Source organism: Carassius auratus, chromosome 1, assembly GCF_003368295.1.
Source record: "Carassius auratus strain Wakin chromosome 1, ASM336829v1, whole genome shotgun sequence".
NCBI lineage: Eukaryota > Metazoa > Chordata > Actinopteri > Cypriniformes > Cyprinidae > Carassius > Carassius auratus.
In genome coordinates, this window is record NC_039243.1 from 15,142,484 (window position 1) to 15,214,572 (window position 72,089).

General features: G+C 37.6%; 3 protein-coding genes across 4 annotated transcripts; 2 read left to right on the forward strand and 1 right to left on the reverse strand.

Annotated features, from left to right (window-relative positions):
* The first annotated feature begins 974 nt into the window (after positions 1 to 974).
* gart (phosphoribosylglycinamide formyltransferase) lies at positions 975 to 28,148 on the forward strand. 2 transcript variants are annotated; one of them, XM_026252748.1, is made up of 22 exons: positions 975 to 1,128; positions 3,975 to 4,134; positions 4,422 to 4,517; positions 6,022 to 6,196; positions 6,780 to 6,891; positions 7,893 to 7,961; positions 8,032 to 8,157; positions 11,698 to 11,785; positions 13,328 to 13,413; positions 14,303 to 14,471; positions 15,467 to 15,701; positions 16,971 to 17,065; positions 17,706 to 17,815; positions 19,640 to 19,838; positions 21,524 to 21,775; positions 21,861 to 22,013; positions 22,403 to 22,606; positions 24,479 to 24,631; positions 24,710 to 24,840; positions 25,375 to 25,516; positions 26,897 to 27,012; positions 27,410 to 28,148. In XM_026252748.1, the coding sequence occupies exons 2-22, from the start codon at positions 3,990 to 3,992 to the stop codon at positions 27,605 to 27,607; spliced, it is 3,054 nt and encodes a 1,017-aa protein (XP_026108533.1). In that variant the 5' UTR covers positions 975 to 1,128; positions 3,975 to 3,989; the 3' UTR covers positions 27,608 to 28,148. The 2 variants fall into 2 exon arrangements, with proteins under 2 accessions (XP_026108533.1, XP_026108588.1); XM_026252803.1 differs by lacking the exon at positions 975 to 1,128 and adding an exon at positions 2,611 to 2,627.
* Positions 28,149 to 28,346: 198 nt separating this feature from the next.
* On the reverse strand, positions 28,347 to 35,966 carry hemk2 (HemK methyltransferase 2, ETF1 glutamine and histone H4 lysine). The gene is made up of 7 exons (XM_026252840.1): positions 35,890 to 35,966; positions 33,622 to 33,763; positions 33,467 to 33,553; positions 33,298 to 33,388; positions 31,770 to 31,853; positions 28,961 to 29,102; positions 28,347 to 28,881 (listed from the first exon to the last, which is right to left on the reverse strand). Exons 2-7 carry the CDS (start codon positions 33,747 to 33,749, stop codon positions 28,775 to 28,777), a joined length of 639 nt encoding a protein of 212 aa, XP_026108625.1. The 5' UTR covers positions 33,750 to 33,763; positions 35,890 to 35,966; the 3' UTR covers positions 28,347 to 28,774.
* A 28,722-nt stretch (positions 35,967 to 64,688) lies between these two features.
* On the forward strand, positions 64,689 to 66,699 carry LOC113109160 (zinc finger BED domain-containing protein 4-like). Its single transcript, XM_026272755.1, has 4 exons — positions 64,689 to 64,974; positions 65,355 to 66,221; positions 66,419 to 66,610; positions 66,695 to 66,699. Exons 1-4 carry the CDS (start codon positions 64,737 to 64,739, stop codon positions 66,697 to 66,699), a joined length of 1,302 nt encoding a protein of 433 aa, XP_026128540.1. The 5' UTR covers positions 64,689 to 64,736.
* The last annotated feature ends 5,390 nt before the right edge of the window (positions 66,700 to 72,089 follow it).

Consider the following 72,089-nt stretch of genomic DNA (forward strand, 5'->3'; position numbering starts at 1 on the left):
CAGTACTATGGAAACATTAATATAGTCTTAATTATTTTTTTCTAGAAGCAATATATGTTTTGACCTTTTGCATACTTTAGTATTTGTTACCTATCTGTCTGTCTGTCTGTCTGTCTGTCATTTGAAGTCAAATGCCCTAATAGGATCAAATAAGAATCTTCTTCATGTCAATAAAATCTGCAGGAAAATTTTATTCTGTACAATAATCTTGTAGTCTTAGAGAATGTTAGCTAAATATTGGACAAACTTTATCAAAAAACCTATGGTATCCCTTATGAAAATTAACCATGGTTTAATTATAAACATTGTTATTTTATTCGTAGTAAAACCATTGTTCATTTTCGTAATGGATGTCTTGCTATCAGATACTTAATGGAAATTCTTAAATCGTATTGCATATTTTTAAATACTGAAAGTTTGGAAGTCATATTGATATTGTGTTTTAAAATATATTTGTGTGTGTTCCTATTAAAATTCTTAAGAATTTATTATGATATAAATTTCAATACAGAATCTGAGCACATTCCTACAGGATTCTGGGACTCGTCGTTACATAACTACATTTACCATAATTCTCCGCGACCTCTAAAAGGAAGTTGATGGAGGTGAAACGTCAGTCTTTAAACAGAAACTTGAAGAGTATATAAACAAAATAATAATAATTATATAACATTACTAAAATATTATATATTTACCTAGCAGTTCCCTCTCTGAAATCTCAGAATGCTTAGTGCATTTTCTCTTTGTGGAACGTGTTTGTAAAGTTTAGCGTTAAGAAGTCCCATTCACTTCGAGCGAATCGATTCGTTCGGACAGTATGCCTCAGTTTAAATAAAATTCTTGGTAAATACTAGTATTTGTCACTCAGTTTTAATTGCAGTACACACACTGTATGAAAAATTGCTTTGTTTATAATCCCACCTCACTTTGCGATTCGGTTCAACTAAAACATTAAAAAGAACTGGTTAAAAAGAATGAATCATTTTGTGAATCGAACGTCAGTAGCATGTGAATTATCAGTGCTGTGTGCACGTGGTTTGTGGCGTGAAACAAACGCTGGTCTTCTGTCCATTACGACTTGGAACATCACAGGATCTCGAAAGTACACCGCTGTTCATCAGAAATCACGTAAGTCTGCAATTACACATACGAATGAATGAATTAATGCACGGACATAAACTTTACGTAACTTAGCTGAATGAAATAGTTGATTGGTGTTTTCCATAAAGTTGATCAATCGCAGTCTGTTCGTCCAATGCTGAATGTTTTACACGTTTTACCATGGTTCTGCACAGGTTTTCGAATATGGAACTGTGGTGATCTTGTCTTTATGGTCATATTGTAGTAACGTTACCAGTTTTGGACTTGATTATAATGTTATGACAAATTAACTTTGATAGTACTTTAGAGTAGCATGCAAATATGAACATGCAAACATTCACAACTGTAAAAGTACATACAACCACAGTATTTATTTTATACATGTTGTGTCTGAAACAGCAAAACATGTTCGTGCATGTTAATTGCTCACCCTTAGGCATTTCAGCACATTGATACAGAGCTAATGCATTATGTGTACATATTAAGCAAATATATTGCATTTGCTGTTCTGATGATGCTCTTAAAATCTACTTTAAAAGTTGAAGTCAGTGAGCAGCAATCCCCGAATCTCGTGACGTGAATCACTCGTGCTACTGGTTAACATTCTTAGAGTGATTGTCTTTGATTTGATCATCAGTTATCAACATGCACTGTTACTCTACCAGATGAATAGTGTCAGTGGATTTTCAAGCCAAAGTTCAACTAAAAACAATCCCAGCTGATACACAGTTTGTTTACCAAGTTAACTAATGGTATTTTCCATGCAAATGTAATGCAATAGTTTGTTCTCATGCATTAGGATTATTTTTTTACTAAGTACGCACAGTGTTTTGATGCTTTCTGTATGTTTTTCTAAAGCTATTTGATGTTCTCTTCCATGCAAATGTAATTCAGTTTTTTTTTTAATGTGTTGTTTTGTGCATACATATCAAGATTTTTTGCACTTAGCATCATGGCAATGCACAGTTTTGCAATGCTTCTGTACTAGGTGTTCATGTTGTTTTATGCCACTGGATGTTTATGTGTGCTGGGATTTAAAGTCTTACAGCAGCAGTGAAAGGTTAATGGCATCAGATCAAACCGCATCACTGCATCCTATAGGTCAAGAACTTCATGTATTGAAACCACGTCTTTGAAAAAAATAAAACCATTTAGCATGCTTGACATTTTCGTCTCGGTCACTAATATATCAGAGATTATCCGGATCAGCCAATAACTGCATCCACTTGAACTGTTAACACAAGCTCTGAAAAAAATAAGCTGAACAGTTTTTAATTAAAATGATTTTGTAGCAATTTACAATAAGTTTTCATTTGTTAACATGAACTAACAATGGAAAATGTTTCTAAAGCATTTGTTAATCTTAAACTATCTTAATCTTAAAAACAAAAGATACATCTGTTAATATTTAATGGACCAGAGCTGACAAAAAGAGCGAAACTGCCTAGCAACACCTTAACAACTGTCTAGCAGCCACATAGCAATGCCCTTGTGCAGTGGTTCCCAACCATGTCGCGGGTTATCAGGTGAGCAGTGGAAAATTATCAAATCTCTGTTATATTGTATTATTATTATTATTATTATTATTATTATTTTTAATCAATGCTTTTGCTCGTATTTATGTTTGTGGGTTCTACAAATATTTAAATAATGAAAAGCATTCGGAAGAGCTTGTGACTAAACCTTGTAATGCCAATGGATCCTTAAACTGTCAGTAACCTCTAAATCACGGCAAGTCTGGGTATGGATACCTGGCATGGGCGCCATATAGTGGGGAAAAGTTAGGACCATTCCAAGGGCCCCTGACTAACAGGGGGCCCAACAAATACGTAAAAACTAATTTTTATTTTTATTATTATTATATTATACACTATAAAAACCATCATCATTGAGTATATTTCAAATAATAATAAAATGAATGATGTCTTTGATTTTACATATTTTGGCAATACAAGTTAAATATCACCATTCACCAAAAAAATAAAACATCCATTTTGACCGACCACCCCCCTGTATCTGCATGAAATGGTTTGGTCCTGCCTTAGCGCACTCATCAGTGAAGGTGTTTAGTTAGTTGCAGACAGTCAATCAATGCACGGCGCGCTAGCAGTGTTAATTTCGTTAATGAAGACAACGACGAAAAATATTCGTAAACAAATAATATCTGATGACAAAATTATGACGAAATTTATGCAGCGTTTTCGTTAAATAGACGAGACTGGACTATAATGTTATTTGAGGACTATTGGACATTCACAATGCATCCTATAGGCTATTGTCTTTAAATTAGATTTTTTTGTCACGGGGCCCAAAATTTCTGGCAGCACCCCTTATACCTGGGTCCCCAGTGTACATCTCTAACTTAGTTAGCTGGATTTGATTGTTGAAGATTTGGCATGATCTTTGATTGGTTGGTTCTTCTAAGCTCATCCCGGAGTTGCTGTTATAGCAACAGGTCCGTAAACTTAAACCTGTTCTGAAGCAGGCTCATGATCTTGACCCTTAATAAACCTTCATTAATGCTGCCACGTAGCAAGTCTGTCCAAGTATAAAATTTTATTTGAAATGTGAATTGCTAATTACCACTCAAAATATTAGCTATTGGCTAGCAACCACATAGCAATTCTCTAGCAACTGCCTAGCATCACCCTAGCAACCACTCCCGTTTTCTTCAGAAAATGTACATGATGAAATATTTATTTAATGATTTAGCTTATAGTTTTATTTATTTATTTTTAAGTATTTATATTGGGAATTTGTACATATTATTAAGTAAATTATCATTAGAATTTATTGTGCCATTTCAGTTGTCATGCTTGTGGATGAAATGTTAAATGTGGAATTGCCTGTATGTGTTTTGGTGTCTTTTATAGAGGTTTGGAGTGAAAATGGCAGAGCGGGTGTTGATCATCGGCAGTGGCGGACGGGAACATGCGCTAGCGTGGAAGTTAGCTCAGTCGCCTCACGTTCAGCAGGTCCTCGTGGCTCCTGGTAATGCAGGAACTGCCAACAACGGGAAGATCTCCAACTCTGGTGAGAACAATAGTCATCCAGCAGACCACAAGAGTATGAGCAGTGATTACTACTCTACTCTAACACTGAGTTATTGAATAATCGATTGCCTACAAGAATAAATTTAATACAAAAATACAGGTATGACATTTATGTGGGATTGTTGTTTTATCCATCTATAAGGCTACAGATCACTTACAGGTTCAACAGCTTATACTTCTGTAATTAATAAAACAAAATGAAGGCTAAATCAAAGTACATGAAGGCTTGTGATGATAATTTATAATATTTTATATTTATTTTTCCAGCTGTGTCTGTGAGCAATCACTCGATTTTAGCTCAGTATTGTAAAGACCATAACGTGGGGCTCGTGCTTGTTGGTCCAGAAGTTCCACTGGCTGCAGGTAAGATGTTTGACATTATCACACTGATTTATGAAAAACAGGAAATTGTGGCTTAAGTTAACAATCAAAATAGATGATGAATTAGAAGTATTAGACGGGACAATGTTTTTATACAACTGTTTCTATAAATAAAAACAAAACGAGTAGATAGAATAGATAATACAGGGTTTGGATTTCAAACATAAAGCCACCAATTGCCACAGTTTCTGCGCTTGTAACATGGGGAATTCCCACAAATATTTCTGCATGAAAGACAACTAGGAAAGATGACAGTATGTATCATTTGCACATGCTTTTGAGTATTACAATTTTAAACATTCAAGTGCTTAATTCAGTACTTGCGTGTTCTCTGTGAGACCCCTTTCTGTGAGCTCACAACCAAAACGCACGCACTTAGAGCCACATCTTGAATGTAATTAATGTTGTGTTGCACCTTATTGTGCTTAGACGGCAAAAATACATACAAAATGATGTCATAATGCCCGTCTTGTTTGTCTAATTTCACATGTGCCCCCCCAGTGTTCATTCCGTTAACGTAGACGACGATGAAAAATATTCGTTAATTAACATTTTTTATGTGACTAAGACGATAAGTTGACCAGCTACAAATAATATCTGATGACGAAATTATGATTAAATTTATGCCGTGTCTTCGTTAACTAGACGAGATGGGACTATAATGTTATTTGAGGACTACCGGACATTCAAAATGCATCCTATAAGCTATTGTCCTTCAAAATGTGTGTCCATGTCATTGGATTTCGATCGGATAAGGGCCGTTTGCATATCTATTCTCATGGCAGCCGCAGTGAATGGATAGGCTATTAAAATGCGAAATAGCGATCTGAAACAATGGCCTCAGCACCTGAAGGGGTAGGGATAAGGTGACCAGATGTCCCGTTTTTCCCGGGAGTCCCAATTCGTTGTCGATTTGACTTCTAAAGTTAGTGAAGGCGGGATAGGTGGAATCACGCTAATAGAAATGCTCACTCTCAAGCGCGCGTGCACGCTCCATTTCTTCAGTTCTCATATACAGTGCACGATCAGTCCTCTATGCTCATATACACACACAGAAGTCCAAATGTTTGTCATGTAGAGTATCTCGTGTAAATACAGTCGGTTATGGATTAAGTGAACATGAACAGGTGGGTGAAAACACACTGAGCTTTAAGAGGTAGTCCCCTGAAATGGTCTTCCAATAGTCTTGAAGGAGTTCTTCGAGAGATGCTTAGCACTTGTTCACCCTTTTGCCTTCAGTCTGCGGTGCAGCTCACCCCTAAACCATCTGGATTGTGTTCAGGTCCGGTGACTGTGGAGGCCAGGTCATCTGGCGCAGCACCCCATCACTCTCCTTCTTGGTCAAATAGCCCTTGATTCAAATAGCCTTGTGACTCTACAATTTTCATAGTCATGAAAATAAAGAAAACTCTTTGAATAAGAAGGTTTGTCCAAACTTTTGGTCTGTACTTTATATGTATATATGCTAACTTTGATTGTCTCTCAGGTATAGTGGATGACCTTACTGCTGCTGGTGTGACATGTTTCGGTCCGTCTGCGAAGGCAGCACAGCTGGAGGCCAGTAAGAGTTTCTCCAAATCCTTCATGGACCGTCACAACATTCCCACAGCGCGCTGGAGCTCCTTCACTGACCCACAGGACGCCTGCAAATACATTCAAGAGTAAACATCTACAACATGCACTAAACACAGCTCTGGAAAAAATTAAGAGACCACTGTAAAATTAGCAGCTTCTCTGGTTCTACTATATAGATATGTGTATGAGTAAAAAAAAAAAAAAAATAGTTTTGCTTTATAAACTACTACTGACAAAATGTCTCCCAAATTCCAAATAAACATGTTGTTATTTAGATAATTTATTTGCAGAAAATGACTACTGCTTAAAATAACAAAAAATATACGGTTTTCAGGCTTCAAATAATGAAGCACCCTCAGATCATCACTGATCCTCCACCAAATTTCACAGTGGGTGCAAGACACTGTGGCTTGTAGGCCTCTCCAGGTCTCTGTCTAACCATTAGATGACCAGTTGTTGGGCAAAGCTAAAAAATTGACTCATCAGAGAAGATGACCTTACTCCAGTCCTCTAGGATGAAAGCAACTTACCAACATTTTTTCCAAAGCTGCATATGAGGCCAAAACTTTAGCTGTGGCAGCAAATGAATGCGACTTATAATAAATGTACATTTTAAGATGCATCTTAAAATCAGGTTTGCTGATGTATCATTTTATTGTATTTTTTCAGCGCTGAGTTTCCCGCTCTGGTGGTGAAGGCCAGTGGTCTGGCTGCTGGGAAGGGTGTTGTAGTCGCTCGGGATAAAGATGAGGCCTGTAAAGCCGTTCTGGATATCATGAAGGTCAGTCGCTACGGCTTCAGCATCTCACTAATGGTTATATTTTTCCACAGCGGTTCTATTTGTTTGTCTTTGAAAGAATGAAATGTGCCCTTGAATTTTTCACTGTTAACAAAGTAACTCACTCAGTCAAGCGCTCCAAACACAGCTCACTGAGGACACATGCTGGTCAAAAGTAAATACGATTTCACTTAAATCTTGCACTAGAAATTGCTGCTGTGTGAATCTTTTAATATACAGTTTGCAATTTATGTGCAATAAGTTACATCTTTTGATTATGTAAATGTATAAATAAAATTTAGGGGGAAGTCGTGGCCTAGTGGTTTGAGAGTTTGACTCCTAAACCTAGGGTTGTGGGTTCGAATCTCCGGCCGGCAATAACACGACTTGGGTGCCCTTGAGCAAGGCATCAAACCCCCAACTGCTCCCCAGGCGCCGCAGCATGAATGGCTGCCCACTGCTCCGGGTGTGTGTTCACTGCTCTGTGTGTGTGCACTTTGGATGGGTTAAATGCAGAGCACAAATTCTGAGTATGGGTCACCATAAGGCTGAATGTCACGCCACTTTCACTTTTTTTATTTTTTTTATATTTAACATAAATTATAAAATAAGTATTGTAATTATACAATTATTCTAATAAAATATGTTTGTCGTCATTCAAAAGCTGTTGTTAAAGTCTGTTTGCTCACCAAGGCTGCATCTATTTGACGAAATGAATGTCAAAATACTCTCTCTGTGAATTTATTGTGAAATTTAATTTATTCCTGCGATCAAAGCTGAATTTTCAGCATCATCTCTTCAGTCTTCAGTATCGCACGATCCTTTAGAAGTTCTAATATTTTGATTTTCTGCTCAGGAAACATTTCTGATTGTTGAAAACAGATGTACTGTTTCATATTTTTGTGGAATCTGTGAATTTTTATTTTGAATAGTAAGTTAGAATAGAACCCATTTCTTTCCTGTCACACTTTTATTCAGCAAGCATCTTTTTCTTAATGTTTCAGGATAAGGCGTTTGGTTCTGCTGGTGAGACTGTGGTGGTTGAGGAGCAACTGGAAGGAGAGGAAGTCTCTGTAAGTACTTTTTGGTGTTATTGAGCATCCAGGGTAGTCTTCTCACCCTAAGCCTCTCGTCTGTTCTCAGTGTCTGTGCTTCAGTGATGGAATCACAGTGTCACCGATGCCTCCGGCACAAGATCACAAACGTCTACTGGATGGAGACCAGGGTCCAAACACGGGCGGGATGGGCGCGTACTGCCCCACACCACAGGTCAACAGATCCCATACATCTCATGGATAATTACAAGATATTCTTCAGAGAATACCATAGTACTGGCTATGGTATTTTGGTATCTCTTAATGAACTTTTTACTGTTTTAGTTGAGGAAAACTATCTGAAGATACACACAGAAACTCAAAAGATCTCAACAAAAACATACCATAATAAATGTTTGGTTAAACTGTGACTGAAATATATTACATAATATAAAAAATTATACTAATCAGTTTTATAATAAATTGTATTATGCAGGTCCTTCTCAAAAATTATTTTCCATAATGTAATGATAAAAATTAAACTTTCATATATTTTAGATTCATTGCACACCAACTGAAATATTTCAGGTCTTTTATTGTTTTAATACTGATGATTTTGGCATACAGCTCATGAAAACCCAAAATTCCTATCTAAAAAAATTAGCATATTTCATCCGACCAATAAAAGAAAAGTGTTTTTAATGCAAAAAAAGTCAACCTTCAAATAATTATGTTCAGTTATGCACTCAATACTTGGTCGGGAATCCTTTTGCAGAAATGACTGCTTCAATGCGGCGTGGCATGGAGGCAATCAGCCTGCGGCACTGCTGAGGTGTAATGGAGGCCCAGGATGCTTCGATAGCGGCCTTAAGCTCATCCAGAGTTTTCTCTCATCAGGAGAGTTGGCAGGCCAATTGAGAACAGTAATACCATGGTAAGTAAACCTTTTACCAGTGGTTTTGGCACTGTGAGCAGGTGCCAGGACGTGCTGAAAAACAAAATCTTCATCTCCATAAAGCTTTTCAGCAGATGGAAGCATGAAGTGCTCCAAATTCTCCTGATAACTAGCTGCATTGACCCTGCCCTTGATAAAAGACAGTGGACGAACACCAGCAGCTGACATGGCACCCCATACTATCACTGACTGTGTGTACTTGACTGGACTTCAGGGATTTTGGCATTTTCTTCTCCCCAGTCTTCCTCCAGACTCTGGCACCTTGATTTCCGAATGACATTGTCAGTACTTTGGACCACTGAGCAACAGTCCAGTGCTGCTTCTCTGTAGCCCATTTCCTGCACACGCCTGTGCATGGTGGCTCTGGATGTTTCTACTTCAGACTCAGTCCACTGCTTCCGCAGGTCCCCCAAGGTCTGGAATCCCTCCATTCTCCACAATCTTCCTCAGGGTCCGGTCACCTCTTCTCGTTGTGCAGCGTTTTTTGCCACACTTTTTCCTTCCCACAGGCTACCCACTGAGGTGCCTTGATACAGCACTCTGGGAACAGCCTATTTGTTCAGAAATTTTTTTCTGTGTCTTACCCTCTCGCTTGAGGGTGTCAATGGTGGCCTTCTGGACAGCAGTCAGGTCCGCAGTCTTACCCATGATTGCGGTTTTGAGTAATGAACCAGGCTGGGAGTTTTTAAAAGCCTCAGGAATCTTTTGCAGGTGTTTAGAGTTAATTAGTTGATTCAGATGATTAGGTTAATAGCTCATTTAAAGAACCTTTTCATGATATGCTAATTTTTGAGATAGGAATTTTGGGTTTTCATGAGCTGTATGCCAAAATCATCAGTATTAAAACAATAAGACCTGAAATATTTCAGTTGGTGTGCAAAGAATCTAAAATATATGAAAGTTACATTTTTATCATTACATTATGGAAAATAATGAACTTTATCACAATATGCTAATTTTTTGAGAAGGACCTGTAGATAAAATATATGCTTCTCAACTAGTCACAGTAGTAAAACTAGTAGTAGTCAAACTATAATAAATATTTCTAAATTTTACATTTGAATATTTTTATTGTAAAATTTATGTAAATCTGTTCATAAATTGTTTATTGTTGTTGTTATTATTAATAATAATAATATCAAAAGTAATAAAAAAAAAAATATATATAATCTTATATTTAACCTTATTTTTTAAACCTAATTGTTACACTTTTTTTGTATCATAATGTTAATTTTAACAGTAAACCTCTGTTGTGCAGCACTTTGCTTGGCAAAAAAGAAAAGAAAAAAGTAATGGTTACATTTTCATTTGATTAAATTGATCGTGTTTATGCCTTCACTGTTTCTGATGATACATTTTTATTAAATAAAAAAAATACATAAGGGGTGTCCCGACTAAGGATTTTCATAGTCGATTCGGAATTTTCGAATCTTGCTGTAATCGACTAATAGTCAAATCATATGTTTGGGGGCGGGGCAAAATACATTGAGTCAAGTCAGACATTCGATAGCCATAATTACTGATGTTAACACACAGGGAAAATGTGTAACAAATGCCTCGCAGATACAAACAGGGTAAATAATGTTTTAAGCCCCTAATGTGTTGTCAAAAGCCCCGAATCTTTTAGTTTTAAAAATAACTTTGTTTCAGTTCCTCTCAGTCTTTCAGACTGGAGCGGTAAACAATTAAACAAAAGCTCTATTATTGTGCGTGGTGGCGGACGGTAATGCATCGTGCATCACTCAGCTTATTTGCCAACATGCTAATAAAAACTAACAAAGAAGAGGATAAATAATCATTTTTGTTATTGTCATCAGGAGCTGGCAGGCTTTTTTATTTCACCAGCGTCGTAGGGAGCTCACTGGCAAATCGGCTGAAAATAACATTATGGATATAACAAACAGCCTGAAAAATGGTGCATTTAGCTGATGTAAATGGTAAAAAAAATCTCCCCGGGGGAGTATGCCCCTGGACCCCACTAGGTTTAGGCTAAGCCCTGAAATGTTACATCATCTGGCTCTGCCCCTGCATCTTATATCAGGTAAATAATATGTCCACAATATATATAAACCGGCTGAAATGTTTTGAAATCACTTTTACCCTACCTGTTCGAAAAAATCCAGTCTCTGCCTGTGTCAGTTTGAGTCTTGGTAAAGTTTAAATCCCTGCCGCCAAGATGCTCCTCTGTCGGTCACGGATTATGGAGAGTGAAACATAAATCTATACGGGTGGTTGGATTTATTCACGCACTTTAAAATATTAATTTGAACCTTCTTTCTTTTCAAATTCTTATTCACGGTTTAATCATAATACACTGCATATTAACTTATTGGGAGAAAACCGCAAGTTCTGTGTGAAATCAGACATTTGAGTGCTCACATATAGTCAGAATGGCATAATCATAACAGCCCGCGAATATTCAAATGTGAGATTGGTAGTCGCATCAGGCTCCTCAAATCGAAGCATCGAATCCTCGACCATGTGGTGTCACCCCTAATAGAGAGAATAAAACTGAATCATGGGGCCCTAAATGTTTAATGTTTGTTAAACTTTTAATAAATTGATACATTTTATTAAATGTTACATGTTTCATTTTTTTAACTAATTTGACATGCTTTTTTTATGACTAAGTTACATTTAATTTGGGAAGAAATTAAAACGATTTCATAGGGCCCTATATTTTGATTGTATATTTGAGCTAATTTAACCATTAAAATGAAATACAGAAAAATTCTAAAAGATAAATGTAAAAAGAATTCAGTAAGAAATAAAACTGATTTCACAGGGGTTCATAAAGTGTGAATGAATCTGTGTGTGAAGGTGTCTGAGGAAGTGCTGCAGGAGATCAAGAGGTCTGTTCTGCAGAAGACTGTGGATGGCATGAGAGAGGAGGGAACACCATACGTGGGTGAGTTTGACTAACAGACACTACTAGCACCATTAACCTCAGTCTAATCCTATAAAGCCTGCCGTATCATATTTGATAATCCTCTAAATGATCAACATGATCTGTCTTTGCTGTTGCACACAGTCTGCTACATGCCTTCTGTCATCTGACTGGTAGCTTTAGAATTTTTTTTTTTTTTTGGCAAGTAAAAGGGCTTTTAGTATATACAAACATCCACATTTCACAGCTGTAAGGGGTAATGGTTACATACAACGCTGATCAAGGGCTGCTTTTAAATGAACATTTATTTATTCCTGATCAGGCGAACAAACACACACACACACACAAAATCATCTGCCTTGTGTTTTTTTTATGTTAAAACGTATTTTAAAAAATAATAATATTTGCTTAATTTATGATTTATTTCATCCACCCGCAATGCACCCGCAAGTAATCAGAATGCATTTTTTTATTACCCGAAACTTACTGAAAATGCAGATTTATTCTCTGCCAGCAGGTGGTGCTTTAAAGCCGGAGAAACAGAGTTTTTCCGCACCTCATTTAGATTTTTAAACGTGCAATACGTGCTCATGTTTATTCAACAAAGCCTTTTGGGAAATCGTTCAGCTTTTATATTGTGGCAAGCGACCCAAAATTACTTTTGTTAAACGCATCCCACAGCACAACCACCTGAGCTCAACTTCAGTCTACTCATCACCTTAACTTTAACTGTGTTTATAGCCGGTGCCATAGCCGAACTGATAAACAAACACGAAACAGTCTATATAAAGCTTTAAGCATTGGTATCTGCTGATCACCATGACAAGAAATCGGTACTTTGTATCGTCTGCAAAAAATTCTGATCGGAGCATCACTATTAATAACACTTTTTAATATTATGCACGTCCTGCGTTTTATTTTCTCATTCATGCATATTTCTTATCCATTCTCTAAATTGGCTATAACTTTAATCAGTTCTGCACTGTGCAGGTATATAAAGTTAGGTGTGGCCAGTGTTTATGCAGGGAGCTGAAGCAGAGCGCATGCTGCCGCACGTTGATACAACTCAGGTTCTTATTAAAACGGTGGCATTGTTAAAGTACCAGTACTAGTAAAATCAGGAATTTTACCAATTTTAAAAGCAAGGTATTGCTGTACCTTTTTAGTACCGGTATATTGTGCAACACTACTGCTACATACATCAGTATTTAATCTTACATTTTGTCCATATTAATATCAGAATCCACACCAAATGGCATATTTTTGCTTATAGTTTCTGACCAAAACTGAACTGTTTTTCTTCTAGATATTCTCACTGTATAAGCCATAAAAGCCTGATGTATTAAATATCAACCAAAGTTTTTATTTTTATTAAATTGTTCCCTTTCAAAGAATATATAGAAATTCTGACTATTATTTCATATGTTAGGCTTTACAGAATAACACTGATTGGACACAAACATCAGATATTATGATATTATGTAGTTCATATCATTATTATTATTTTATAGATTTTAGGATGTTATTATTATCAGTCAATCATTCCTCATCTTCCTTTCTCAGGTGTTTTATACGCAGGAATAATGTTGACCAAACAGGGACCAAAAGTCCTGGAGTTCAACTGCCGCTTTGGTGACCCAGAGTGTCAGGTGAGATCATGTCTAACGCTTTTTCTCTGAGTTCTGTGTTGATCATCAGTTTGATTTGCTAATGTTTGTTTTTGACATGTTGATCCTTGAGGGAAACTCACACAAGAAATATGATCAGAAAATAATACACGACTGCAGATTTAATGACTTGCTGTGCAAGTAAACAACTTGAATAAAGGGATCAGATCAGTCATTTACTCTCTCCGTTCTCACATACACATACACACACAGACACACACACTCACACACACACACACACACACACACACACACACACACACAGACATATACATACAAATACACTGGGTATAGAAAATCATTTTGTTGCCTTGGAGCCTGAAATGAAGATGGACACAGTTTTTATTTTATCCAGCTGTATTTACTCTGAACTTATAACATACAAGTGAAAGATAATGGAACACCAACATGTCAGAAAAAAAAGAAAAACACAAATCACGGAGTTGGAAAAAGGATCCCCACTCCTAAAAATGACTTGTAAACTCAGTCAGGTGGAGTGATTACATCCTAGATTTAATTCAATAAATGTATAATGTTATAGTACTTAGTATGTCCTCCATAATCTTCAGTATACAGTCATCTTTTGTGCAATGAAAGAAGTCTTCTGACAGTTCTTTTTAAAATGCATATCATGTTCCAAACCTGAAATGTTCAGACTGGAAATCCTGAAGGCGCTGTTATCAGATCAGATGGAGTAACACACATCTGCTGGTTTATTTTAAAGAACCGATTCAAAAGATGGATTCATGTACTGATTCAGTTCTGGATTTGACTTGATGATCCAGTCACATCATTCTCAAGTTAACCACTCACTGGAAAAAAAGATAATCAGTGAATAACACAAAACTCTTCTTGTGATTGTCCCTGTCAGGTCCTGATGCCGTTGCTGAAGTCTGATTTATATGAGGTGTTGAAGAAGACACTGCAGGTGGACCTGAGCTCAAGTCCAGTGCAGTGGCTGGAGGACAGTGCAGCTGTCACTGTGGTCATGGCTAGCGGAGGATATCCGGCCTCATATAAGAAGGGACTGGAGATCACTGGTGCGTTTACATGAAATATGTACTGTAGATCTGTAAAGGCATCCTTAAAAATTCTTACATTCGGTTTTATCAATTTCAAAGACCTAAACACAAGGACATAAACACTCCTTATATAATATAATCTAATCTAATATAATATCATTTTATATAATATAAGTAAGGGATAATGTACTGTACATCTAGCCGGTTGTTCTCGCAGATAAAACCCCGTCAGGGCGATCAGGACCCTGACACAAATCGGAGGGGTCTTATATAAGCCTGAAGGGGTTTATTCTGCAAGAATAACTGGCTTATTGCACGGCTACTTGCCACATAAGTAAATAATTAAGGCAATAAAGTCGTAGCAAAATGGCAGTAGCTGGGTTTGTATGAAACGAGAGCGAGTCTGCGATACCAGGATGACATAATTCAACAATTGTAAACCATTTGGAATCAAGTTTTAATATTTTATTAGCTAAACAAACACAAAGCTTTCACCAAGAAAAATTGATCAAGCAGATGAGCCTGTGTTATAAGCTTTTACAGGTTGTTATCTCGGGATAACGTACCGCAGAATGTCGCAACTGTCCAATCAGTTGAGTTCCACAGAGCCGTGTAATATATAATATAATATAATATAATATAATATAATATAATCCATTATTATTTTTAACAAATAAATATAAAAAATTATAATTGTTATTTTTGAAGAGTTTTAATTTGTCATGCATTACTATTATTTTTATCCAATAATCCATATTTTTTTATTAATAAAGTAAATAAAATGTGAAGAATAACTATAGTACTATAAAATTATTTTTTATAAAGAATTTTTATAACTTAAAAAAAATAAAAAATAATAAGAGACAGTTATGAGGATCACCAGGAATTATTTAATTATCTTAGTGATGTCATTTCCCTCATGACAAGTGTCTGTTACATCACATTTAGCTTTGATTTAGTAGTTTCAATGTCAAATTAGTGTGAAGTGAATGAATCGATTTTTATTTATTCAGGTTTGTCTCAGGCATCAGAGATGGGCATTCAGGTGTTCCATGCGGGCACTTCACTTAAGGAAGGGGGCGGGGTTATTACGAGTGGTGGGCGTGTCTTGACTGTGACAGCGGTCCGGCCCACCCTCGAGAGCGCGTTATGCAGCGCTAATGAAGGAGTGGCAGTGATCAGCTTCCCTGATGCAGTTTACCGCCGTGACATCGGCCACCACGCCATCACGTACCTCACCCGCAGCAGGTGACTGCTCACTAACACTAATCTGTTAATCCTGGAAGACATAGCAGAACACCACACTTTATGCATCTGAATTGTGATGTGTACTGAATAATTCACATTTAAGGTCAGTGTTCTGTTGATTTGTTTGCATATTTCTAATAAACAGTGTCACGAATACACAGGGCTGTGCAAAAAATTGAATGCGATTTTCATGCGCATCTCGTCAGTAAAGGCGCTCCTTTGATTAGAAGTACACCTCCAGCATGTGCGTTCAGATCACGGTTGCCAGGTTTTCAAAACAAAACCTGCCCACTGAGTATAAGTCGCATCAGTCCAAAAATACGTCATGATGAGGAAAAAAAACATAAGTCGCACTGGACTATAAGTCGCATTTATTTAGACCCAAGAACCAAGAGAAAACATTACCATCTACAGCCGGGAGAGGGCTCTATATGCTGCTTAGTGTAGACTACAGGAGCACTGAGCAGCATAGAGCGCCCTCTCGCGGCTGTAGACGGTAATGTTTTCTGTTAGTTCATATCTCTTGGTTCATGTCAAATTAATTTTGATAAGTAAGTCGCACCTGACTAGGTCGCAGGACCAGCCAATCTATGAAAAAAAGGACTTACAGTCCGGAAAATGCAATAGCCCAATCGTGTTTCCAGGAGATTTCCCGATAAAAATTGCGTCGCGGGGTTGAAATACATGTTATTTGGCAGGGTTGCCTTGGTAAAATTCGCATTTTAGGGGCTAATCATCACGTTATTGGTATTGGGGTCGCTTCAACCCACGGACATGAAAAACAACCGCAGACTTGGCAACACTGGTTCAGGTGGAGCGGCATTTACTACACAGAGCCATAGCCCACTGACAAGCTACACAAAATCGCTTTCAAAATCGACAAAGAATCGCCTCCAATTTTGATATCAATTTTGTGTGGATTTTCTGTGAACTACGGCTCTCTGTAGTAAAGGCCAACCAGTGTTGCCAAGTCTGCGGTTGTTTTTCATGTCCGCGGGTCGAAGCTACCCCAATACAAATAACGTGATGTTTAGCATCTAAAATGCAAATTTTACCAAGGGAACCCGGTCTCTTACACCAATGTCATGTGTCTTATCCACTGCGCCAACACCACCCTGTGTATACTTCAGTTAGTTGCCAAAGCAGTTTTTCATTCAGTAGTTATATTTAGTTTTATTTCAGCATTGTTTCGGTGATTGAATGATTTCTAATAGTAGTGAACAGCAACAGCACAGAATGGTGTTGGCATGTTTTTGTTCTGTCCATCAGAGGACTGACATACAAGGACAGCGGTGTGGACATCGCAGCGGGGAACAGACTGGTGGATATGATCAAACCTCTGGCTAAAGCGACGTCTCGTCCAGGTTGGTCCTCTTTCTTGTCTCTCAGGAGCCCAATGTTCCACTTTCAGAGTTACCTCATTATGTTGTTATAACCGCCAGGGTTTTCTCATGAATTTCTCCCCTCATTCATTGATAATTGATGGCTGATTCATCTGACTAGTTACTTCTAGAATCTTGAGAACTTTTGTAAAGTTCTTTGAAGCTGATTTCTAACAGGAAAGTTCTGAGTTCAAAGCTTAAAACAAAATGAATCTGAATCCTCTTGGAAGCACATTGGATCACATAAATTATTAATATTTATTCAAATAATTAAATCGACAAAATATTATTTTTCCCTCTAATATTTATAGTAATGTTCATTCATTCAGAAGGCAAAACTGCATAAATGAGTTTGTTAGGAGCAGTTTTTATTATGCTTTGTCAAATTAAACAATCAAGAAGATAAAATCTAAAGATAAAATAGATTTATTTAATGTATCCTTTAATTTAATGTATAACTTCAAGTCAATTTCAAACGTTAATGGGACGAGAGGAGAGTTTAGTTTGTGAAAAAATACTCAAACATGAGCTTTCTTCATGAACTTTCTTGTGGTTTTCTGAGCAATGCCATATCAGATCGGTGTACAATTTTGATTGTGTTTTTTGTGTGTCTGTGGTTCAGGGTGTAACGCGGAGCTTGGCGGATTTGCAGGACTGTTTGATCTGAAAGCTGCAGGATTCACGGATCCAATCCTGGTGTCTGGGACGGATGGAGTGGGAACCAAATTGAAGGTATCATGAGCCCTTTTCATGAACGCTGGAACATCATTGTGAGCTAGAGCAGGGGCTGTATTCACAAAGCATCTTAAAGGGTTAGTTCACCCAAAAATGAAAATTATGTCATTAATGACTCTAATGACGGAACACAGTTTAAGATATTTTAGATTTAGTCCGAGAGCTTTCTGTCCCTCCAATGAAACTGTGTGTATGGTCTACTGTCCATGCCCAGAAAGATAATAAAAACATAATCAAAAACTACGACTTTATTCAGAATTGTATTCACTTCTGGGTGTGTTGTGAGCGCGTTCAGTGTAGTGATATCTGGTTCGCGAACGAATCATTGGATTTAACCGGTTCTTCTTGAACCAATTCACCAAATCGAACTGAATCGATTGAAACGGTTCACGTCTCCAATAAGCATTAATCCACAAATGACTTAAGCTGTTAACTTTTTTAATTTGGCTGACACTCCCTCTGAGTTTAAATAAACCAATATCCCGGAGTAATTCATGCACTCAAACAGTACACTGACTGAACTGATGTGAAGAGAGAACTGAAGATGAACGCTGAGCTGAGCCAGGTAACGAACGAAACATTGACTTGTTCACGAGTCAAGCACCGGTTGCATCGGTTTTCGGATCACCAGTAGTGATGGGAAGTTCGGTTATTTTCCGTAAACCGGTTCTTTTGGACAGTTTGATTCAATAAACCGGTTGAAAAAAAATGGTTCACCGGTTCTTTTGCGCTCAACGTAATGACAAGCCTTTGAACGCCATTCAAGCCTTTGGTTTACCCGCGCTCATAACATTAGCACAGAATTATTTCTGGACCAAAATGTATATTCGATGCTTCAACAAATTGTAACTGACCCTCTGATGTCACATGGACTACTTTGATGATGTTTTTATTACGTTTCTGGACATGGACAGTATACTGTACATACATTTTCAGTGGAGGGACTGAGAGCTCTCGGACTAAATCTAAAATATATTTAACTGTGTTCCGAAGATGAACGGCGGTCTTACGGGTTTGGAATGACATGAGGGTGAGTTATTAATGACATAATTTTCATTTTTGGGTGAACTAATCCTTTAAGGCTGAAAGTAGCTCCTAACTTGCCGATATAGTAGAATCATTATAATAATTTTAGTACTCCTACATTTTTGCTCTAAGAGCATTTCACAAAATGTTTAATTACTAAAACCAGCTCCTAAATCTGAATAGTTAGGGGCAGTCAAATGGGCTAAATCAAGACCAGATCACAAACAATAATAAAAGGGCTTTTGCTGGCAAACCACCTCAGTTTGTAAACATTTTAGAAACGTTTCATGAAAATTTCCATTTAATTTAATTATGTCCTCCTTTCCATGTACAAGTTGGGCAAGAAGTAACACCTGTTCTTTTGTCCAGAATGGCTTCTTTTTAATTTGCACATCTTACTTTTTGCCTTAATTATTCTAGTTTGGTAATTAACCCTAAAAATGGTAAAACCATAAAAAGAAATCCATAAATTAATTTATTGCAATTTTACATCTTATTGGTACTCAGATTTTGATTTTTCTTTTTTTTTTTTAAACTTGACCCTTTTGGGGGTATAAATTCAGAGAAAGCAGAACACTTGTTTATCAATGCTAGTTACAACATGGTTGTAATTCCTGAATGCTTTAGAATATAGCCCTAAGGTTGGTCTCTTTTTAAACAAAACACACATCAGATTATTGCTGAAATGAAAACATTTAAGTATAAAAATCTATAGAAGTTTCAGTTTACAGTAAAGATAATGTAGCATTTTAGTTGCAATCTCTGGTCTTCACATTTGGTTGTTGTTGTTCATAGATCGCACAAGCGTGTGGCATCCACAGCACTCTGGGTCAGGATCTGGTGGCCATGTGTGTGAACGATGTTCTCGCTCAAGGAGCTGAGCCACTCTTCTTCCTCGACTATTTCTCCTGTGGCCATCTAGACGTGAGAGTCGCATCTTCTGTCATCGGTGGCATCGCAGACGCCTGTCAGATGGCTGGATGTGCTCTGTTAGGTCAGCTACACAGAACAAATCCATGTTGGAAACCAAAACTTGACCAATTGTTCAAGGTTCTTTTCTTTAAAAAGAAGCAATGCAATATTTTTAGAACAATTAAATGAAAAAAAAAATTATGTTATTAAATAATTATTAATAAAGAAAAAAATTATAATTAATAAAGAAAAAAAGATTTCTGACTGACTCTTCTTTACTTTACTATCTGTTTGATAATCATAAAAAAAAAATGCATACAGCAATAAAAGGGTTAGGGGCATAGGCGGAGTTTCAAATTTTTGCCTGGGGGGGCACCTAGACAACAAGCTCCAATTTATTTATTTTTGCATACCGTATATACCATATTTTCTACTTTTTTCAATTATTTATAGTCTATAATTTTTTTTCTTCATTTAAAATAAATTTACAATTAACAATGACTCGTTGGCTATACAAAGAGTGGAATTAAAAGTTATATTTTACCTAATTTAGAAGAATCCGCCAATTTTGATGTCCCCGATCTTCTCTCCTGATAAAATTGTAATTAAATTGTTTTCTATGTGCGGTAAGAAAAGATCGGAAAATCTGGCCTGAGCCATTGCAGATTGCAGCCAGTTTCTGATTCTTCTCATCACTGACAAAAACTTCTTTCTGATGCAGCAGTAACGTGCAGTGTGAGAGCGAGATAGTCAGTAAAAGTTTGGATTTTGATCCTGCCGTACTTCATCTTTAAGTTTTTCAAGGGCGACCGGCAATGGGATCGCAAATTTCAGCTGTCACAAGCTGAGGGTGTGTCTTAAAGCTTGCATACGTGTTCCGTAAAGGACCAATGCTGTTTTTCTCACAACTGAACACTGCATTCGATGCCATGCTTTGGGCCATTGCATCAGTTGAGAATTGCCTGTTCAATTCAGCCAGCATAGTTTCTAAAACAGGAAGATAGAACTGACATTTTAACATCTGTGATTCTGATTCCTAGTGCATCTCATTTTCATCACGCTGGCCAAGTGTGGTTGGTACTAATTACTGCGAAAGCCCAGGAGGTGTCATGAGCTGCTTTTCCGTTTTCATCCAGTTTGAGGGAAATTATCTGCACGTACACCAGAAAAATCCACACAAAACCTTTTCACATGCATCCATTTTGCCTCCAAAGAACTCTCCTCTCTGCAACGCTAGAGATGTGTTTCCTTTGGATTAACTGAAATGGTTGCTTGGCTTTGCAAACATAGAGTATAGTTTGTTAATCACATTTAGAGACGTTTTAATGTCTCAGATCACTGTACATGATTCATGTGATGATTTGTTTGTACATGACTGTTTTTTTTTTTTTTCTACCGTGCTTTGATGGTTTGATTTCCATGCTTGATAAATGTACCTGTGATGAAGCATGTTTTGTCAGCTTCTCAGAACGAGAAGAGAGTCCACTCTCGCGATATTTCACGGGGAGAGCTTTTTTAAAATTAATTACAAATAATTTAGCCTTAACACACACATTAAAATAAGATAATGCAAATAAAATGGCTGCAGTGCCCCCCCAACTAATTGTTCTACTACTGTTATTATCATGTATTTATTTATTTTGCCATACAATTTTATTAAAACAATCAAAATAGCACTTTATTTTCATCTTGTATACAAAAATAAGTCCTAAACATGATCGATATTTATGTATTTATTGTAAACTGGTTGCATGTGTGTTTGTTCAGGGGGCGAGACGGCGGAGATGCCAGGTGTTTACGGTCCTAGTGATTACGATCTGGCGGGCTTCTGTGTCGGGGCCGTGGAGCGAGGGGCTGTCCTGCCCAGACTCAAGGACATAATGGAGGGTGACTTGCTTATTGGCATTGCCTCTTCTGGGCTTCACAGCAACGGCTTCAGCCTTGTACGCAAGATCCTAGAGCAGAGCGGTCTACAGTACAACTCACCTGCTCCGTTTGGACAGCCTGGACAGAATATCGGTATGTTAGCGTGAAAGAATCTCGCCTGCTTTAGTACCAGAGCTGTGTATTTGTTACGTCCTCACATCTGTGCCGTTCTTTGAAGGTGAAGTTCTGCTCACTCCCACAAAGATCTACAGCCGCATCCTTCAGCCAATCCTACGCAGTGGAGCCGTGAAGGCCTACGCCCACATCACTGGAGGCGGGCTCTTGGAGAATATCCCTCGCATTCTTCCACCAGAACTGGCAGTGGACTTGGGTGAGCAAGTCTGGGTATTAATTCTTATTATTAAAATATCAATATCAAAATCACCATTAAGATGATAGACTCTCGTTTTTTGTGATTGATATTATCTGCTGTTTGCGGTCACAGTTTGCTGTGAAAATTAAAATAAAAATGATACAATATAAATAATAGATAATTAATTAAAGAATAATAGAAAATTAAGTAGCATATATTTTTAAACAAAATAACAATAGAAAATAAAAATTACAATTTAAAATACACTGATCACTGACTTTATTTTGAACTGATATAATTAATATAATATTATTGCTCTCGGTGACTGATATAAGTAGTATATAAGTCACGATTAAATCATTTAAATAAAAAAAGTTACCCAGCAGCACTGTTGACCTGTGTTTCAGATGCGTCCCGCTGGAGGATACCGGCTGTATTCTCATGGCTGCAGAAGGAGGGAGGACTGTCAGAGGAGGAGATGAGCCGCACGTTTAACTGTGGTCTGGGCGCCGTACTAGTGGTCAGCAAACAGGACGTGCAGCGGGTGTTGCGACCGCTGCAGGCCCAGGAGGAGGCCTGGATCGTGGGTTCACTCACCGACAAACAGCCCGGTGAGACACACAAACACCCACATTTACTTACATTTTTCTTAGAAGATGCATTACAATTGTGTGGAAGTGTAAGGACATTTTACTCACACATTGCTTTGAGTTTAAACACCAAAAAAACTCATTACTGTAATTGCTCACAAACATCCCAGTGAGACTCACCTACATTCAGTAATGCTGTATATAGGTGGGTGAAAAGAAAATGAGAATAAATAAGATTTTTTATGAAGCCTGTTTTTCAAACTATTGTTTAAAAAAGATTTTGATGTTTCCTTAAATTAAACACCAATCTCTCATTAATGTAGTAGTTTTAGGGATGTAACTTTTCACTCAACTCACTTTTCGATTCTATTCACGATTTTGATTTCACGATTCGATTCACAAAATGAGATTTAAGACCAATTATAAATGAAATGTGTGCTTTTATTATTGCTTGGACAAAATGCTGCACATTTCTTTTTGAAATTGAAATATAACACTATAATATACTAATATAGCACTTTTTAATATTATTGCTCATATTATTGTTTTGATTGCTTCTATTGTCCTCATTTGTAAGTCACTTTGGATAAAAGTGTCTGCTAAGTAACAAAATGTAAATATAATCTAAATGTAATTAACACATTTAAAAAATAAAAATAAAAACACCAAATTAAATAAGTAACACAAATAAAAGAAAGCTCATATAAACAAACAAACAAACAATAAACAAATGCTCTTTCCATTTAAAATTAGAGGCAACCACTGCATTTTAATCATGATCCAAACAAAGCTGCTGCATACATGCAACATGAGCAGTTTTTATTCTAAATTTGAAGCTAAAACGGAATGGTTTGATTTCAGTTTTGTGAAACTATACTTGGAAAAAATATCTGCATTAAACTGAAACAGCAGATGAGCAGAACGAGACGCAGATTCACTTTCTTCCATTAGGTGGCACGTAAAGTGTTTCCTTGGTTTTTGTTGTAAACAAAGCAGCACTTTAATATGCATTATACAGAGGCAAGATAAGAAGAAAAATATACAATCTAAACTTATCTAAAGACAGTAAGTTCCCCTCAGACATGCATTCATATAAACTCCTACCACTGATTGAATCGTGATTTTGTTTAGCATCTCAACCGATTTGAATCGTCACATATTTGGCAAAAATTCCAAGCAGTTCAGCCTTGTTTGATGGCTTTTCAGTGGAGTTCAGGTCTGGAGATTGGGCTGGCCATGACAGGGTCTTGATCTGGTGCTGCTCCATCCACCCCTGGATCGACCTGGCTGTGTGGCATGCAGTTGTGGTGCTGGAAAAAACAAGCCTAAAAGTTGAGGAACGTTGTCAGAGCAGAAGGAAACATGTTTTTTTTTTCCAGGACAATCTTTACATTAGCTTGAATTATGCAGCCTTCACAAAGGTCAACGTGCCCAATTCCAGCCTTTCTGAAGCACACCAAGATCATCACAGGTCGTCCACCAAATGTCACAGTTGCTTGTAGGCCTCTCCAGGTCTCTGTCTACTCCAGTCCTCTACGGTCCAATCCTTATGGGCTTTTGCAAACCACTAGCCTGGCGCTTCCTTGCTTCTCATCGATGAAGGGCTTTTTTCTAGTTTTACACGACAGCAGCTCTGCCCCAGGAGCCTGTTTTGAACCATCCTTGTCAATCATATAAGCAGAATAAAATTATATTTATTTTTGTCGTATTTTGTCATAAAATATAACCAGTACTTTTCTTTGTGATATTCACTCAAACACGGCCTTAGATTAGATCTGCTGTTTTCGTTATATTTACACGTTCTTTGCAAATACGCTTTAACTAAAGGAACATGTAATGTTATGTTAATGAGTCCACATTAGAGTAATGTTTCATGTATTTTCCTATGTCCAGGAGCGGAGGCCGTGGTCATCAGAAACCTGGAGCAGAGTCTGAAGGACAGTCCAGGCCGCTCACCGGACACCAGTGTCCTGCAGAACGGAGCTCTTCAAGGGGAACACTCAGCACGCAAGAGGACCAAAGTGGCCGTTCTCATCTCTGGGACTGGTGCGTGTCCTTCTGTGAATCACTTATGACTGCAGAGTGTAATGAAGCCAGTAACACTGACGCTCTGGTGTTTGACAGGAACCAATCTGCAGGCTCTGATGGAGCAGGTGAAGAAACCGTCAAGTTCGGCGGAGATCGTGGTGGTGATCTCCAACAGACCGGGTGTCATGGGGCTGAAGAGAGCATCTATGGCCGGCATTCAGACACGGGTTTGTCTGAAATATAATGCTCCTAAACCAGATTAGTAATCAATATACAATTATGCAATTAAAATAATTCAGTCATAATTTAAAAAAGCAAATAAATCATTGTATTTAATAATCATTATTCATACATAAACTTATAATATAAAATATAATAAATAATAATATAAAATACAATTTAATTTGCACATATGATAGTTTTTCTATACATTTTTCATTGGTGTAACTTATAAACGTATATAAAAAAAAAAAAAATATATATATATATATATATATATATATATATATATATATATATATATATATATATATATATATATATTTATACTTTAAGTGAAATAAAATATTAAAAACAAAACACCATTTCTCATTGTTAAGTTTAACTTGAAGTACTAAAAAGAGCTAAAACAAAAACTTGAAACAAAAGTGTAAACAGATATTTTACAAATAAAATGCAGTTTGTTGCAAAATGCAAAATAATAGCAAAAACTCTTAATTGTATCTCAGTGTTGGTAAAATATAGCAGTGTTTGTGTGTCAGGTTGTGGATCATAAGCTGTACGGCAGCAGAGCTGAGTTTGACGGCACCATAGACAAAGTTTTGGAGGAGTTTGGGGTGGAACTGGTTTGTCTGGCTGGTTTCATGCGAATCCTTACGGGCCCCTTCGTCAGGAAATGGAGCGGTGAGTGTTATAGGCTTGAAAAGATCGTTTTCAGTGGTTTCTGTTAATTTGTAATTTATTGGATTTATAATGATTTTAAGAGTGACAGAAACCATTTCAAACACCCCAGAATTCATCAGATCAATTGCTAATACTTACCGTTGCTGATTTCCCACCAAAATGATCTAATTACAGAACCAGCTTCTGGTGTTAAAAATGTTTTTATAAAATGCTAACACGATGACAAGCGATATTGAGGACCAAGGTTAATATAGTTAACTAAAACCAAAACGATATCAAGAAAACGTTTTAAAAAAAAAAATAGTTATTTCAGCTTGTTGTCAAGGCAACATTTCTCAGTTTCATTTAGAAGCTTGATGAACAAAACAAATTAATAATAATAATAATAATAATAATAATAATATTGACAAAATTACCTAAATTGAAATGCAAATACAAACAAATCTAATTTAATTAGTTTTAATAAAAACTAATAGAACTAAAATCTAGTGCTGCCATCTGAATAATAATGTAAATAAATATAATAAAATCACACATCAAAATTGGCTGAGAAATCTACCCTAACAGAAAAGTTAAAGCCATTATTGTGTTAAATGAGAAAAGCATCAAATACACATAACAAAAATCAGCTTTATAAGGAAGATTTTTATTTGACTTCAGCAAAGAAATGATTAAACAGTTTGGCTATAATGTCCTAAACAACAAAAACATTGGAACATATCAGTGGTCGCCAAAGTTTGGTATTATATTCTTCAAAAAAGTTTCCACAAAATACATTTTCATACAGGTATGAAACTACATGAGTTTGGGTAATTAATTTGGATAATTAGTTTTATTTTTGGGTGAACTATCACTTTAATGGGATTTATTATTTTTTTTTTATGTGTAGGTTTTATTCATATAGAAATCTGAAATTATTATTATTTTATTTATTTTTTTCTTAAGAAACTAAAACTTTTTAGTAGGTGGCTGTAAATGTCATAATGAGCAAGCTAGAGTCATTCATTCAATTTGTTCAAATGGCATTCTATAGACTGCTACACGCAGTTGTTGCCCTGCATCATGTTCGTCACCAATCAACTATATGAAATGGATGACCTACCTAGATCCAGGGACGGGATGGGTGTTATTATTATTCATAATTAAATAGATTAACGCATTAAATCGACAGCCCTACTAAAAAAACTATTAATATATTGATGATAGTAAAATAACACTGTTGAGGACAGAAAAGAAAGAAAAACAAAATGTGTAATTTTTTTTATATATAAGAATATTTTATGGAAGTAAACAAAACCTATTAAAGCATGATGTGAACATTAGCTTGAATTGTATTGTTGCGTTTTTGAGTTGTTTTTGACATTGTCATCTGTCAAACAGGTAAGATGCTGAACATCCACCCGTCCCTGCTGCCATCCTTTAAAGGAGTGAACGCACAGAAACAGGCTCTCCAGGCCGGCGTCAGAGTCACAGGATGCACTGTGCACTTTGTGGCGGTCAGTGTTATATATATATATATATATATACTTTTTTTTCTGAAATTTCTGTTAAATTTTTATTAGACTTTAAATTATTTTACTACTTTGACTTTAAAACAAATATAAATGTTGTTTTTGCAACTAGCTAAAATAAAACCAATCATTTATATTTTATATATATATATATATATATATATATATATATATATATATATTTTTTACATTTCAGTTTATTTCAAGTTAATTTATTTTGTACTTTGTCAACAATAATAACCCTGGTGGCATTTATTTTTTTTTTATTTTTTTTAAGTAATGTTGTCTCAGCCTGGGTGACCAAGCCAGAGTGCTTGCTTTGTGCAAACCTCAGCAGGTTTTGTGAATTTCACTCATGAGTGTAACGTCTCTAAATCCACAGGAGGAAGTGGATGCAGGAGCGATTGTTGTTCAGGAAGCAGTTCCCATCCTGGTGACTGACACAGAGGAGAGCCTGTCAGAGCGCATCCGGGAGGCCGAGCATCGTGCCTTTCCAGCAGCACTAGAGCTGGTGGCCAGTGGTGGGCTGAAGCTGAGAGATGACGGCCGAATCGTGTGGAACCAGAGCGTTCAGGGATAGATACCATCGCACAGATCAAGCTTACGACACTAATATAATTCAGCCTCTTAAGTTCAGCTCCAAACTGTGATTTAAGAACAAATCTTACAGTAAAATTTGTCAAACATTCCATATCAAATCTTTCCAGAAATGAATTCCTGAGTGTTTTAATGGCTCTTCTATTGCAGGATCCTGAACAGTATTAATCAAATTCTTGAATATTTGAGTTATTGAAAAAGTATGTGAACTTTATTCTCTGCATGTAACAGAACTAGATGAAAATTTGCCCTTGGCATTAAACTTGCACTGCGCTGTGACAAGACTGATCTTTGTATGAAAACATTTTCTTTTTATGAACACCAGGGACCTCATTCATAAAATAGAAAACGTTCTACGTGTAATCTTAAGATCATTGCTCAAATGAGGGTACGCCTCTTTCAGGTGTATAAATTTTTATAAATCGCTAATAATCTTGTGCACAGCTGAATGATTTTGGAATAAATGCTGCACTGATTTGATCAAAAATACAATAAATGCAGACTTGGTGAGCAGAATACTAAAATTACAAACTAATTCTTTTTTTTTTTTTTTTAACAAAACCAAAAAATGAAATGGGGAAATGAAAATAGAAAACAGACTAAAAATTATATATTCTCCTTAATTTTCTGTTTTTGAATGTATGGTGATGCGTCTCTTAGTTTGTGTAAAACAGTCGGAAAAAAAAAAGAATCAAACAACCAAGACTTAATACTAAACATTATTGTTTTTGTGATAAATGACTTTGGTATCCTGACACTCTGGAATTCACTGCAGGTCAGTAACAGCGTTTAATACTCCATAGTGAACATGCGCTGCTCAAAAACAACCAGTCAGAGTGTAACTGAAAGAATGAAACCGAAGCAGCAGGAATCTGACACAATCAGGATAAACGGCTCAGCTGATGGGCTCGTGCCGTCAAAATGCCCATCAATCCGTTAGGAATCACTTACTAGGTCCTTCTGACCCAGTTGTTGAGCTTCAGCAGACTTTATGGAAACAAACGCAGCCTGAAATACTGATGGTTCTGCAGAGGGACGGACCTCAAAACATCAGCTTGATTTTTATAATGATACTAATAAACCCTTTGGATGAGAAAAAGCTGGACATCACGTGTATTTCAGTCTTCATGTGCCGATGGTCATCTGCTATTCAGGACTTACTGAATCGCAGTATAGAAAGTCTCTCTCGCCCAGCCTGACGTGACAAACACTTGTGTCCATTCAGTCCTGATTTCCCCAACAAATCCACAATCTCTTCTAGAGAAGACAAACATGAGTCCAGTTCAAAAACTGTGAGGATTCTGATGTGAATGTAAACTTGAACATAAACTCAAACCTGGATCGTTCTCTGAAACGGTCACAAGATAAAAAAGGCCATGATCAGACAGCAGCTGTGGAATCATGGGAAAGAATCGGTCCATCACCTCTCTGCCACGGATCCCGCCGGCCCACGATGCCTCGATCCCACAACTGCCTACCTGAAAACAAAACACACAACTTGTGATGCTGTTAAACATCATGTCAAAGATTACAGTCCTCATTAGTATCAGATACATTACCTAGTAGCTCACAATTAATCTCATGTGGACTGTACACAGAGATATTACTGTTAGCTAAAACTAAATTTAAAACCATTTTAAAAATCAAAAACCTTTTTTGTTGCTTAAAATTCCATTCAAAAAGTGAAACTTGTATATAATATTTGTTCATTACACACAGACTAATTTCAAATGTTTATTCCTTTTAATTTTGATGAGTATAACTGACAACTAAGGAAAAACCCAAATTCAGGATCTCAAAACACAATCATGGGGAAGACTGCTGACTTGACAGTTGTCCAAAAGACGACCATTGACACCTTGCACAAGGAAGGCAAGACACAAAAGAGGCTGGCTGTTCACAGAGCTCTGTGTCCAATCACATTAATAGAGAGGCGAAGGGAAGGAAAAGATGTGGTAGAAAAAAAAAAAGGAGTACAAGCAATAGGGATAACCGCACTATGGAGAGGATTTTGAAACAAAACCCATTCAAAAATGTGGGGGAGATTCACAAAGAGTGGACTGCATCTGGCTCGGCTCGGTGTTCATCTTCAGTTCTCTCTTCACAGCAGTTCAGTCAGTGTAGTGTTTGAGTGCATGAATTACTCCGGGATATTGGTTTGTTTGAACTCAGAGGGAGTGTCAGCCACATTAAAAGAGTTAACGGCTTAAGTCATTTGTGGATTAATGCGTATTAGAGATGCAAACAGTTTAAAACGATTCAGTTCGATTTGGTGAACTGAATGATTCGTTCGCCAACCGGATATCCAGACTGCTTTGATTTGAACTCTCTCTCACAACAGATAGGAAGAGAAGACAATGCTGAATAAAGTCGCCGTTTTTGCTATTTTGGGACTAAAATTTATTTTCGATGCTTCAAAAAATTCTAACCGACCCTCTGATGTCACAAGGACTACTTTGATGATGTTTTTTTTTACCTTTCTGGACATGGACAGTATACCGTACACACAGCTTCAATGGAGGGACTGAGAGCTCTCGGACTAAATCTAAAATATCTTAAACCGTGTTCCAAAGTTAAACGTCTTACGGGTTTGAAACAACATGAGGGTAAGTTATTAATTACATAAATTTGCTATCTTGGTGAACTAACCCTTTAACCCCATAGAAAGTGTATGGGGTATTGTGAAGAGGAAGATACGCCAGACCCAAGAATGCAGAAGAGCTGAAGGCCACTAGAGCAAATAGAGCCATCAGAGCCACTTGGGCTCTCATAACACCTGAGCAGTGCCACAGACTGATCGACTGCTCATACTTTTCATGTTCATACTTTAAAGTTGGCCAAGATTTCTTAAAATCCTTTCTTTGTATTGGTCTTAAGTTAGTATTCTAATTTTCTGAGATACTGAATTTGGGATTTTCCTTAGTTGTCAGTTATAATCATCAAAAGTAAAAGAAATAAACATTTAAAATATATCAGTCTGTGTGTAATGAATGAATATAATATACAAGTTTCACTTTCTGAATAGAATTAGTGAAATCAACTATTTGATGATATTGTAATTATATGAACAGCACCTCAGCATATACATACATACACCAATTGTCCACTTTATTAGGTACACCTGTTAAATTGCTTGGTAACACAAATCAGACAATCACATGCATTTAGGCATGTAGATGTGGTGAAGACGACTTGCTGAAGTTCGAGAATCAGAATGGAGAAGAAAGGGGATTTAAGTGACTTTGAACGTGTAATGGTTGTTGGTGCCAGACGGGCTGGTCTGAGCATTCTAAAAACTGCTGATCTACTGGGATTTTCACACACAACCATCTCTAAAGTTTACACAGAATGGCCCAAAAAGATGAAATGTCCAGTGAGTGGCAGTTGTGTTGACAAAAATGCCTTGCTGATGTTAGAGCAGATAGAAAGGCAACACTAACTCAAATAACCACTCGTTACAACCAAGGTATGCAGAATACCATCTCTGAATGCACAACACTTCGAACCCTGAAGCAGATGGGCTAAAGCAGCAGAAGACCACACCAGGTGCCACTCCTGTCAGATAAGAACAGGAAACGGGCTAGAATTCACATACACTCACAAAAATTGGACAATAAAAGATTGGAAAAATGTTGCCTGGTCTGAGTCTTGATTTCTGCTATGACATTCAGATGGTAGGTTCAGAATTTGGGGAAAAGTACATGAACAGGAGTTCACTTTACTCAAATGGCCTCCACAGTCACCAGGTCTAATTAAAATTTTAACTAAATTTTACTTTATGTACTAAAATAAGTATTAAAATTAAATAAATTAAATAAAAAAAAAAAAACTTTAAATAAAATCTACCTAGCATTGACCTCCACTGCACCTGTGTTGCAGCCTTGAATTAAACCTCACTATTCTGGTTGTGTCTGGCCAGAGGAGAACCGATTTTTTTAGATTTCTGCTGAGGAATTTTTAATCAATTATTTTTCAACACCATTAACATTTTGTCAGAAAAATAGAGGAAAACAGGAAATTACTTCATAGTGTTTTGAATACTACATATTGGGCATCTCTTTCACTTTCAGGGGCATGTTTTTTTTCTTGAATGATTTCAGAACTTTTTACTCAGTATCTGATCATATAATGTGACACTTGTTTACCTCTTCTGATGGTGTGATGACATATGGTGGATTGAAAAGAAGCACGTCCACTTTTCCATTCAACCTCGGCAAAAAACACTGGACCTTTGAGACACAACAAAACGACTGAAACAACAAACATGATAAAAGAAGTAATCATACGACAGAAAAAGTACACAAACTGAGAAAACTTGTTAACATCCATCTCAGAAAAGACATCACATCTGCTATTAATGCACGTCTCCCGTCACTGTGATGAGACTGAACAAGTTTAACTGCCTGTTGTACCACTGCAGATGATTGGCAGGTGAAATGGTGGTCCTTTACTGTTCTTCTGATGGCTGTATTTAATTTCAACACTTGATTGGATCACTCGATCCATAAAGATGCTCATTCCAGGTGTAAAACAGTGTTGTTATTGTTAACCAGTGATATTTTAGTATCACTAATATATACTTTTTGTTATAGTAATATTTTGAAATTGTTTTTTTCCCCCCCTTGTTTTCACGTTAATTAAAATTTTTAGTTTTTGTGTTTATTTTAGGTTATGATTATATCCCTGTTGTTAAATGGATACTCAACCACAAAATGAAAATTTTGTCATTAATCACTTATTCCCATGTTGTTCCAACCTGTAAAAGTTTCATTCATCTTTGGAACACGATTTAAGATATTTCTAATGAAAACTGGGAGGCTTGTGACTGTCCCATACACTGCCAATCAAGTTACACTGTCAAAGTCCAGAAAAGTATGAAAGATACCATCTGCATTCTGCCATCAGAAGTTCAACCATAACGTTATGAAGAGACGAGAATACTGTTTGTAAGCTAAGAAAACAAAAATAATAGTCTCCTCTGTGTCTCTCCACCATCACTCAAACTGCAAGGATGCGCTGTTTCAACATGTTTTTACTGGGGGTGCGCCGATCTATGGCGTTATTTTTGTGCCACAATCCTGAGCGAGTAATTGTAAGTTTTGAGCACAGAGAACTATATTTTGCAAGCACATTACATTATATTTTGAACAGTAATTAACAAATCGCAAAAAAAATTAGCTTGAGCAAAGAAAAAACGATTCCGTACTCAATAAATGTATTTGCTTGTTTGTTATTATCCATATTAACGTGCAGTAATAACCCCTCTCACGCAGTTTACTCAGGTGCTCGCTCACAAACTTATTCTCTGCGCTCCTGTCAAGTCCCTCTCTCTCTCTCTCAACCTCTTAATTCCGTGCGTGCTCAACTCTTGACGCACACACTCGCTCAACTTACAAAAGCGTTTCAAGTGTGCCACAAAATCAACCAATCGGAAAATGAAAGGTCAATTGTGATTGGCTGTTGATCTCCAATCAAATCGCTAGTAGAACCAAAGCCCTATCAATTCCTATTTAGAATTCAATAACGTTATGACAAAAATGACAAAAGCACAACAAAATAACTAAAATTAAAATGAAAACTAAAATATAAAACTAAAAGCTAATTTAACATTTAAAAAAAAAATACTACAATAGTATAAATAAGAGAAGAAAAAAAAAAACATGTGGATCTCACCAGGTCAGTGATCACTGGCTGCAGCTGCAGGTCATTACAGTGAGCTGTCTGCAGTGTACAGTGTGCCGCTGCTGGATTCACATCAGTGCAGCTGCAGAACAAACACAAAAGAAGTGACTTTTATTTGTACAAACCACGGGGTGAGCTGACATGATTTTACTGTGCTCACAGATACAATGCTTCAGGCCCGACCACAGATGCAAGGAAGGCCGAGAGGACACCAGACCCACTTCCCACCTCCAGACACACGGATGGCCTGAAAACATCGACCAATTAGTAGATCAGGATTACACAGTGGAGTTAAGAGTCAATCATGTTCATCACCTGCTACCCTTCAGCCGATCAGCATCTTTCTCTAGAGCATCCATCATGAGGAACGAATCTTCGGCTGGTTCGTACACATCTGAAAAAGATCCTTGACCGGCCGGAGCATACAAGGGTGTCGGGTACATGAGAGCAGCAAGGTCTGATGGGAGAAAACCAGTGCAAGATATTAATAGGGTTCAGAAACAAAGTCCAATTCTCCTGGTTGGGTGGTCAGATGTTTCTGGATTGATTTAATGTGCCTCATGCACTGGCCTTCACACGGACTGGGCACAATCTGGTTTTTAAGTGTTGGTTCACACGCAAACAGCTTGATTTTGAGTTTTATGGATTTATTTTCTGAGCTCTGGCATGTTAGAGCGCTCGATGGTGTGAGCTTTAAAAGCCCCAAGCGTGTAAAATCTGCTCTGAAAACAAGAAGATTAAGAGAAGGGAAGTTTACAATGTCTTAATGAAGTCTATAAATCCTGCAGCATCCGTCTGAACACGTGAGCTTCATGAACCTGATTCCAATCTTCTGGACTCACGTGTTTGGAATAACACCGCTGATTTCTGTCCTTTTATACAGCCAATATGTTCAAGTCATTCAGTCACTTTCTGCTAGCAGCTGCAGAACATAATGTGGTGATACCATGGTACAAAGATGGTAAATATATGGTACTTTGATATTACTTGACACTAAAATTCATATATTCATACCAAAGTACCATATAAATTTATTACAGTATTTCGAAAGGTACTTTTATTGGGGAAACACTGAAATTACTTAGTATTTCACAAATTTAACTTTGGCTTCTTTTCATAACTATGTTTTTTTTTTTTTTTTTTTTTTTTCATCATTTTTATCTTAATATGTCATATGATCAGAGTTAATGGAAAAAAAAAAAAAAAAAACATGTTATCTCTTTGTTCGCTTAGGATGTTCTCCTGTACTTGGAGAACCGGGTTTGGAAAGAGGTAGGGATGTACGATTATGAAAAAAAAATCATAATTGTCGATTATTCCCTTGAAATTGTAACTGTGATTATTAATATCACAATTTACACTGAATGATGTTTAAACTTTATACCACTGTTGGATGCAACTGCATGCTGTATTTTTATATAAAAATAAACAAGCTGAAAACACTCTAACTGAAAAAAACTTTTAGTGCTTTTCTATAGTATTAAGTCTCAAATATAATCGGATTTATTTCTTCTTTAAATTATACAAAAATAAAAAAATATGAATGGTATTATAATGTTATACTAAAAAAAAGTAAAATAATGAGAAAAACCTTAAGATAACGTAGAGAGAGAAAGCATGCAGAATAACATAAGTTGACTTTAAAAAATTAACTGCCGCTTTGAACAATTACGTAATTGTGGCATCTATAATTGTAATCGCGATTTGTGCATCCCTACAAACAGGTCTTAAATATTTGTGCATTTTATCACTCCCGATTTAAATAACTTAATTGAGGCCAATTATTCTCCTCTTATTAAAAAATGTAAACGTTTTTGAAAAGTGGACCTCCTTGACAACCTTACCATCTTGGGAAGGGTTAATGTTAGTTATACAAATGTTTTATTTTTTATCAGAATCTTCTGTTAACTCCATCCTTTTATAAATCATAGATCTCTCACATATCTGGTTATAGCTGGAATTATAAGCAACAGAGAATTAGTCTTTCTAAACTTTGCAAACCAAAAGGTTTGGGAGGTGACGGTATGTCTTTGTCCATTTTGCAATTCTACTACTGGTTTGCTTAACTCAAAATGATGGCAAACTGGTTCATTAAAGGTTAGTTCACCCAAAAATGAAAATTAAGCCATAAATTACTATCATCCTAGGTGTATATGACTTTCTTATTTCATACGAATGCAGTCTGAGTTATTTTAAAAATGGTTATGATCTTTCAAGCTGTTTGATGACACTCAGCGGGTCATATTTACCCTATGTATTTACCAAGGGTATAATAATATTGAGCACAACTGTATATATTCTTTAAAAGTGAAATTAATTTTCCACTGAATGAGTGCCATTTATTTCCAATAAATGTATTATACAACAGATTTAAGTAGTAACATTAAACCTCATGGTTTGTGAACACTGTAATCATTTCGTACCTCATGGTAACGTTAAATGTCGAAATATGGTATTACTATCTTCTTTGTAAAGATTATTTCTCAACTTATAATCGTTATTTTTAATATTTTAAACTTACTCTGCTTTTCGATATAAGACATATTAAACGTTGTACTATACGATAATGAAGCTGTTTCTTACCCTGTCTGCTGCAAGCACATGATTTTCAAACACAACAGTTCGTGTTCTCGGTATATTTCACTTCCGGTTGCTGTCACGAGTGCATTATGGGAGTCGTAGTTTTCAACATGGTTTTGTATTCGATGACGCCACGATTTTCAAAATCATAACGAAATGTTGTGAAAATAACTTATGATCGGTAAGGAAATTTAAGGCATAGCAAGTTTATTTATATAGCACATTTGATACACAATGGTTATTCAAAGTGCTTTACATAAAAATGAATAGTAACATAGAATAATAATACAAGATTGTTTTTATATATATAATCTAAAATGTATTTTAAAATAAATAAACAGTTAAGAATAGAAAAAAAAAATACATAAAATACAGTGCAACATGTTCAGACGTAGCACAGTGCTGATTCACTAAATGAACTGCTAAAATTAGGAGTTTTGAGTATGGATTTAAAAGTGGCTAATGTTTTATCACATCTGATCTCTTCTGGAAGGTGATTCCAACTGCGGGCAGCATAATAACTAAAAGCAGATTCCCCTTGTTTCGTGTGAACCCTTGGTATTTCTCTACTCTTTTCAACAGACTTCCTGGGAATTTTAATGACCACAGAGAGTCAGGACCTCGGTTTAACGTCTCATCTGAAGGACGTTTTTTGTTGACAGTATATTGTCCCCATCACTACACTGGGCCACTAGAACCCACAAAGACCACAGGGTGAGCACCCCCTGCTGGCCTCACTAGCACATCTTCCAGCAGCAACCTAATTTTCACAGGAGGTCTCCCATCCAGGTACTGACCAGGCTCAGCCCTGCTAAGTTTCAGTGGGAAACTGGTCTTGGGCTCCAGGGTGATATGGCTGCCGGCCATAAGTATTTTTATTTTGTCAGCGAAAACGTGAGCAGCTCCAGATGGCCCTGGTTAGAGTGCCCATGTGCTGTTTTACCTACTAACAGCCCAACAAACTCAATAATAGATACAAGACTGACTCATAAAAGACAAGCAGTAAAACGTGTAATTTCTGCGTACAGCGAGTGATAAGGAAAAGGACAAACTTTAATTTAGACATTCCTGGATCTGCAGAAAGACCAGAGCTTTACAGGGGCCCAAGGAGGACAGATCCTGGACCTGGCACTCTTTTTAGAACTCGACCAATGGGCTGGAAGTTTATTAAGAAGGTTCATGACTGGTACTTTGACCTCTAAATAGAAAACTGATTTCTGAGTTTTATCATATACAGTATGTATATGTGTGTAAACATAAATACACAAACATGTCATACGGAGGAATATATATATATATATATATATATATATATATATATATATATATATATATATATATATATATATACACGCACACACACACAACACACACACACACAAACGCACACGGTATATATAGTTTGCAAATAATAATATGTTGAACAGTATGTATTCCAAAATTATTATGGTGAGCAATGTTATAAACTCTCAGCAGATGGCAGCATTGATCTATGAGTCTTTTTCTTTCAGGCTGTCAATTTTTCCTCTAGGCTGAAGTTCTAAGAGCACCATTTGGTAAGATTTATGCCAATATTAGTTGATTTCGATAATCACATCCTTATTCTGGATCAACATATATAATCTGTTTTGTAGAAGCTGGTCAGTCATCAGTGCAAAAATACATACAGGTGCTGTAAATCCAGCCATAAGAAAAACTTCACTCGTGTGCTATAAATCAACAGCATTCAAAACACCTTCAGATGGCTCTTATTTCTTTCACGCCTTCAGCTCCAGGTGTTAAACAAATACAGATTTAGAATAATACCTGACACAAAGCTCAGCAGTGAAGGAAAAGCAGTGAAGCAGAACTTGACACATTTCACTGGAAATGTGCTTTAAAACAGTGCTTCTCCAGAGGTGGATCATGACTCAAAAACAGCTCATGGGTCACAGACAACAGGGGAAAACAATGACAAGATACAGCAAAAAACTAGCAAAACAACAATATAAACGTCTTCTCAGCTAACAATAAAGATTCTGGCAAGATTTTGTCAAAGTTTAACAGAAAACATTATTCATACATTGTTCAACCTTTTTTTTTTCCTAAAATGTTTTAGTTGGATATTCATTTTTTTTTTTTTTAAATGTTACTACTTGTTTCAGATCACATAATGTAGAGAAAATGTTTTTCAGAAATAATTCAGAAATACAATTTTAATATCTTAATGGGAACTTTAGCAAAATGTTCTTAGAACATTTTTTTTTTTTTTTTTGTCAAGCATATATAAACAGAAAAACATTGATTCAATGATGTAAACAGACAAGAGCTCTGCTATAAAACAGCTCTGAAAAGACAAAAGGGTCATTGTACAGCTGAGGTCAGTTGAGTGTTGGTTCAGTTCTGTTCAATTACTGTTTAATGATCATCAAATATGAAAGTAGTTCAATTCAGCTGCCCTGTTCAGTAATATTGGTGAATATTAAGATGTTAGCTGGGTCAAGTTTCAAGAAAAAAATAAAAATAAAACCCTTACCACATCTTTTGGTGAAGATGTCATAGGCTATTTCCAATCAAATGCCAATATTCCTTAAATATGACAACTTTAAATGAACATTCTATTAATGTTACTAGAACAATGTTTGTTCATCAGAGAACCTTGCCTGAATGTTAAGCCCCTTTCACACTGCACGTCGGACCCGCAATATTCCCGGAACATTGCCTGGTCGCCTTCTGTGTGAAAGCAACCACGTCCCGGAATTGATTACCTAATCGAACCCGGGTCGGGGACCTAGTAACATTGCGGTAATCGATCCGGAACAAGCGCTGTGTGAACAAAAGCCAGATCTAATTCCGTATCGAAGTGATGACGCGCGTTATCGCGCGACTCTTTTACCGGCTGTTTTGAAGGAAGATCAACATTCGCGACGAAAACATATGTGCAAACTGTAATGAAGCAGAGATCAGTTAGTTCCTCACTTTCCGCACTGATGCCGAGATCGTTCACTAGCTTCAGTGAAATGATAACGTGCCTAGTGTTTACGACTCGTACATTACACGTCACTCGCTGATGTCACGTGTCGTTACGGGATCTTCAAGGGTTGTGTGTGAAAGCACGCACATATACCGGGTCATCACTGGCAGTGTGAAAGTGCCAAATCTAGCGACCAGGGAACAATTAAGCCCCTTTCACACTGCACGTCGGACCCGCAATATTTCCGGAACATTGCCTGGTCGCCTTCTGTGTGAAAGCAACCACGTCCCGGAATTGATTACCGAATCGAACCCGGGTCAGGGACATAGTAACATTGCGGTAATCGATCCGGAACGAGCGCTGTGTGAACAAAAGCCAGATCTAATTCCGTATCGAAGTGATGACGCGCGTTATCGCGCAACTTTTTTACCGGCTGTTTTGAAGGAAGATCAACATTCGCGACGAAAACATGTGTGTGAAAGCACGCACATATACCGGGTCATCACTGGCAGTGTGAAAGTGCCAAAGCTAGCGACCAGGGAACAATTACAGGAACACTTTACCCCTGAATTTGCCGGAATGGCAGTGTGAAAGGGGCTTTACAGGAACACTTTACCCCTGTATTTGCCGGAATGGCAGTGTGAAAGGGGCTTTAGAGAAGCTTTAAGAATGTTAAGTTGTTTTGAAGCAGAACCAGTTGAACATTAAAAAAAAAGATCTTTCCTTCAGGACGCTAATGAGTAAAGAGATTTGTCTTCCAGAGCCGGACAGTAACGGAGTACATTTACTTGAGTACAGTACTTAAGTACAATTTTGAGGGATATGTACTTTACTCAAGTTTAAATTTTTGGGAGTACTCATGACTTTACTCAAGTACATTTGAGAGGCAAATATTGTACTCTTTACTCCGATACATTTCTATTCATAACCGTAAGGACCCGTTACTTCTTGGGTCCCATCCACACGGAGTTTACCCCAATCAAATCTTTTTTTTCCTCGTCTCAAGGAATATCCGCGTCCACATGAAACTACAAAACGATGTAGCATACATGCCGGACCAGCATTTGGCGCTGTAATTCTGCCACACAGATACACTTAAAACGGAGAAGACATGGATTTGCTGATAAACCTTGCGCGTGGTACACAAACGAAAATGGAACAATACATTTATTAATCTGTGTTGATGTTAGTTAATAAAAAGACAATCGTTCGTTGTTTGTTAATGTTTTTGTTGTTACTTGACGTAGCTGTGTCTGAATAGGGGTGAGACATGGGCTGATGACGTCATCATTTCAGAAAATATATATCAATCAATCAATCAATCACCTTTATTTATATAGTGCTTTAAACAAAATACATTGCGCCAAAGCACTGAACAACATTCATTTGGAAAACAGTGTCTCAATAATGCAAAATGATAGTTAAAGGCAGTTCATCATTGAATTCATTGATGTCATCTCTGTTCAGTTGAAATAGTGTCTGTTTTAATTTGCAATCAAGTCAACGATATCGCTGTAGATGAAGTGACCCCAACTAAGCAAGCCAGAGGCGACAGCGGCAAGGAACCGAAACTCCATCGGTGACAGAAAGGAGAAAAAAACCTTGGGAGAAACCAGGCTCAGTTGGGGGGCCAGTTCTCCTCTGACCAGACGAAACCAGTAGTTCCAATTCCAGGCTGCAGCAAAGTCAGATTGTGCAGAAGAATCATCTGTTTCCTGTGGTCTTGTCCTGGTGCTCCTCTGAGACAAGGTCTTTACAGGGGATCTGTATCTGGGCTCTAGTTGTCCTGGTCTCTGCTGTCTTTCAGGGCAGTAGAGGTCCTTTCTAGGTGCTGATCCACCATCTGGTCTGGATACGTACTGGATCCGGGTGACTGCAGTGACCCTCTGATCTGGACACAGACTGGATCTGGTGGCCACGGTGACCTCGGAACAAGAGAGAAACAGACAAATATTAGCGTAGATGCCATTCTTCTAATGATGTAGAAAGTACGGTGTTATGTGAAGTGTTCCGGTTCCAGTTTACCTAATTAATGCAGCCTAAAAATCCTTTAACGGATTTGGATATTAAAAGCATATTAGTATGTTATGTGTATGCCAGGTTAAAGAGATGGGTCTTTAATCTAGATTTAAACTGCAAGAGTGTGTCTGCCTCCCGAACAATGTTAGGTAGGTTATTCCAGAGTTTAGGCGCCAAATAGGAAAAGGATCTGCCGCCCGCAGTTGATTTTGATATTCTAGGTATTATCAAATTGCCTGAGTTTTGAGAACGTAGCGGACGTAGAGGAGTATAATGTAAAAGGAGCTCATTCAAATACTGAGGTGCTAAACCATTCAGGGCTTTATAAGTAATAAGCAATATTTTAAAATCTATACGATGTTTGATAGGGAGCCAGTGCAGTGTGGACAGGACCGGGCTAATATGGTCATACTTCCTGGTTCTAGTAAGAACTCTTGCTGCTGCATTTTGGACTAGCTGTAGTTTGTTTACCAAGCGTGCAGAACAACCACCCAATAAAGCATTACAGTAGTCTAACCTTGAAGTCATAAATGCATGGATTAACATTTCTGCATTTGACATTGAGAGCATAGGCCGTAATTTAGATATATTTTTGAGATGGAAAAATGCAGTTTTACAAATGCTAGAAACGTGGCTTTCTAAGGAAAGATTGCGATCAAGTAGCACACCTAGGTTCCTAACTGATGACGAAGAATTGACAGAGCAACCATCAAGTCTTAGACAGTGTTCTAGGTTATTACAAGTAGAGTTTTTAGGCCCTATGATTAACACCTCTGTTTTTTCTGAATTTAGCAGTAAGAAATTACTCGTCATCCAATTTTTTATATTGACTATGCATTCCATTAGTTTTTCAAATTGGTGTGTTTCACCGGGCTGCGAGGAAATATAGAGCTGCGTATCATCAGCATAACAGTGAAAGCTAACACCATGTTTCCTGATGATATCTCCCAAGGGTAACATATAAAGCGTGAAGAGTAGCGGCCCTAGAACTGAGCCTTGAGGTACTCCATACTGCACTTGTGATCGATATGATACATCTTCATTCACTGCTACGAACTGATGGCGGTCATATAAGTACGATTTAAACCATGCTAATGCACTTCCACTGATGCCAACAAAGTGTTCAAGTCTATGCAAAAGAATGTTGTGGTCAATTGTGTCAAACGCAGCACTAAGATCCAATAAAACTAATAGAGAGATACACCCACGATCAGATGATAAGAGCAGATCATTTGTAACTCTAAGGAGAGCAGTTTCAGTACTATGATACGGTCTAAATCCTGACTGGAAATCCTCACATATACCATTTTTCTCTAAGAAGGAATATAATTGTGAGGATACCACCTTTTCTAGTATCTTGGACAGAAAAGGGAGATTCGAGATTGGTCTATAATTAACTAGTTCTCTGGGGTCAAGTTGTGGCTTTTTTATGAGAGGCTTAATAACAGCCAGTTTGAAGGTTTTGGGGACATGTCCTAATAACAATGAGGAATTAATAATAGTCAGAAGAGGACCTATGACTTCTGGAAGCACCTCTTTTAAGAGCTTAGATGGTATAGGGTCTAACATACATGTTGTAAGTTTAGATGATTTAACAAGTTTATACAATTCTTCCTCTCCTATAGTAGAGAATGAGTGGAACTGTTCCTCAGGGGGTCTATAGTGCACTGTCTGATGCGAAACTGTAGCTGACGGCTGAATGGTTGCAATTTTATCTCTAATAGTATCGATTTTAGAAGTAAAGTAGTTCATAAAGTCATTACTGCTGTGGTGTTGGGAAATGTCAACACTTGTTGAGGCTTTATTTTTCGTTAATTTAGCCACTGTATTGAATAAATACCTGGGGTTATGTTTGTTTTCTTCTAAAAGAGAAGAAAAGTAATCAGATCTAGCAGTTTTTAATGCTTTTCGGTAGGATATGCTACTTTCCCGCCAAGCAATACGAAATACCTCTAGTTTTGTTTTCCTCCAGCTGCGCTCCATTTTTCGGGCTGCTCTCTTTAGGGTGCGAGTATGCTCATTATACCATGGTGTCAAACTGTTTTCCTTAACCTTTCTTAAGCGTAAAGGAGCAACTGTATTTAAAGTGCTAGAAAAGAGAGAGTCCATAGTTTCTGTTACATCATCAAGTTGTTCTGAGGTTTTGGATATGCTAAGGAATTCGGATACATCAGGAAGATAACTTAAAAAGCTGTCTTTTGTGGTAGAAGTGATGGTTCTTCGATACTTGTAACAAGAAGTAGAATTTACAATTTTGGCTATATGAAGTTTACACAGAACTAAATAATGATCTGAGATATCATCACTTGGCTGAATATATGAAAATATATTCGAATTTATTTTGTTTATTTTGAAATTTATCCACTCTGGGACCCGGTTTCAAAAAACATCGGTTTCACTCTTCCAAAACGTCGGATTCCATGTGGATGAAACGCCTATCCGTTAAAAAATGTGTGCGTATTCACAGAAACACGTCTCCGTGTGGACGGAAAAAAAGGAAAAAGAAAAAGAAGACGACTTCAGGACATTTGATTGAATTGAAGTACAGTACACACACACACACAGAGAGTTGTCACACATAGATTTGTGTGTGTGAGAATGGTGTTATTCAGCTGAAAGTATTGTCTCCTGCCTTTGCCTGTATGTCAGTTTGAGAGGAAGGGGCTTAATACTGTCACTCAAATGAGCTGAATTTAATTGTTCCTTCTTTTTGTACACTGACCTAAACACAGCTGATTAGCTGATTTTCTTTAATCATTATTATTTTCTCTTCTATTGCTATATTGCCTTCTTTGCTGGTTTAGGTTTATTGATTTGATTGATGAAAAAAACATAGAAACTCACATATACACACAATTGTTAGCAGTATGCAGTGTGTTTAACACAGTCAGGTTCAAATGTGGGTGCAAAAAATCTATAAAAACTCTAGCAGAGGTTTGTGAGAGTGTTGCCATTGTGCTATTGCCTTGTTGGCAAGTGAGAAATGTTAAATAAAGCAACATAGTAAAAAGATGAAAATGACTTGATTTTACTTTCAATTCCTTTTACATTCTCCAAGGTATTAACATTTTTCCTAACTCCATGTAGGATGTTTCTGTACATAAATGTAAGCACTGTGGCAGTAGTAATGCAATATTTAGAAAATACTCTTGTACTCAAGTACTTTTAAAAACAAGTACTTCAGTACTTTTACTTAAGTAGACATCTGACGTCCGCTACGTTGTCAAAACTCTGGCAATTTGATAATACCTAGAATATCAAAATCAACTGCGGGCGGCAGATCCTTTTCCTATTTGGCGCCTAAACTCTGGAATAACCTACCTAACATTGTTTGGGAGGCAGACACACTCTTGCAGTTGAAATCTAGATTAAAGACCCATCTCTTTAACCTGGCATACACATAACATACTAATATGCTTTTAATATCCAAATCCGTTAAATGATTTTTTAGGCTGCATTAATTAGGTAAACCGGAACGGAAACACTTCACATAACACCCTATGTACTTGCTACATCATTAGAAGAATGGCATCTACGCTAATATTTGTCTGTTTCTCTCTTGTTCCGAGGTCACCGTGGCCTCCAGATCAGAGGGTTACTGCAGTCGCTCGGATCCAGTACTTATCCAGACCAGATGGTGGATCAGCACATAGAAAGGACCTCTACTGCCCAGAAAGACAGCGGAGACCAGGACAACTAGAGCCCCAGATTCAGATCCCCTGTAAAGACCTTGTCTCAGAGGACCACCAGGACAAGACCACAGGAAACAGATGATTCTTCTGCACAATCTGACTTTGCTGCAGCCTGGAATTGAACTACTGGTTTCGTCTGGTCAGAGGAGAACTGGCCCCCCAACTGAGCCTGGTTTCTCCCAAGGTTTTTTTCTCCATTCTATCACCGATGGAGTTTCAGTTCCTTGCCGCTGTCGCCTCTGGCTTGCTTAGTTGGGGTCACTTGATCTACAGCAATATCATTGACTTGATTGCAAATAAATGCACAGACACTATTTAAACAGAACAGAGATGACATAACTGAATTCAATGATGAACTGCCTTTAACTATCATTTTTGCATTACTGAGACACTGTTTTCCAAATTAATGTTGTTCAGTGCTTTGACGCAATGTATTTTGTTTAAAGCACTATATAAATAAAGGTGACTGATTGATTGATTGACACAACAAATCTTTGACAGTAAACTGATTTACCCACTCCATTTCTGACATACAAGCATTCACGCAACATTTCACCTGAAATTGATTTGCAACATGACGCAACTTTGCTCTTGTCTGATGTAGATATCTTAAGGTAACAAGGAAGGCAATTCAAAGACTATTTTTCACAATTTACACACAATGTCTTGTAATCTTGCAATGTCACCTGTTTCTGGTTGTGTTGATGCAGTAATTCTGTGTTTGTGTCTCTCTAATATTTCCTCTCCTACTACAAGTGCATATCAGTGAGTGACTCTAAAGAAGGAATTGATGTAGATGATCTTCTCCTGCGGAACCAGTGTTTAGTCCTACTATTACATCATAAAGTGGAACATTCCAAAACAAGTTATTTTCTGAGCTAGGTTTCACTGAAGAAAAGTTTTGAGTTTTGAAACTTCCATCCATCCGTCCATCCATCATCTTCCGCTTAATCATGGCCGGGTCGCAGGGGCAACAGTCTAAGCAGAGACGCCCAGACTTCCCTCTCCCTAGCCACTTCTTCCAGCTCTTCCAGGAACCCTGAGGCGTTCCAAGGCCAGCCGGGAGACATAGTCCCTCCAGCGTGTCCTAGGTCTTCCCCGGGGCCTCCTCCCGGTGAGACGTGCCTGGAACACCTCCCTGGGAAGGCGTCCAGGAGGCATCCGAAATAGATGCCAGAGCCACCTCAGCTGGCTCCTCTCGATGTGGAGGAGCAACGGCTCTACTCTGAGCTCCTCCCGAGTGACCAAGCTTCTCACCCTATCTCTAAGGGAGCGCCCAGCCACCCGACGGAGAAAGCTCATTTCGGCCGCCTGTATCCGGGATCTTGTCCTTTCGGTCATGACCCACAGCTCATGACCATAGGTGAGAGTAGGAACGTAGATTGACCGGTAAATCGAGAGCTTTGCCTTACAGCTCAGCTCCTTCTTCACCACGACAGACCGGTACAGTGACCGCATTACTGCAGAAGTTGCACCGATCCATCTGTCAATCTCACGTTCCATCCTTCCCTCACTCGTGAACAAGACCCCAAGATACCTGAACTCCTCCACTTGAGGCAGGAACTCTCCACCAACCTGAAGTGGGCAATCCACCCTTTTCCGACTGAGAACCATGGCCTCGGACTTGGAGGTGCTGATTCTCATCCCAACCGATTCACGCTCGGCTGCAAACCGTCCCAGTGCACGCTGAAGGTCCTGGTCTGAGGAGGCCAAGTCCTCTCCTTGAACTGTCACCTTATCGTGGTGGAGAGGTTTGAGTACCCGAATGATCCTGGGAGCTATGTTGTCTGGGGCTATATGCTCCTGGTAGGGTCTCCCAAGGCAAACAGGTCCTTGGTGACGGGCCAGACTAAGAACAGTTCACAAACCCCTCATGTTAACATTTACATCAAGGACCGCGACGTCGCCCGGCATGGCGCAGCCGGGGCCCCACCCTGGAGCCAGGCCCGGGGTTGGAGCTCGTATGCGAGCGCCTGGTGGCCGGGCCTTCCCCCATGGGGCCCGGCCGGGCTCAGCCCGAAGGAGTGACGTGGGGCCGCCCTCCTGTGGGCTCACCACCTGCAGGAGGGAGCGTAAGGGGCCGGTGCATAGAGGATCGGGCGACAGTCGATCTCTGGACACGGAATCTAGCTTTAGGGACGTGGAATGTCACCTCGTTGGCGGGGAAGGAGCCTGAGCTTGTGCGGGAGGTCGAGAGGTACCGACTAGAGATAGTCGGGCTCACCTCCACGCACAGCTTGGGCTCTGGAACCACACTTCTTGAGAGAGGCTGGACTCTCTACCACTCTGGAGTTGCCCATGGTGAGAGGTGGAGGGCTGGAGTGGGTTTGCTTATAGCCCCCCAGCTCAGCTGCCATGTGTTGGGGTTCACACCGGTGAACGAGAGGGTCGCTTCCCTGCGCCTTCGAGTCGGGGATAGGTCTCTCACTGTCGTTTGTGCCTACGGGCCGAACGGCAGTGCGGACTACCTGGCCCTTTTGGAGTCTCTGGGAGGGGTGCTGGAAAGTGCTCCGACTGGAGACTCCGTCGTTCTACTGGGGGACTTCAATGCTCACGTGGGCAGTGACAGTGACACCTGGAGGGGCGTGATTGGGAGGAACGGCCCCCCTGACCTGAACCCGAGCGGTGTTCTGTTATTGGATTTCTGTGCTAACCACGGTTTGTCCATAACGAACACCATGTTCAAGCATAAGGGTGTCCATCAGTGCACGTGGCACCAGGATACCCTAGGCCGGAGGTCAATGATCGACTTTGTGGTCGTGTCATCAGACCTTCGGCCATATGTCTTGGACACTCGGGTGAAGAGAGGGGCGGAGCTGTCAACTGATCACCACCTGGTGGTGAGTTGGATCCGATGGCGGGGGAGGAAGCTGGACAGACTCGGCAGACCCAAGCGTACTGTGAGGGTCTGTTGGGAACGTTTGGCCGAGCCCCCTGTCAGAGAGATCTTCAACTCCCACCTCCGGCAGAGCTTCAACCGGATCCTGAGGGAGTCTGGAGATATTGAGTCCGAGTGGACCATGTTCTCCACCTCCATTGTCACTGCGGCTGCTCGGAGCTGTGGCCGTAAGGTCTCCGGTGCCTGTCGAGGCGGCAATCCCCGAACCCGGTGGTGGACACCGGAAGTAAGGGATGCCGTCAAGCTGAAGAAGGAGTCCTATCGGGCCTGGATGGCTTGTGGGACTCCAGAGGCAGCTGACAGGTACCGGCAGGCCAAGCGGACTGCAGCCCGGGTAGTCGTGGAGGCAAAATATCGGGCCTGGGAGGAGTTCGGTGAGGCCATGGAGAAAGACTATCGGTTGGCCTCAAAGAGATTCTGGCAAACTGTTCGACGCCTCAGGAGGGGGAAGCAGTGCCCTACCAACACAGTTTACAGTGGAGATGGGCACCTGTTGACCTCAACTGGGGATATCGTCGGGCGGTGGAAGGAATACTTCAAGGATCTCCTCAATCCCACCGACTTGTGTTCCATTGAGGAAGCAGTGGCTGGGGACTCTGAGGAGGACTCATCCATCACCCGGGCTGAAGTCATCGAGGTCCTCGGTGGCAAGGCACCTGGGGTGGATGAGATCCGCCCCGAGTACCTCAAGTCTCTGGATGTTGTGGGGCTGTCTTGGCTGACACGCCTCTGCAACATCGCATGGCGGTTGGGGACAGTACCTCTGGACTGGCAGACCGGGGTGGTGGTCCCTCTTTTCAAGAAGGGGGACCGGAGAGTGTGTTCCAACTATAGGGGGATCACACTTCTCAGCCTCCCCGGTAAAGTCTATGCCAGGGTACTGGAGAGGAGAATTCGGCCGATAGTGGAACCTCGGATTCAGGAGGAACAGTGTGGTTTTTGTCCCGGTCGTGGAACACTGGACCAGCTCTATACCCTTTCCAGGGTACTGGAGGGTTCATGGGAGTTTGCCCAACCAGTCCACATGTGTTTTGTGGATTTGGAGAAGGCATTCGACCGTGTTCCTCGCAACATCCTGTGGAGGGTGCTCTGGGAGTATGGGGTCGGCGGCCCCCTGCTTAGGGCTGTTCGGTCCCTATACGACCGGAGCAAGAGCTTGGTTCGCATTGCCGGCAGTAAGTCAGACCTGTGCATGTTGGAGTTTTGAAACTTACAGAATGTTTTTATTGTATATTGATCTGTTATATGTCAAAAGATCAAGGGAAATTTGATTTCTCAGTTCATGACCCCTCGTTATGTTTATTTTCTCTCTCGCTCCATTTTTCACAAGTTCATCAAACAACTGTGGTAAGTCGGAATCATTCAACAATTATGGCGAGTAATGGCTTCTCCTGTTATTGTCACTTGCACTGCTTGCCACATGTATAGTGTAACTTTCTCCTTCGGCAACAAGGGATTCACATGTGATAAATGCAGGGAAATAGTTAGGCTGATCTCAGAACTAGAGACACTCATCCAAACTTTAATTGAGGATCATAAGAATGTGAGGGCCTTATACGACTTTGGATGTGACTAGAGTTGCAAGTCCCATACTTTTTGTTTGTTCTAGTTGCAGAGCCCCCACAGGCATGGCAATTGGTTGACTGTGAGACAGCAAAGTCACAGGACAAAACACTGTTCTTCTGTTCTGATTAAAACTTTAAACAGGTTATCCCCTCTGAGAAACCCATTGAAAATGCCCTAGTTATTGATGATTCTGTTTTACTGAATATGAAAATAGAGACACGAGCCACCATAGCCCAATGTTTACCAGGAGCCAGAGTGCCTGAATTCTTGACAAATTTGAAAGTGCTGGCTAATGCGAAATGTAGATTCAGTAAAATTGTTATTCAGTAAAGATGTCTGACTTCACCAGTTGGAGATCACTAACAATAACATTAACAAGGTACAATGTCAGACACTGTAATATGCTCTGGTGCCCTCCCTGCTTTACCATGGTGATGACATATATAGCAGACTGTCGTCACTCAATGGCAGGATGTCCAAGTGGTGCCCACAAAGTAACATTTTTGCTGAGCTGGGGGGCTATAAGCAAACCCACTCCAGCCCTCCGCCTCTCACCATGGGCAACTCCAGAGTGGTAGAGAGTCCAGCCTCTCTCAAGAAGTGTGGTTCCAGAGCCCAAGCTGTGCGTGGAGGTGAGCCCGACTATCTCTAGTCGGTACCTCTCGACCTCCCGCACAAGCTCAGGCTCCTTCCCCGCCAACGAGCTACTGGATATGCTGAGGAATTAAGAAGTCAGGAAGATTATTTACAAAGCAGTCTTTTGTGGTAGAAATGATGGTTCTTCCATATTTGTAACAAGGACTTGAGTTTGCAGCTTTAGCTATTTAGAGTATACACAAGAATAGATTGTGATCCACTCTGCTGCAAAATTTCAATGCCATTAACATCAATTACATGTGACAGTATTAAATCTAAAGTATTATTATCCTCTGGGGTGTTAGGAATGACTGTCGTCTTCTCTCTGTATCTCCTGTTTGCCACAGACTTGTTTTTGAAGATTAGTGATTGCGGACTAATTGACAAATTTTGGCACTGATTCTGAATAATAAGGGCAACAGTATAATGTCTCCAGTCATCACTGGTCAAAAAGTATCATGATTTTATCATACCGGTAAATACATTTGTATCACATTTGTAGGGAAAAAGCAATATAATTGAAATACAATAGTTATTCTATGTTTCTGAGACATTATCATGATGGCATTCTTTGAAGTATGTACTATACATCCTTAAGATGTTATTTTTACTTGATGAACATTCTAAGAAAAGTTTTTGTAACCTTTAAATAATTATTATATATAATTATAAATATTAAAAAGAAACGTTCAAATAAAATTATTATATTTTTTTTTTTGTAAAAATGTTACTAGAATGCTGTAAGAAATGTTTATGTAACCTTTAAATAACATTTTACTGAAATCATGACAAGAAAACTGAAATTTCAGTGTTTTAGAAACAATCAAAAACAATTCTCTCACAATGTTTTCATATCCTAAATTTTGTGCCAGGAAATATCCCAGTTAACAAAAATATGTTCTAAGACCTTAAAACCCCTTAACTGTCACTCACGTTTTTGAAGATAGACTTGAATGTGCATGATACAAACCTAAATTTTTATAATTCATGACTGAAAACATTTTATAACATGATATTGATGTACCATTTACATGGCAATGCAAAGTCTGATTTTAAAATGGGTTTTAAAGGATGAATTTTGAGATTTTAAGTTTTCAGTTGATATACAATTTCTAATGATTTCTAAAATGTGAAAAAAACTCAACAAAGAAGTCTTTTTTTTTAAACAAAGGTCAAAACTCCTTTTATAATGTAGATTTTTGAGTGTGCACTCTTGTCATAAATTAATCTATTATTTTCTATACAATTTCTACACTGTAAAAAAAATTATAATCTTCCCAACTCAAAATTTTTTAGTGACTGGTCACATCTAAAATTTTCAATTGGCCCAAGTGAAATTCTGTAAATGTAATTTTATCAATTGTAGCAATAGTCTGTTAACCAACCCATGTTATTGGCCCAATTATACATTTTAAATTGTAGTAGCATTCCTTTTTAGTTTTACCTAAAATAAAAATGTATTTAGGTAAATTTATATTAGTAAAGCAACTTCACTGTATTGTTTATTCCCTGTTGCCCCAAAAGAATATATATATATATATATATATATATATATATATATATATATATATATATATATATATATATATATATATATATATATATATATATATATATATTAAACACTCAAGCCATACTGCCACATTTTATTTAATACATTTTATTAAATCTACAACAGTATTGTGAAAATACCTTAAATGGTAAATACATTAAACATTTCTGCACAGTAGACATTTTGGTATTTACGTACTACATGTATGAAACTGCACTAACAATATTAAACATTTAAATAATTTAAAATATTATGTTAATATTTGCTAAAGTGCAAAAACGTCAACACAACATAAAATGCAAGTAACAGGAGAGGGTTACTTTAAATATTCAGTGTAAATTTACTTGAATTTTTGTAAAACATTTACAAATGTTTGAATCGCTGCAAAAGTCTGAAGTAAAAAATTACTTCAGGGTTGTGTTAAGTGTAATTTCATCTTAATATGAGCTCATGAAACTGCATCTTACTCATCATATATTAAGCATGTAAACACATTTACAGATATATAGAAAGCAGCAAAAAACATTCTCACAAAAGGTACTTTGAGCTTAAGGGTACTTCTCCTGTAAGGGTTAAGTGAAATTTCACTTAGTTTTCCAATAATTTGCTCATCAGAGTTTGGACTTTTTTGCTGCACCCCTGAGGCGTCTGCCTTTGCTAAGCAACCATGACGTGTTCTCTGCATGAAGACGCGGAAATTTCAGCAAAGGATAAATGGATTTGCAGCTCTAAAAATTGCTTGCAGTAGCTCTGCTACTTAATTTATTTCAAAATGGCAATCCATAAACAACTAACAATCCAGAACAATACAGAACATCTTCATTCCCCATATTCTTGCCATTTAATAAAATATTAAAAAGTTCCCACTTTAAAGTATATAGTGTGACCGGCTGATACAGACTTCTAAGAAATATAATTGACAGAATGTACAAAAAAAAAAAAAAATAAGATGAGAATTAAGAAAAACTACATAAATCAAAGTAATCTGATGTAAAATAACACTGGTTAGTTTTCATTGTGAAAATTAAATACAGATGAATGCTTACACTCACAAAATGTATTCAGTCAAGGGTAGAGTTATTTGATTTGTCTTTTGCTCTTTGATTAACATGACATCCTTTCTTGGAGGTGGAAAATGAATATCTTTATGACCTGCAGGATTTCTTGTAAAAAAGATTTTAAAACAAAGACGAGAATCAGCTGTTTTTGTCAAGCCTGTTGTAAGTTTTAATTTAAAATGTATCCGATTTCTAGTAAATCTAGTAATTTCACCACATATGCATTTAATTTGAAAATAATTCATAACTCTACTCTGTTCCAAAGTCATGTACACAATATGGCGTATCTCAATGGGATGCAAGTGGCGGAAGTGATCTCTCCTGCGTATCTCTATGCCATATTGTGTAATTTGACCTCACTTACCAGAAGTGATGTGATATAAATGCTGTCACTGACACATTGATGTCTGACATGAAATGATCAGTTTGTGTGAGAAACCCAACATTATTTAATTATGAATTAACAGATTGCTATTAATAAATAGTGATTTAATTAACATTACGTAATTCTGAGTCTTATAGCTTGCCATACATGTAATGCAACACGCATATAAGCACTGCAGACGGAGTATGTGTCAAAAGGGTGAAACACAAAATGGCCAACCACTTTGTAAATTATGCAGCCTGAATTACAATGTCACAAATTTTAGAAGCATCTCATGGCAGCTCTCAATAAAAATTGTTTAACACAATTTAAATATCATAAGATCTAAGGGTATTTGACACGAATATGGTATGAACAAATATGCCATAAAAACTTAATCACTGTGAAAATCGTAAGGTTAGTCGTTCCGTTGAGTCAGACCTATGATGTTTGGCTACATTGAGAGAAAAAAAAAAAGTTATAACAGAAACATAACAGTCTCATACATTTAACATAATCCCAATATAGTTTGACAAAATTATTTAGTTCAATAAATAGTATCGTGCTAAATTAGTTTATAAAAGGCTATTATGAAACCAAGGCGTGAATTCACTGTTATTCTGAAAAATACAATGTTATGTAGGCGATGGAAAATATTGTAGCGCACAGACTCTTCATAGTTGTGAAATTGCTGTTTGTTTTGCACCGGCAGTGATGGGGTTAACAAAGTACGTTTGGAGCATAGTTTGGAGGACAGTGTTCATCTCATAGACTGTCTTCGTTCTGATTAAAAGTTCGGAAATAGAGCTTCCCTTGTCCGTCATTTTTCAGACATTACAATATACTATGTCCTCAAGTAAAACATTCAGAGAGTCGTTAATTCGTTTAACCTTACCCAATACTAGTGTAATGGCCGCGGTAGTGTAACATTAATGTCCATGTTTTACGGTTTTATGTTGAAACATTGAGACCTGCATTCGGTTTAACGTGAACAAGACTTAAATACATATTTCAGTACTCACCATATCTTAAATTAAGAAAAATCTGTTTTGAAATGATGTCTGAACTTCTGTCGTCGTACTTCAGCATCGACTCCTTAGTCTCCTCACTCTCCCGCGCAGGTACATTTGAATCCACTATACCAACAGTTTCTCTCAGGTGCATGCGCCTTTGTGGCATGCACATGTGTTTTTTTTTTTCGCAAGGCTTGTTCGGCAAACACAGATATTTCAATTTTACTTGATGAATTGGCTGAACACAATTTAATATGTTCAGTGAATCTATTTTTTTTATTTCACCTTTAGAACATAAGCTATAATTACCCCAATGCATCTTTTTGTTTGGGGATAATTATTTGAAAGCAATTTGTTGAGTCAATATTTAATTGTCAGTTTCCATTTTTCAAAAAAATTGTTTTTTACAGTGTAACAAAAATTGGTAAAATATATTTGGGAGTCTTAGACCTTAACTATATATAGTTTGTCAAGATTAGATTAGATTAGGTTTGATTGTAATACAGTGAAGTAAACGTAGGTGTCCCATATTCGGGACGGGGTGACAGTTAAGGGGTTTTAAGTTATGGGAAAGTAGGAACATTTTTTTTAACGAACATTCAACTAAAAAGTTCCACAAACAACACATACAGTAAATAACATTTTTGTGCTAACATTTTGAGAACATTATTGAAGACCAACCCAGCTAGCCAAAAATTTTCTAAAAAGGTTTTGCTAATGTTTCCATTAAATAAAAGGAAAATGTTTTAAAGAAATCTCTGAATCTTCTCTGAACAAAATGTACATTTATTTTTAATTTTTTATTAATTTTACTTATACTATACTTTATTAGGTAAACCTTACTAGTACCGCGTTGGACCCCCTTTTGCCTTTAACTTCCTTAATTCTTTGTGGCATAGATTCAACAAAGTGTTGAAAACATTCCTAAGATATTTTGGTCCATATTGACATGACAGCATCAAGCAGTTGCTGAAGATTTGTCAGCTGCACATCCATGATGTGAATCTCCCGTTCCACCACATCCCAAAGATGCTCTATTGGATTGAGATCTGGTGACTGTGGAAGCCATTTGAGTAAAGTGAACTCATTGTCATGTTCACAAAACAGATGATTTAAGCTTTGTGACATGGTTCATTATCCTGCTTGAAATACCCATCAGCAGATGGGTACACTGTATTCATAAAAATGAAAATGAGAGTGATGTGACTTACAGCCAAGTATGATGCGGTGTCCAGGAGCAGTTGAGGGTTCGGTACCTTGCTCAAGGGCACCTTAGTCATGGTATAAAGGTCAAAGAGTATGAAGGCTGTGGCGTTTAAACAATGCTCAATTGGTACTAAGGGGCCCAAAGTGTGCCAAGAAAATATCTCCCACACCATTATAGCAGCACCTCCAGCCTGAACCATTGAGACAAAACAGGATGGATCCATGCTTGCCAGTTCTTTATGCCAAAATTTTGACCCTACCATCTGAATGTCGCAGCAGAAATTGAGACTAATCAGACCAGGCAATATTTTTCTTATCCTCTAATGTCTAATTTTGGTGAGCCTGTGCGAATTGTAGCGTCTGTTTCCTTTTCTTAGCTGACAGGAGCGGCACCTGGAGTGATTTTCGGTTGCTGTATAGGGTTTGACATGTTGTGCACTCAGAGATGTATTCTGCATACCTTGGATGTAATTAATGTTTTTTTTTTTTTTGTAACTGTTGCCTTTCTATCATCTTTTACCAGTCTGCCCCTTCTCCTCTGACCTTTGACATCAGCAAGGCATTTTCGTCCACACAACTGCTGCTCACTGGATATTTTCTCTTTTTCAGACCATTCTCTGTAAACCCCAGAGATGGTTGTGCATGAAAATTACAGTAGATCATCAGTTTTTGAAATGCTCAGACCAACAACCATTCCATATATATATATATAATTCAAATTACATTTGTCTTCAATGTTCATTCTGACCATTTGGGAAGACGTTATAACAATTTGAAAATGTTAGACAAACATACATAAAATGGTCCATGGATAATACAATTTTTGTGCTAATGTTTTGATGAATGAATGCTCTGTTAATATTACTGGAAGAATGCTTGCTCATAACTTTGAGAAAACCTTGCCAGAACATTCTAAGAACATACCCTGTTAGCTAGTATTTAATAATGCAACAGAAAGAAACACAAAACCCAGTGGACTGGAGGTCTGGAAGAATTAAGGTGATGTGTAGAGGACAGGATTACACTGGTGAAGAGGAGGATCTCTGACATTGGTGAGGTCAGTTATAATGGAAACGAGAGGAAATCTCGGACCATTCTTAAACAATTAGTAACATTTAGAAATTATTAGATAAATGTTTCAGAGAAACATTTCAGGAAAAGAAAAGTTACATGAACAATGTATAATCATTTTTTTTTTTGTGCTGTTTTGAGAACATTATTGAAGACTAGATAACTTTGAATGAATGTTCTATTAATGTTACTCAAAGAACATTTGATTGTAACTAGAGAACCTTGACATAATGTTCTGAGAACATTATATAACAATGTTATATAACGCGTTATATAACAATTATTTCACACACCATTTGGTTAAATGTATATAAATAATTAAATACATAAATATGTACTGTAAATAAGTCATGATATCCTCTGCCATTTGGTAAAATTTACAAATAAAAAAACAAATAAACAAGTTCTGATAAGACTGTTTTTCCTCTATGTTCTTATTCAAAAAGTTCAGTTTTTTGAAAAAGGTTTTTATTTATTGTTTTGTAATACGAATACTACTATATACTATTGTATATATATATATATATATATATATATATATATATATATATATATATATATATATATATATATATATATGTATCTTAATGTAAATATGTGTGCTCTGCCTTGCTACACATATATAGATCGGCCACATTCCACTGGTAAAGGTGGTGGTCTTGCACTCATTTATTGATTGGATGTTGCTTTAACTGAAGTCACTTTGCCTTGTTTTTCATCTTTTGAATGCTTGGCATTTAAACTGAATGGTCTATTACAAGTTTTGGCTTTAAATATTTATCATCCTCCCAAACCTAACTCTTGCCAGTGCAATCTATCCAGTTGTTCTTGTAACTGCTGATTTAGCAGATGCCAGAGGTCACCTAATAATAGAGGTACAAAAGAACAAAAACTTAATTTACAATGGTTTACAGTAATAATCACTAAAGTGAATATTCACACAACAAAGACATATACTACTTACTGTTTGAAGATTGACCTGCTTCTGAAGAGGTTGGCAGCTGAGCTGGGGGTGAGATGGTGGAAGCAGAATGGAGACCAGAACTTCTGATCACAGTAGCGCATTCCGATTTTACTCTTAATATAGCTTCTTGCAGTTTTCCTTGACACAAGAAGCCTAGTTTTTTTAATCTGAGATCCAATAACGTGGGTATGGACATCACACTTATTGATTCCAATGTGTGTTCCCTGACCCTCCGTCCAAGGCTGTCACCCAGCTGCCTTGTTAAGTTGGACTTAAGGCCTTCTAGCTTACTCATTACAGCATGATTAAGTATTTTCCTCAAAGGTATCACTTTAGAGGCAGACACCCTTTTCTCTCCTGAATGCTCTACTGTAGCCTGGCGGAAAGGGCCAAGAACATCTAAAGCATCCTGGACTGCCTCATACTCTAGGACTGTTGGAGGGATGATGTCAGTCTTTAGAGAGGCCAGGGCTGCCCCCACTGGCTCTCTCAGCTGATACAGACGTTCCAGCATGTTGTAAGTGCTGTTCCAGCGAGTGTCCACTTCAATTATCATTTTCAGAACTGGTCTCCCCATCTGCTCTTGTACTTGGGCCAGTCTCTCTTTTGCTGTAGTGCTGGTTCGAAAATAGGTCACACGTTTCCTACATTTGGATCTAATGTCATTGAAGCTACTGATGTCATCAAAAGATTTCCTCACAATAAGGTTTAGAGCATGTGCAATGCAAATTGCATGTCTAACATTCAATGATCGTACACATGCTATCATATTGTATATGATATGTAAAAATTGATAGCCTGAATGCACTGTAAGTCGCTTTGGATAAAAGTGTCTGCTAAATGCATAAATTTAATTTAATTTAATTTTAATTTATATTGGGTGCAGCATCAGTTACCAGGCACTTCACTTTATCCTTCATTCCCCGCTCCTCCATGATCTTGATATGTCCAGTAGCCAAGTTCTCAGCAGTATGGCTCTTAGGGAAATGCTCTACACCTAATAAAATAGTGCAGAGCTTGTCATTGTCATCTATAAAATGGCAAATTACTCCAAGGAAGGCATTCATGTTGAACGATGTCCACATGTCAGAGGTAAGGCTTATAGCCGCAGCTTCCTGCAACTGCTCTTTGGCCTTCTCCTTCGCTTCCTTATATTTATGCTCAACCATGGCCTTCAAACATTGTGGATAAAAATAAATGTAGCTAATCTTAATTTTGACTTCTTAAATAATGATGGATCACTTTATTAATCACATACCTTTCCACTTGGGATAACAACACATGCAGCAGCTCCCTAAATCCATCATCTTCCACAATAGAAAAGGGTTGGGAGTAGTGATGGGAAGTTCGGATCATTTTACCGACTCGGACTTTTGAGTCTCGTTCAGCAAAATGAACGAATCTTTTTTCGAGTCATTTCGTTCATTTTAGCAAAATGTTATTAAAATATTAAGTGCTACCTCCCCAACACATCTAGTACTTACGCAAACGTTGATCACACTACAAACAATACAAAAATAAAATGCTATGAGATAAAGAAAAAAATACTCATTCTTTACCTGGGTCTTCAGTCTGTGATTAGCTCATCTCACCTCTTATCTGACAAGAAGTCTTCGGGTTTAAGTAATTCCTTAATCACGTGACAGCCCCATACGCAAAACTAACGCGGTCTTGAGCCGGAAAGAGAATTGATTAGTTCATCTCATGAGTCTTTCGGGTCGAGTTTGACTCGTTCCTTAATCACGTGACAGCCCCATACGCAAAACTAACGCGGTCTTTAGCCGGAAAGAGAATTGATTAGTTCATCTCATGAGTCTTTCGGGTCGAGTTTGACTCGTTCCTTAATCACGTGACAGCCCCATACGCGAAACCAATGCGGTCTCGAGCCAGAAAGAGAATTGATTAGTTCATCTCATGAGTCTTTCGGGTCTCGGGTCGAGTTTGACTCGTTCCTTAATCACGTGACAGCCCCATACGCAAAACTAACGCAGTCTTGAGCCGGAAAGAGAATTGATTAGTTCATCTCATGAGTCTTTCGGGTCGAGTTTGACTCGTTCCTTAATCACGTGACAGCCCCATGCGCTATTTCTGACATTTCTGTCACCGTGTTTTTGTTACTGTTTGTTGAGGATCTGTGGTTTGTTATTATTTTATAAATAAATAAAACCCTGTTATAAATACAATTTTGATTAATTTGTCTTCTTGACTGTCTATCGGTAAATAAACACTAGGCTATATAATAATATAATAATCCAAGCTTACAATAAAAAGTATTTATAGACTAGTTTGTTCATTTTTACTCCAATTTTGAGTTTGCTGGTATAATAATTGCTTTTCCTAGGCAGACTTGACATATTGGTGTAATATATGTATAAGAAGATTGCTCAAAAAAGGACATAATGACATACATTAAAAGCAAATAACATTTTGAATTTGAATTATTAATGTTAAAGACAAATGTTAAAGACATTAAGGTTATGATAACTTCAGCTTTAACAGTTTTAACCCAGCTCAGAGTGAGGAGTTTCAGATCCTGGTTCACTGCCAGTGCAGGGGCCATGTTTTGGGAAGACTTTGACGAGAGGGTAGCAAGCTTGAGGTCTTCTGCTACCTCTTCTAAGACCTCAGATGCTATGATGGCCAACCTTGCAGAGCCACTCTTACCCCGCACATCAGACCCTCTGGCCTGGTGGAGGAGATGTTCACCAGTATACACAAGCCTTTCTGAAGTCACAAAGACAAGACTTTGCATTGTGGCCACATCCGTGCCATCTGATTTTTTTTTTTCTAAAACTGGGCAGATTATCTCAGATAGAAGAACTCACAGACTCAGCCCATCCAAGGTCAGGGAGCTTGTTTTTTTTTAAATAATGTAAACATGCCTTAAAGCAAGTCCTAAAAATATAGCCACAGTGTGTTATTTATTTTAAAGCTTATTTATTTTTATTTATTTAGAAAAAGACTAGCTTGTTGTGCAATATTTTTGTTGTTGTGATTTTAAAAGGTAATTTGTTATTGTTATAAGGCTCCATAGCTTTAGTATCTCTTAATTTTCATTTATTTTTTATTCAAATGGTTTAAAATTATTTTGGGAATAGCTTGTTGTGCAATATTTAGTTTTTCTTTTTTATATATTGTACTTTTAAAGTTCATTTGTTAAGGTTATTAGACCCTGTGGCTTTATTATCTTTTAATTTTAATTTCATTTTTAATTATTTACATTTTTATTATTTTAATTTATTTTGGAATAGTTGTCCTCTTTGTTACAAAGCTTTTCTGTAATAAACAATAAACAACTATTCAAAAGTATGTACAGTGTTTTTAATGTTTATAAAGTGTCATATGTTACAAAAGTATGGTTTACACAGACAATCTGATTTAATAACTGCACAACTAAACAAAAACAAACAAACAGACAGAAAAAAAGATCAACATTTTAAGCATAACCAACTCTTTATTTCCACATTCAGTGTTATGGAAAAGTACCACCATGACAGAAATTAAAAACAACAATTTGAAACCAGAAATGCATTACGTTACTGTAAGAGTAAATAATACTAATAATAAATAAGTACTACGCACCCATTTTGTAAGGAAAGTTGTAAATGAACTAATTACTCTAGCCAATGTTGTCACACAGTACAAAAGAACGAAAAACCCGAAGAACCGAAAGATGAACTATTCAATTATCTGCATTCTTTTACTGTCAGTGTCTATGGTTTTAGCGTATGGGTCTGTCACGTGATTAAGGAACGACTCGACCCGAAGACTCATGAGATGAACTAATCAATTCTCTTTCCGGCTCATATTGCATTGGGTTTAACGTATTGGGCTGTCACGTGATTGAGGAACGAGTCAAAAACCCGATAGACTCGAACTATGAACTAATCAATTCTCTTTCCGGCTCATGCTGCATTGGGTTTAATGTATTGGGCTGTCACGTGATTGAGGAACGAGTCAAAAACCCGATAGACTCGAACTATGAACTAATCAATTCTCTTTCCGGCTCATGCTGCATTGGGTTTAACGTATTGGGCTGTCACGTGATTGAGGAACGAGTCAAAAACCCGATAGACTCGAACTATGAACTAATCAATTCTCTTTCCGGCTCAAGACTGCATTGACTGACAGGTGAATTACTACTACTAGAACAGAACCCATAGAATAATGCGCATGCGCGACTGAACGAATCACTCCCCGAGACGACTCGTTCTTCCCGAGTCACATTAAAGATTCGTTCAAAATGAACGAATCGTTCAAGAACGACACATCACTAGTTGGGAGTCCTTGATGACCATGTTCACCAGGGCCTCATTCACCATTTCTTTTTTGGAATCTATAATAAAATAAAATGCAAGTTTATTGTAGGAACCAATATATCATTTAGATAATGTTTATTATTATTATTATTATTAATTACTTTGACTACTGTGTGGATTGTTAGTAATCTGTGCATGCTCTGGATAATGCCTGAGCATGGAGGAGGTGTTATTGCTGTATGTCAGCTCCTTTAGGCACAGCAAGCATTTCACCTAGAAACATAAACGAATAGATATGAAATATAATACAGCATTATAGTGAGTATTATTATTTGATCAAGACAGTAAAACAATAATAATATACATACCTTATTGTGACCAACCATTTAAAAAAACTCCCAGACAGGGGAGGATTTCCTCTTTCTTGCTGGCTCCATTGCAAGGAAAAAGGAAGAGGTCACAAAAAGCAAATAACTCCAAAAGGGCAATCCAAATCAAAAAGCAGTCCAGTCCAAATCCAAAAAACCAAAGCAATCCAAAAAATATTATTAATTACTATAACAATACTATAATATAACTAACAATACACTACAACTAATATAACCTGCTATAATCTAATAATATACTGCCCTAACACATATATGACACAATAATGACGACGACACAACTATCTAACTCTAACTCTCTGACTCTACTACAACAACTGATTCAACTACTCCTGACAAAACCCACAAGGTGGCGTGAGTTTTGAACTCCCTTTATCCGCAAACGACACTCAGACCGAACCGATGACGTGGCCATACAAACCGAGGCCTCATTTGTCATCTGTCACGTGATTTCCATGTTAACAACACAAGCCTCGAATCGCGGCTTCATCTGGCATGCCCCTTTTTTCTCGACACAAGCTCCCATGCCTCGGTTCAAATGTCACAACACTAGGATTACCCAATAAAACTCACACTGCTCTTGGATCTCCCATCTCCTGTGTTCCAGTCGTTACAGAAGGACTCCATAATGTGTAGATCTAGTGGTGTGGGACTTCATGTCCGTTCCCCAGCCAGTGTGGAGGAGCGGAGGGCGAGATTCCTCAAATTAACCACCCTCCGTCAACGCCGGTCTGGATAACCCTGTGCCAGAAAGGGAAATGGATCAGCTGGACGCCTTTGATTTTTGGGGGTTCATTCTGTACCTAGTTCAGCAGAGACGTGGAGAGACTCTGGTAGATCAGTGGGGTTTTAACTTTATTTAGGAAGATCAATGGTGACCTGACCCTGCTCATGAAGATCATTGGTGACCTGACTCTGCTCATGAAGATCATTGGTGACCTGACTCTGCTCATGAAGATCATTGGTGACCTGACTCTGCTCATGAAGATCATTGGTGACCCCCCCATAGTCGGGTCAGGTTCCCGTTGACCCCCCAGAGTCGGGTCAAGTCACTATTGACACTCATGAGTTAAGCACTACCACAGTTAGAACTCAGGAGTCAAGTCACCAGTGTTCTTCATGGGCAAAGTCAAGTCACCATTGATCTTCATGGGCAAATGCAAGTAACCATTGATCTTCATGGGCAAATGCAAGTCACCAATGATCTTCATGAGCAGAGTCAGGTCACCATCGATCTTCCTGAATCCAGTCAAAACACCACGGATCTACCAGAGCCTCTCTACGTCTCTGCTGGACTACCAGAGCCTCTCCACATCTCTGCTGAGCTACCAGAGCCTCTCAACGTCTCTGCTGAACAACCAGAGCCTCTCAACGTCTCTGCTGAACTACCAGAGCCTCTCCACGTCTCTGCTGAACTACCAGAGCCCCCCCCCGTCTCTGCTGAATTACCAGCTGTAGCTGTTGTATATTGAAATAAAAGTGGATTGAAATCTCGCTCTTTCTAAACTGTGTTTGTTTTTCCAACCAGCATAGAATAACAGCAATGCTTCTTCTACTGAGATCTGAAATAGCAACATCTGAGGAATAACTTTATCATCAGGGTAAACTGAATCAGATCTAAAATTCAAAACAGAATTAAGCTGTTCATATACTGAAACAGTCATATTTACAGTGACTCACTTTTAAACTGAAATTTGATATATATAAACCTCATCACTTCATTTCCTTTGTTGTTTTCTCAGTTCCGGACAATTGCACTTGCTGACGGACTTCAGTTACCAGCAGAAAACTTAACCAGTGTTTATCTGAAAGAATGGAGAATAAATAAATATGCATTACGCTGTCTTCTGTGAATCATTTATTGGGTTTTTAATTGTCTGAATGCAGTATGCTGTGTCAGAATGGGCTGTTTGGAGCTACATAACTTCATCATTTATTTAGATGGATAACTAAAATTGATACTTGAAAAGTTACTTGAAATAAAATAAACATACACTATTTTATATATATATATATATATATATATATATATATATATATATATATATATATATATATATATATATATTATTCATTTGAATACATTTTAACTTGTACTAAAATAACTAAAATTAAAATACTAATTTATTAAAAAAAAAAAAAAAAAAAAAAAAAAAAGGAAAATTAAAAAATTTGGAGCACTCTTCCACCCTCCCACACATTCCCATAAACGATGGCAAACCAAGAACAGACCATCTGCCAGCATCCCTTTATATGATCCATGGTCTCAACAAACACCTGCACATTACTGAAGCACCAACATTGGCCCCATAATCACATATTGACTAGGTAGTATTTCTTATTAAAAAGAAAGAAAGAAAGAAAAAGAAATAAGAGAAAGAAGGAATACAATTAAAACATAAATAACATTACAACATAATCAGTAAGTGATACTTTATGCTCAGTGAAAGCTTCTAGTAACTATGAATTAAGAAGTGAACATTAAATTGAACAGTAAAAGATACAGTCACCTAACCATTTCAAGCTAGGGATGGCTGACGCGAAACTAACGTTTCGACACAGTGTCGAGATCCCGAAGCGTAGATGTTTCGAAACACTGCTCCGAACTGTGATTCAAAACACCCATGTCACGTGACTATGGCTAAACGAAGCTTCTGCGCGTTTCATAAGTGTCTCGACCGACAGGTGGCACGCTTGCCGAGTCTGCGTTTGATTGACAGGGGCGGGAACAAACCACACAATCGCACATCTGTCTCAACTGCCACAAAGTTTAAAAGAAGAGTTAATGCACCTTCACCTCGTGGGTTTTTGTGAGAGGAGAAAGATTTTGAGATAGCGTTTACGATTTATTGACATTTATAGTGCGATTTAGTTAGTTATATTTAGGTTACATTTAAGTTAAATATATTTACTGATAAACTAAAGACAGTGACAGATAGTTAGGATAGATATAGTGACACATTTATATAGGCTAAGTTAGATATTGACAGATAGCACAGTAGTTAGAGATATAGAATTTAGATAGATTCATATATATATATATAGATAGATAGATTCATAGATATATACATTTATATATAGATTCATATATTAATATATATATATAGAGAGAGAGAGAGAGATTCATATATATATATATATATATATACTTTCATAAATATATAGATTCATAGATAGATAGATATATATAGACATTAATAGAATAGATAGAAATGGAGGCTCCACAGAAGAGATGCCGTAAATCTGTGGTGTGGGAGCATTTCCATTTGGAAACCCCAAATAAAGTGAGATGTATGTATTGTGATAGGCAGCTAGCCTACTTCAACAATACATCATCCATGATGCGCCATTTGAGGAGCACTCATCCTGCCATTTTGCAGTGTGCAGAGGATGGTAACATTCCCCCTGTACCTAGGCCTGCTACTGACACTGCTGGGCCATCTAAACAAGGTATACATTGTTTGATATAATATGTACTTCATGTAACACTGTTTAGAAAGTCCATAGTTTTAAATAGACTTAGGCTTGTGTCCACCAGCCTTACAACGTAACGTCAATCTTTTCCAAAACTCCCAATCATGTTGAAAACAGCTTCACTCTGAATATGTAAATGTAACATCTCACAAACTTAGTCACTGCATTACATATATATTTTTATAGGCTTGAAGACAACATTTTGGTTTTCCTAATTGTTGTAATTTTATATTGTATTTGATCTGTCTTTGCACACTGAGCATAAACTTTTCCAAACTTGAAAAAGCTTTTATTTTTTTTGAAATTTAGTTTTGTGAAAGTACTTTTAATCTTTTATCTTTATTTTCTTTTAAAAGGCAGACAGAGGGAATTGGATGAGGCTCTTGTAGACATGGTGGTAAAGGATTTGCAGCCCTTCACTATCGTGGAGGATGAGGGTTTCATGGCTTTTGTGAACAAACTTGATCCAAGCTATGTCCTCCCATCCCGGAAGGCACTTAAAACGATGGTAACCGAAAGGTACAACATTTCTAAGGAGAAGACAATGGAGGACCTAAAAAAGGCAGATTTTGTTAGCCTTACAGCTGACATGTGGTCCTCCATTAATATGGACGGATACCTTGGTGTTACTTGCCACTACATAACACCAGAGGCAAAGCTGGCAACTGTTGTACTGGGTGTAAGGAGGTTTTACCAAACACACACAGCCCAGCATCTCATGGAGGCTAAAGCTTTGCTAATGGCCGAGTGGGGAATAACCACCAAAGTTCAGTGTATGGTGACTGATAATGCATCCAACATGATCTTAAGTGCCCAGCTACTGAACCTTCGGCATGTCCCATGTTTTGCCCACAATTTAAATTTAATTGTAAAAAAGGCCCTAGATCAAACCCCACTCATCAATGAAATACGACAGAAAGCCAGAAAGATAGTGGGGTTATTTAGATCCAGCTGCAAAGCAAAGGACAAGCTTGTGGAGATGCAGGGCTTGATGGGCAGACCAGCTCTGAAACTGATGCAGGAGGTGGACACAAGATGGAACAGCACTTACGACATGTTGCAGCGCTTGTATGAGCAACGAGAGCCAGTGGGTGCAGCGCTATCAAATTTAAACAGTGATACTGCTCCGCTGACAAGTTTTGAGTATAACATTATACAAGAATCATTGTCACTACTGCAGCCTTTCAAACTCGCAACGACAGAGTTGTCAGAGGAACAGAGAGGTCTGCTTCAAAGCTCATACCACTTTACAGGATGTTGCAGCACAAGCTATCGCAGAAAAAAGGCCAATCAGCACAGGAATCAACTGCACAATTAGGTAGGCCACAATGACCATACTACTGTATGTAATGTATTGGCCACAACTATCATATTATTTTTTATCAATATAACCAATATGGTTTGCTTGTGTTTTGAACAGGCACACACCTGCAAGAAGGTCTGCACTCAAGATGTGGTGGGTACGAGTCATTCAGAGCCTTGGCTCTGGCTACACTGCTGGACCCAAGGTTCAAAAATGTGGGTTTTGGAAATCCTGCCAAAGCCCAGGAGGCTGAAAAGCAGATCACACTGGAGTGTGCTTCGCTGATGCGTTCAAACACAGCAACTCCTGGTAAGCAGTTTCACTCTTCATCTGACATTATGGAGTTATGTCATCTGAATAATTATGTGACTTATACTTCATATATGCTGTCAGTTTAGACTTAGTAACTAATTGTTGTTTTTACTTTCATTCAGAGCCACAGTCAACATCAGGCCCATCATCATCATCATCAACAACAACATCAACAACAGAAACCCAGGACAGTTTATGGGAACTTTTTGATAGTCGTATCCATGAAACCCAGGCGATACACAGTGCCACAGCAGATGCCACAGTAGAAGTTAAAAAGTACCTAAAAGATGCATTTTTGCCAAGAACCCATGATCCACTAAGTTACTGGAAAGAGAGAGCTGTGATTTTTCCTCATTTGTATGTCCTTGCTAAAAAATATCTATGCATGCCAGCAACAAGTGTCCCTTGTGAGAGGATTTTTTCTAAGGCTGGAGAAATTATCAGTAAAAAAAAGAAGTAGGCTAAGCCCTTCCACAGCAGAGCAATTAATATTTTTGAATAAAAATCTTAAAAAAAAATATATATATATTAGACCATTGTGGATTTATTTGTTTTATTCATTTTTCATGACCAAAATAACCTAGTTATTATTATGATATAGGATTATATAGGATATTATTATAGGATTTTAAAATATCACCACATTAACGAAAACAAAATATTTTTATTTATTTTTAAATGGCTTGTTGTCAAAGTTGTTTCAGATAACATGGGCAATTGGCCACTAGGTGTCACCGTGGAGACGGGTGTCGGTAAAGTTTCGAAGCCTCGAAACAAATACGGCACTTTGCTTCAACTGTTTCAGTGTTTCATGAAGCCTCGCTCTGCCCACCACTATTTCAAGCATCTCTTCTCTGATTAGACAGCAAATATCAAACTGAAGTTCAATGAGAGTTGGTGGATGAATGGGATCTGAGAAAAACTCTTGGTTTTTTTAGGGCAGGGGTAACCATCCCTGCTCCTGGCGATCGACTGTACTGCAAAGTTTAGCTCCAACCCTAATCAAACACACCTGCCTTTAATTTTTAAGTGATCCTGAAGACCTTAATTAGTTGCTTCAGGTGTGCTTGATTAGGATTGGGGGACAGTCAATCGCCAGGAGAAGGGTTGGTTACCCTTGTTCTAGGGAGTATCTTAGGGTTCACTTGATTGGGAATGACCTTCAGCGTTGCAGGATAAAGAAGAAATTTCTGGATGTCAGCTTCTGTAATTTCCTTCCTGACTGGAAACAAATGCACTTCTTTTGGTTTTGATCGGAGAAAAATCTGGAAAGAAAGACAGCTTTCCTCTATCGGATGTTTTCACCAGGGTGTGAACTCTGGTGGCCTACAAAATTAGCTCCCTGTCCATGTACCGTAACAGTTTAAAGATGAAACCCATGGTTTAACACGATCTGAGGAAAGCCTTGTGTACCCGCGATGCACTCACTACACTTCAATCTTTTTGCCCGCCAGAGATGGAAGCCACATCGGTAGCTATCTTTTTTTAATAAGCCCATAGGGTCGTCCTTTTCGGAACCTTCAGGCAATCCAACCAAATGCAGATTGCGCCTATTACGATCCTGTAAGTCCACAACCTGTTGCCCGAGCGCGGCTCCTCGCCTATCGTGATCTGCGATAACTTGTTTTTGTTCTCTCATCTCCCGGTAAGATCCATTTTAGAGCATAGCAACTTAACAATTGACATGTGAGAAGAGAACTTGTTCCGCATCGCTGTCAACTCTTTTTGAGAATGTCCTCAAAGTGCGCAACAGTGTTCGCCATCTTGTCCACCATATCGCCCATGGTCGGTGGCTTGGATTTCTTCTTAATTAGAGAAGCCAATGTAGACAACTCCTGCTGTTTCCGATTGTGTGCCAACAGGGAAAGTATTATTAATGAATAAAAAGGGGCTAAATGTATGGGGCTATACTCAAGTGCGACTAGGTTCATGAGCACGTCATGAGCACTCCTTCATTCATGTTCTTGACAGAGAAACTGAATGTTAGTTTTGAATGTTCTCTGAACATTACAGAGAAAGTAGTAACATGTTAGACAAAAAAAAAACTTACATCCACCTAAAACATATCAGAAAAAAAGTTCCATTAACTACGTATAAACAATGTTTTTGCACTAAAATTTTGATAACATTAAAAAATATTAAATAATATTAAAGTCCAAATAAATTAACCAAAAGTTCTATTAACGTTACTGGAAGAACGTTTTCATAACTTTGAGAGAACCTTGCCAAAATGTTGTAAGAACCTTGAGAGAGAACCTTGGCCTGTTAGCTGCTTCATAATTTTGTAAAAACCATAATGAATTTTTTCGAGATTCTAGATTCTTTGATGAATAGAAAGTTCAAAAGAACAGCATTTATTTGTAATAGAAATCTTTTGAAACAAATGTTTACCGTCCCCTTTGATCAGGTTAATTTTTATTGAATGTTTTTTGTTCTTACCCTAAAATGGTACGTTCTGAATGCTTTCTATGAAAAATATGAAGTAACTGTTTTCAACACTGATAATTATAAATGTTTCTAGAGCACAAATTAGTATATTAGAATGATTTCTAAAGGATCATGTCACAATGAAGACTAGAGTCTTCAAATAAATTCTGAAGAATAAATGACATTTTACAATATATCCAAATACAAAACTCTTTTTTTGAAATTGTAATTATATTTCACAATTTTACAGAATTTTTTATAAAAAAAAGTTATATTTTTTGTATGCATTTGTGTGCATGCTAAAGATATGCATGACATCCATCTTATTTTATATAAAGTGGATCTGCATGCTATCCACATTCCAGATGTGCAGAAGCGCACGTGAAGTTAAATCAGGTAAACAAAAGAACCTCAGATCCCACACTTTGCTCCTGTTTTCACACGATTCACAAATGTCTGACACCAGCTCCATTGGGACACGTACTTATGCAACAGTATCTGTGTTGGTTTGGCTTTAAGACTTTTGGCCGCTCGTGAGAACTGAAAAGAACTGAAGAACTGAAAAGCCCCAAATTACTTTTTTAATGTTTCACATAACCGTTTATACAGTATAATTTTATTTTATTTTTTAAATCAGTTTTTACTAGCTATAATGTGGAATATATAAAAGCAAGTGTAAGACCATGAAATGCCATTATATGTTTTAAGAAAGTGTTACTCTGAGAATTTTTCATTGATTTCTTGTGGTGTTTAATGGGTCAGCTATCAGTAAGTGGGTAAAGACTGTGCTGTAACTCCATAAAAAGTTATTCAAAGTTTCTTCAAATTAAATGAATGCTGGCACAATTGTTTTTGCAATTTTATCTTCTCCAGAGGAATATTTCTGTGGGGTCAAATATTTTCCCAGTGCAATATTTGTGCCAGGATATTCTGGAAAATAAGATTGTATATGGACCATCTAAAGGAAAAACAGTGAGAGTAGTTTAGTAAATGCGTTGAGGGTGTTGATGTTTTTCAATTAAAAAATGAATAGTGCTCGTCACACAAACACTCACCTCACTACTCTTAATTAAGAAAGTTGTTTATTTTTGTATACTCTAAACTTATCTACATCTTGGATGGTCTGACAGTGAGGATATTTTATTCAAATTGAAATTTATTCATTTTTTGTTTTTATTTTTATTTTTTAAACTGTGCAAAATTAATCATTTATAGTCATATATTTTGTATTAAAAATTGTATCCTCATATACACAAAATAGTGTAAAGACTTTGATACTCCAGTCTAAAACAGGCCAAATGCTAGATGCAAGGATTGTTAAAAACATGAAAGAATATAGGCCCAATATAATTATTACCCACCCCCACTAATTCTGTCCCATTAAAAATTAATCATCTAGCATATTAAACACTTAGAAGTTCGTCCAAATGATTAATGAGATAATGGAGTTCTCATGAGCATTATGAAACACACGTTGTTTTGACAAAATGCTCCATACAACTCATTCGGTTCCTGGCAGCATGCGTGTTCAGTCAATTGCTAATCCTGATGTTGTGCTCAAATGAGTATGTTCCAGCGATTCATTTCTCAGGAGCATCTGAGATTTACTTTAGCAATCGGATTTAGTGATTTCAAGAAATTGGTTCCATTATGGCGTAGCTGTGGCCTGCGGTGATGCTGATGTTTAGACTGACCATAAACACATTGCTGAAGTCCACTGTCACACCACTGGAAACTCCTGTGCTCTGTCACTCATGCTTCACTCTAGTAGTTTGGGAATCAAGAACTGGTTCTTCTTTTTAAAAATGTTTACACAAAATACTGTTCCTGAATGACTTTCATGACAGTTGCTTAGTGAATAACTGCATCCATCAACCAATGCATGCATCCATCTGAGCCTGAGGATGAGAAATAAATACTGGTGAAATAAAGAGTCATAAAAGGGGGAAGGAGGAGGGGGGATAGAAGTATCATAACAGCATTTTATTTTATTTTTTGCCAACTGAATTAAAACTAAAATAAAATAAATTAAATGAAAGACCAGAAACTTAAAATTATCTTGTCATCTGTTTGAAATGCATAAAAGAACTGTAATTATTGAACTAAAATTGAAGTAAAAATGGAATAAAGGTATTTAGAAAAATGTTACTTTATGTATACTGAAATGAAAATTTCACATAAAAATTACTTACATTTAAACTACATTAAAATAAAACCTGAATATAAACAAATACAAAATAATAAATACTATAATAGTATATATATATATATATATATATATATATATATATATATATATATATATATATATATATAAAATTCTAAAATAGTTCATATTGTTAATCTGGTCTTTTTCTTTTTTTGGCACTTTTTATAACTACTCTGTTGATTTTCTAATCTTTTTGACACTATTGTGGCCGTTCATCTTTCAGCCCATTTGATCCTATCCTCAAACGTCTGTTATTACAATACACATTCTTGCACCACCATGGTCTTAATCCAAATGAAGAAGTCTCCAGGCACAATCGACAGCAGCTGAGAGAGATTTGTGGTTACATGCAAGGCGAGCCATAATCCGGGTTTCTGCTACTTAGATGAGATTTATTGTGTCCAAATTCAAATCACAGGCTGCCAGCACAACACTGTGTTACTGAAACCCAACTCAGTACATCTCATCTGTGTGACGTCAGGAAACATCTTAGCAGGGTGTTTGGGGAACCAAACCATAACAACTGGATTGCAGCCTTGGCAAAGCCAAGCTGCTACATCAGAAATAAACAGGAAAGACTGGGATCACAATTCTATATTTGTGTACATACTGATTCATAAAGGGTCATGTTTAGTTAAGAGCCTGAAAGTAAACAGAATAGCTGTGATGGGTGTCCGAGGCTGGAATTGAACTCAGATCTTTTAGTCAACTGAACTACCTCTTTACCAATGGGCTATGGTGGATAACAAATAACAGATGGACCCAAGGGCAGAAGAATAACATGCAGGCTTAGATGACTGAACAAAAAGTGCTTTGCTGAGGAGTACAACTTCAAAAAGT

What these genes read in the sequence shown, in the direction of transcription:
- gart (XM_026252748.1), top strand. Translation starts at nt 3,990, where the DNA reads ATGGCAGAGCGGGTGTTGATCATCGGCAGTGGCGGACGGGAACATGCG. An exon ending in GGCTGGATGTGCTCTGTTAG is followed by an intron (nt 19,839 to 21,523) that starts GTCAGCTACACA and finishes GTGTTTGTTCAG; the next exon opens with GGGGCGAGACGGCGGAGATG. An exon ending in TGGCCGGCATTCAGACACGG is followed by an intron (nt 24,841 to 25,374) that starts GTTTGTCTGAAA and finishes TTTGTGTGTCAG; the next exon opens with GTTGTGGATCATAAGCTGTA.
- hemk2 (XM_026252840.1), bottom strand. Translation starts at nt 33,749, where the DNA reads ATGTACCCGACACCCTTGTATGCTCCGGCCGGTCAAGGATCTTTTTCA. An exon ending in GGGCCTGAAGCATTGTATCT is followed by an intron (nt 33,389 to 33,466) that starts GTGAGCACAGTA and finishes TTTGTTCTGCAG; the next exon opens with CTGCACTGATGTGAATCCAG. An exon ending in AGCCAGTGATCACTGACCTG is followed by an intron (nt 31,854 to 33,297) that starts GTGAGATCCACA and finishes TGTGTCTCAAAG; the next exon opens with GTCCAGTGTTTTTTGCCGAG.
- LOC113109160 (XM_026272755.1), top strand. Translation starts at nt 64,737, where the DNA reads ATGGAGGCTCCACAGAAGAGATGCCGTAAATCTGTGGTGTGGGAGCAT. An exon ending in TGCTGGGCCATCTAAACAAG is followed by an intron (nt 64,975 to 65,354) that starts GTATACATTGTT and finishes TTCTTTTAAAAG; the next exon opens with GCAGACAGAGGGAATTGGAT. An exon ending in GTTGTCAGAGGAACAGAGAG is followed by an intron (nt 66,222 to 66,418) that starts GTCTGCTTCAAA and finishes TGTTTTGAACAG; the next exon opens with GCACACACCTGCAAGAAGGT.